Source organism: Amphiprion ocellaris, chromosome 19 (genome assembly GCF_022539595.1).
Source record: "Amphiprion ocellaris isolate individual 3 ecotype Okinawa chromosome 19, ASM2253959v1, whole genome shotgun sequence".
In the NCBI taxonomy this organism is placed as follows: domain Eukaryota; kingdom Metazoa; phylum Chordata; class Actinopteri; family Pomacentridae; genus Amphiprion; species Amphiprion ocellaris.
In genome coordinates, this window is record NC_072784.1 from 20,244,078 (window position 1) to 20,300,603 (window position 56,526).

Consider the following 56,526-nt stretch of genomic DNA (forward strand, 5'->3'; position numbering starts at 1 on the left):
AAAGAATAAAAGGTGAGAAAATAGCAAAACTAAACATTTAAGAAGAATCAAACTAAAGACAAAACATTTGAAAAGACACCAGCTAAACTTTAGAAGATCAAATTAAACAGAAGAAACAATAAAATGATCAAAAGAGCAAAAACATAAAAGTCTTAAAGTGTTTTCTAGTCTGAAATGAAAACATCAAGTTGTTTCTTCAAACATTTCCTCTTTCTATGTCCTTGGTTTGATTGTGGACAGATTTACTAAGAACTCATTTCAGAAAACTGCTTTCCAGATAAAGTCTACTAGTAGTTGAAGGCATTGATCAAACTAATGTTACCTTCTGATCTCCACAAACTTCACTGTTCAGTGAAGAGAATCAAAGTTTGTTCAGGATTTCTAAAAAACCCACAGGTGAAGGTCTGAGAAGAACTCAGATGGATGGTCTAAATGTGAAATCAAGACTCATGGTCACAAGTTTTAAGGCTTCTGTTAACCACAAAGTTCAAACTAACAGAGAAGTACTGAGAAACCTTTAAAATTTCAGTCCTCAGACTGTCTAAACGTTCAAACTAACAGAGAAGTACTGAGAAACTTTTACGATTTCAGTCCTCAGACTGTCTGAAGGTTCAAACTAACAGAGAACTACTCAAGAACTTTGAAGATTTCAGTCCTTGGACTGTCTGAAGGTTCAAACTAACAGAGAACTACTCAGGAACTTACAAGATATCAGTCCTCAGACTGTCTGAAAGTTAAATCTAACAGAGAACTACTGTGGGACTTAGAAAATTTCAGCCCTCAGACTGTGTGAAAGCTCAGGTCCTGAGGACTCGGGAGGTGTGGAGGCTTTGGAAAGTCTTGGAACTGAGGGTTCCACCCTCCAGCACAAAGGCTGAAGTCCAACCTCCTGAGAAAAACGGTCGAGTCGAAACTCGAGTTAAAAAAAAACTCGAAAACGACAAAAAATAGATGATAAATGCGCAAAAAAAAGAAGATTTAGTATCTGAGCGAGTAGCTCAGGAGGATAAGAAGAGGACTACAAAGCGGAAGGTCGCAGGTTCGAGACCTGCCACTGGCACTTTTCTTTGTTCGTCTTTGTCAGGATTTTGATAAAGTTTAAGAAGGGTCTGGTCTTGAACCAGCAACCTGCAGCTCCACAGGCAAATCCTTAACTCACTGAGCTACAGATCAGATAAAAAGAAATAATTTCGTCGTCCCTTTGGCATCGTAGTTTCTGAAGTGACCACATGGGCAGAGCCAAGGCGGAGTCTGGGTGGAGTCAGGGCGGAGAGTAGGCGGGGAGGTGGGTGGCGGCCTCCCCCCTCTACTCCCCCACCTCGCCCCACCACCCACCACACCTTCCCCCGCCCGACGAGTTCTTCGAGTCCCGACGAGTTCTTCGAGTCTCCATGGGTTTTCTCGAGTTTCTGGAGTTTCCACGAGGTCAGAGGCAGAACAAGTTGTCATGAAGAGGTGTTGAAGTTGGCCAGGATGGACTGACTTTTTATAGTGACTAGAAGGATGACGACTAGAAGAGCAGGTCTTTAACCACCATCCATAAAATCCATGGAGTCGCTCCAGAGAAATGAAAGGAGGTCAACTTTTATCAACCTCCATCCACATGTTCAAATTGATATTTTTACTTGGAGATTTTTAGCACCATAAACCTTTAGTATCACACTTTATTATCATTTATTAGGACTTTAATGGAATCCACCAGCAGATTTAGTTTTTGTTGACAAACTTTATTCTTGTCGTCGTGGGACTGCAGTATTTAAAACTGTTCCGTCTATTTGATCTCGTTTATTAGTTTTAGTGGAGAAAGTTATTTTAATTGTCCATTAGTCTCTTAAAAACCAAATAATAAATTGGATTAGTCAAGAGGTTTAAATTTCTTACTTTGTCATATTTTAAATATGACAAAAAAATATAAAAATAAAGTGTCTTGAGACAATTTGACCTGTAATTGGCGTTATATAAATAAAATTGAAATAAAATTGTATGTATCTTGTAGTGTTGGAGTAATTCAGCCATATATGTTGGAAAACACATTTTCTTTGTCCATTAATCTGTTGATTGTTTTCTCCAGTAATTCATTTCTTGTTTTGGCTTATAAAATGTCAAACCCAAATATATTCAGTTTGCTGTCATAAAAACCAAAAAGATTTAGATTCATGATGCAGGAATCAGGCAGTTTTTCACTTTTTATCTTAGTTTAGTCAGAAAGATAGTTGATAATGTGTGAATTGTTGCAGCTTGTGAGCCGTAGAAGGTTTTAATCTTTGGGGCCGAGTGTCAAAAAACATTTAGAAACAAACATCAACAAAACACTGAACAAAGATTTGAACATCATTAAAGGGAAATCCAATTTTTGCATGACAATGTCTAATTAAAGGACATTTATTTCCAACGTAAATGTGTGATATTCATCCTCTGGAGCTTTCTCTTCACATCGTCTTCCACCTGGACTGGTTTGGTCGGGAGCATGTGCAACAAACATTTGAAAAAGTGCACTTTAACATCAATGAATGACACTGAAGTTTAATCTCTACATAAATGAGACTGAGTCTGGATGTGCTGCTCCTAAGTTTAGGGAAAGTTCAAACAAAAGAGGACAGTTCAGATAAGACTTGAGAATGAGCTTATTTTGAACAAACATCTCAGACTTTCTGAGCTTCAGCACCTCTAGCAAAATATTTTAACAACAAGCAACTCAAGAGATCCAGAAGTTGGAGAGAGTTAGCTTTAGCTGAGCCAAAGAACATGTGGGACGCTAACCTAGCAAACATTTCAGACTTTTCTCTGTGAATTCTGAGAAATAATTTCCTATTTAATGACAGAGCTACACATCTGAACTCAGTCTCATTAAAACACACTCTAATTCAGTGTCATCCATCCATATTAAAGTGCAGTTACCCAAAATGTTTGCTGCATGAGCTCCAACAAAACCTGTCCAGGTAGAAGGCCACTTTGACAAACAGGAAGTGGACGATTCCAAGCAGATTTATAGAAGGGGGAACCGGACTGTACTAAGTGTGGTCGAGTATAGAGGGGTGTTCTGTGGGTTTTTAAGGCTGATAATGATTATTAGTGAGACACTTGGAGTCGATATTCATTTGCAGTAAATGAAAGTATTTAAAATCTTGGAGTTAAACTTAGAAGAACACAAACTTTAACAGAAAACTTTGTTGATACGTTTTTGTTTTGTTTACAGATGTTAAGTTAAAGGAGTTTTATTCGTGACGTATAACCAATCAAATCACTCCAGAAGACCCGACCACAGGTAAAGGTTCAGAGTCAAAGTAGCGCCATTTTTAAATTTATTTATTACCGTAAATCAGTAAAAAATAAAATACTGATAATCAGTAAATCAGTCAGCACAATTACTACAATTCTACAATGTATGTCTCTTTCCTTTGACTTGTTATTTGTACAATATACGATGTATATTGTATATTGTACCGCTGCACTCCTCCTCTGTTGTTTTCTGGATTGTACTCAGCTGCATGCCTTCGTCCACCCGGCCTCCGTTGACTCGTCCCGCCTGCCGTCTCTGGAGCTGAAGCTGGATTGGAACAGACCAAAGTACAGTCCAATCACGATGCCGGCTGCCTCTGAAAAGGCTCCTTCATCTGGCAGGTGGCAGCACTTCTTCTGAGGGGAAGCTGAGCTGGCCTGGCAGAACTTTGGAGATGTGTTCCAGTGGTTGGTGGATGTCTGGGGAGATAGAGAGGGACCTTTGACTTGTACAGAAAGGAAAACAGGGAACCCATTGGTAGTTTTAGTTTAGGGTGCTACTGCGGTGTGTTTTTGGGCTTAAAGAGGTGAACAGGAGGAGGTTTTTTTTTCGTATTGATTATCTTTTACTTTGTTCCTGGTTGGAATGCCCATCAATGTCAACATGAAGTTCACTTTTAGTTCTGTTTATTTATTTTTATTTTACTAACACCCATTTGCTTTTAACCCCCTCACATGTTGTGTTGTTGTAAACTTCCTCTTTCATATAAATACTCGTCTAGCCCTCTGGAAACCAGCATTTGGACTGTTTTGGTGTTGCTCCTTACCTACTTCAGACAGCTGGGACAAAACAACGTTTTGTGGACCAAAGGCTATACTATGATGTTTTTAGAGCGACATGCTATCCTATGATGTTTTTAGAGCAACATGCTATACTATGACGTTTATAGAGCAACATGCTATACTATGACATTTTAAGAGCGACATGCTATACTATGATGTTCTTTGGACGACATGCTGTACTATGACGTTTTTTGGACCACATGCTATACTATGATGTTCTTTGGACGACAAGATATACAGTGACGTTTTTAGAGCAACATGCGATACGATGACGTTTTAAGAGCGACATGCTATACTATGATGTTCTTTGGACGACATGCTATACTATGACGTTTTTTGGACCAAAGGCTATACTATGACGTTTTTAAGAGCGACATGCTATACTATGACGTTTTTTGGACCAAAGGCTATACAATGACATTTTTAGAGTGACATGCTATACTATGACGTTTTTAGATCGACATGCTACACTATGACATTTTAGACCAAAGGCTACACTATGACGTTTTTAGACCAAAGGCTCTACAATGACATTTTTTGAGCGACATGCAATACAATGACGTTTTTTGAGCGACATGCTATACTATGACGTTTTTAGACCAAAGGCTACACTATGACATTTTTAGACCAAAGGCTACACTATGACGTTTTTAGACCAAAGGCTCTACAATGACATTTTTTGAGCGACATGCAATACAATGACGTTTTTTGAGCGACATGCTATACTATGACGTTTTTAGACCAAAGGCTACACTATGACGTTTTTAGACCAAAGGCTACACTATGACGTTTTTAGACCAAAGGCTATACAATGACATTTTTAGAGCGACATGCTATACAATGACATTTTTTGAGCAACATGCTATACAATGACGTTTTTTGAGCAACATGCTATACTATGTTTTTAGACCAAAGGCTATACTATGACGCTTTTTGAGCGACATGCTATACTATGACGTTTTTAGAGCGACATGCTATACTATGACGTTTTCAGAGCGACATGCTATACTATGAGGTTTGTTGGGCGACACTCTATACTATAGGCTTTTTAAATTGATATATTACTATGACCTTTTGTTTGTTTTAGTTTTTCTTGATTTTTAGCAACATATAAGAATTTGAACAGTTTTAAAAATTACTATACTTTTACTTGTGCAATGAAATATTATTCTATGGCATTTTTTGAACCACATATCATACATGACAATTTTAGGCAACATCCTATCATTTTGCACTCAGTTGGGTTTTTTTGCCGACATGCTATACTATGAACTACAGGCCATACTATGTTATTCTTGAAAAGTATACTATACTTTGACATTTTCTGAACTATATCCTATACTATGGTGTTATACACAGAGTGCTTTGGTTACATGTTGATTTATAATCTAGATTTTTTTTCTGTTTTGTTTTTTGACAGGACCACAGACCTGACCGTGAACACCGTTGACACCCACCCGAGGGAGACGCTGCCTAAGATCTCAAGGCTGCTTGGTCGTGGTCTTTCTGGTCCTGCTCCAGAACGCCTTCATCAACTACGTCTTCTTTTGAAGAGGCCCTCAGATGCTGCAATCTCTGACCTTAAGGAGGAACTGCTGCTTTCACTCTGTAACGAGACGGCGGTTATTTTAAAGACCCAGCTCCTGTTGGCTTTGAAAGAAAGTTTAATACCCATCAAAACAGAACTACAGACAGTTAAATCTGAGCTGTCGGTCAGTATTTCAAACATCAAGTCCGACCCGGCTGCCCTAAAGCACGCTGTAGGTGAAACGGAAACTTCACTCTCCACATCACTGACGACATCGTCACAGTCCAAAGCAGAGCACCTGTCTGCTGAACTTTTAAAAGTGGACTATAAATGTGAAGAATGTGAGCAGCAGCAGACTGTGAGCAGCGGAACAGATGTGATCAGAAAGAAGTCATTTTCTTTTTTCTTTTCTTTCTGGTTGACTTGATGCTGTCAGATGCAGATGTTGGAGCTGATTCTGATCTTTCAGGATAAAAAGCTGCTTTTCCTTCACAGACTTTTCAGGAAATTATTCTCTCAGGTTTTCTCTGCTATTTATATTTTTATTATCTGTGATTATTTCATTATTGTAAAAATAAAGTTTGAGGCATAAAGACCCATTTAGGTATTTTAATCCTGAAATCTTTCATGTAGCAGAACTAAACTTCCATTTTCCTTCTTGTACTTCTGATACTAGAACTAAACGTATCTTCAACACGGATCAGCTGCTTTTAATGAATCAGCAGCAACATCACAACAAAAAATGAGATGATTTTCAACAAATTAATGAAACTGATGTCGCTTCAAACTATCAGAGTCTGTTTTAGTGTCAAATTAAAGCTGATTACTGACAACTAGAACATTAACATTACTGTTTTAATCACACTTAAGTTTCCTGAACGTTACATTAATGTCAACCAGCCACAGTTTTATGAACTTAATGAACCACATTACAGGAACACAACACACTTCAGCTGTTTACATGAAACTCAACACGTTAGCTTGATGCTACGTTAGCTTTAATCAGGCTAGGACTGAGCAGCTAGCTCGGTTAGCATTGCTAACATTAAAGCTAATATTTACTATGCTAACTTTCTTCTCTGGTCAACACACACTGAAACAAACTCCACCAACATCTGGAGTGCATGGCACACATTATATCTGACACTACAGCTGCATATCAAGTGCATTAAAAGCGCCACCCATACGAAAATAAACATTTTCTTACCGAACTATCAGAGTCCTTTCAGTGTCAGCTGGTAGAATCAGCCGAAGGCAGAAAACTGGTTAAAACAAGCCAACGGGCAGGAAAACTGTCTGTGGAAAATGTTGTGCTGCTCCACCGATAAACAAACCAACAGTTATTATATCAGAATTAATCCAAACGAGGAGAGCAGAGTCTCTGCTGCCTCCTCCATAGAACCTGTCAATCATTCCAGACCGGACTGTCAATCAAGTAGTCCCGCCTCCTGACTTCGCAAAACTTTAACGCTCTATAAAAAAAAATCAGTATTGATTTATTTTAAGATCGGCCACCTGATCTCTCATTTTGACCATGAAAACTAACGAAAAAAAAAAAAAAAAAAAAAAAAAAAAAAAAAAAAAAAATATATATATATATATATATATATATATATATATATATATATATATATATATATATATATATATATACAGTCTATGCACCGTACTCTGTTTGGCTCCACACTTGCTGATGACCACTTCCGGTCTCAGAAAATGAAAAAACGGACCTTTTTTCGTTTCTCTTACTGATTTTACTTTCTTGTTATTCTAAATATAAAAGGAAAATCAAAGCATTTTTAAAAAAAAAAAATCGTATATCCCTTTTTGATCATGAAAAGGAAAAACGCCTTGTATTTCAATTTTAATTTTTGTATTTTAAAACAAAAATCAAATAACCACTCGTTTTTTGTTTTTCAATACCCGTTTCAGAACGGAAAATCCAATTACCAGATCTGTACACGGACCGTGGTGGATGTCTGGTGTGTGTGTGTGGGCTGTGTGTCTGAACGTTTTTGTTAAAAAAAAAAAAAAAAAAAAAAAAAAAAGTGGGTATGAAACGAGTGAGAGCTCGTATCTGTGCAGGCTACAGCCGAAAACTACAGTTGTAGTTGTCGGCTGAAAAACTACAATTCCCGGTAACAACGTCATTTCCTGTTGATGGGGACGACAGCCTCTCGGGTATGGACACATAAGAATCATGTGACAGGTCATGGCCACAACGTGATCACGCTTATTTCAACTTAAGAAGTCCTCCAAATACCGGTGGTCTGGTTTATAAAGAGTTTTGTTGTGTGCGCTTTATTGTGTATTTTTACAAACCCATCACTGCAACGAAAAAGCACCCTGAGACCTGGTGAATGTGTGAAATGTTAGTGTAACTCCCTAGATTTTATATGCAAAAAGAATTATCGATCTATCTTATCTGGCTTAAAATCTACAGCCAATCAAAAATCAATATGCAAAACGTAGCGCCGGCGCTACGCTGGGTTCTAAAGGGTTAAAAGTTTCCTTGAAAAAGTGAACTCTGAGACACGCTGTTATTGTATCATATGTCATTTCTATTGTAATGAAAAGACAAGAACAATATGATTATATTTGCAAACTAGAGATTCCAGGCTTTTATATGACGTATAATATGTTGTGATTGCCATGAGTGAAATGGCTACAATAGCTATGTCAATTTTCAGTAAAAAAGAACCGAAAAATTAGTGGAAAAAAATCGCATTTCTGGGTAAAGTAAAAATAGCATAAAAAATTATAGAGGGAATGAATTATTTTACTGTCACCACTCAAAGTCTCATTTAGGACATCATAAAGGTTAAAAAAAATAAGTGGCATTTTGTTGTGGGGGGTGCATGGTCGGCCATCTGGGCTCCCGGACTAACAGGACATCCCCAGAGGTCCTGTGTCCATAGCAGCATAAAGGAGATCAACACAATATTAGGCAGGGGGTCACAATGTTATGCCTTATCGGTGTATATCTTGTCATTGGTTGCCAGTAACAGTCAGTTTTAAGCGGACAGACTGTCTCTTCCTCTCAGACTGACAGAATTCCACATCAGAAAAGGTAATTTTATCTCAGGACGACTGTGTAAGTATTAGTCTGTCACATCTGATGATCTCACAAGCAGAGATTCCGATTGGTTTGCTGCTCAGATGACATAGTTCAGGGCTTGAAATAAAGGAGATTTCACATTTATCACTGTAAGGCCAAAAGGAGGCAGTGGAGTGAAACAGTAATCCTGACATCAATTCAGTTTTGGTTTGATCTGTAGAAAAACCATTAAGGGCTAAGCCTCAAGTCAGACGACAGTGGTGTGAAGTCTGTTTGACTGCAGAGAAATAACCCAGGATCAGATCAAAAACAGGTAGGATTAGTTGAATTTTATTACAGTAAAAGCTACTACAAAAGCTAATTACATAAAGCATATTATTTTAATGAACTAAAAACAAAAATCAGACAAATAGTTTCCTTTAAATGAGGCTTTATCATAGAGAGCCTTGTTTCTTAGAATACGTGAGGAAATTTATTTATAGTGATCTTAAAGAGCCCTTAAAATTCTACTATGTTGTGTTGACAGTCAAACAAGGCTGTGTAAACAGCTTTATTTCAGGCCAGTCAAAGCAAGTGCTCCCTCATTTAATTAGCCTGCGCTAAATCTCTTTAAGGCATGAAATCATCCCAGCAGCAATCCACACAAATCTCCCTCCTATCTTAGTGCAGTCAAATTAGCCCACATGCCCTTGATCTCTGAAAACATGTGCATCACCACATCCTGTCACACCGTGTCTCGCTCATCCCCACCAGGCTAAACGTGCATGTGTCCTCATACATGTGCTTGCTAGAAGTGATTTCTAAAATCTCATCACTATGAACAATCTCAACAACTGTTTTTTTCTCATGTTAAAGATGTACAGTAATGATGTAATTTGTCCTGACATCAATTCTCATTATTAAAAAAAAGATTACTAAGTGAATATGTGAAAATGCCAAATGTGTTCTTAGTTAATGCTTGCTGTGTCAACCCTGACACGAGGTGAAATAAAATCTGTGTCTAATCTGAGTATGCACAATCAAATTCTGCAACTACAGAGCTGTCAGTCTCTGAATAAGGTTGATTAATCCAAATCCAAAGTGTAACTCATATAGGAAATGCACCAAGAACAAAACGCCTGTCTTTTGAAATCAGGGGATTTAGAGATTTTGGAGACACGTGCACAGACAGCTACCCTACTTGAAGAAAACCACTTTGCGGTATTAGATCAGACAGAAAGAAGAGGAGGAGGAGAGAACCGGAGAGGCAGAAAGGTCAGCGTCTTGCCTGCTGAAGTGAGCTCGACTGCAATCAGAGCTGCGGGACAAACGGAGAACAGGGGAAGTTTTGTTAGCAGGCTTTGACTTCATCATTGAGGTCATCTGAGTAAAAAAAAAAAAAAAAAATCTGCAAAAGGCTGAAAAGGGAGGACAGAGACTAACAAAAGGAGCCCAGACAAATAAAAAGAATATCTTGTCCTTCCAGTACTGAGGTATCATGACACAGCAGGTCTGCGGCTCACCGTTCCTCAAACCCTTCTTTCTGAAGACGCCAGTCAGAGTGGTCAGCCCTCTGCAGCAGAGAAGACACACACTCCCCGCCAGCGAGTTCAGGAACCTCACACCACAAGATGCCATCAGTGTGTTCGAAATTGAAAGAGAAGGTAAGTCTAGTTTCTCCTAAATATTTCTTCAAAATGACACAAAATCTAACTTCTAAACATTATGTATCATGTCTTTAAACAAAATGTATTTTCAATTCTATCACCAGTAAACATATAGATGTGTCAAGTCTGAAATACTCAAATGCTGCTTTAGGATTTTTAGCTACATCTGAGATTAAACTCGACAGAACACATTTGTTTCATCCTTTCATCATCACCACCTCCATGAAACTGACCTACTGTCTCAAATGTGTCTTTTCATCCCCCCAGCATTTGTCTCTGTGTCTGGAGAGTGTCCACTTACCCTGAATGAAGTGCTTAGTTTCCTGGATAAGTGTCCTGAGCTGTCACTGGGTTGGTTTGAAGAGGGACAGCTGGTAGCTTTCATCATCGGCTCTGGCTGGGACAAGGAGAGGCTTTCACAGGTATTAAAACTAATCAACAATCTGTAATGACTACAACATGACAAAACTGTCCAAATGCAAATTGGACACTTTTCCGTGGCTCATTGTGTTTTGATCTTCTATTTAATCTTCCCCCTCAGGAGGCCATGACTCGGCACATCCCAAACACCCCCGCCGTGCACATCCATGTGCTGTCAGTGCACCGCCACTGTCGCCAGCAGGGCAAGGGCTCCATCCTCTTGTGGCGTTACTTGCAGTATCTGCGCTGCATGTCGGGCATCCGCCGAGCTCTGCTGATCTGCGAGGACTTCCTGGTGCCCTTCTACCTCAAGGCCGGTTTCAAGGAGAAAGGGCCGTCCGCCATCTCCGTGTCCAACATGCACTTCCAAGAGATGGAGTACACGCTCAGAGGGCAGGCGTACGCACGACGGAACAGCGGCTGCTAGTCCCCTCGACCTCCCACCCCACACTCCTACCACTCGCTCACCTCTAACATGGACTCAGGACAGAAAAGATTAACAAAACACATCAGACAGATGGACAGATAAAAGGGCCGGTGCGCACTGTCGGCCTGGGTTCAGCATCCTGAAGTCCCCTTTGACCCACTGAACGAGGTCCATGTGAGGACAGAGGGGACAAAAAGTGGATTCACTTCTTCAAGTAACAAAATGATGTTTTCCACAATTAACATCATGTCTTATCAGAGATCATATTTCTTCATAAATTAGCTTTGTGAGCTTCAAGTTGTTTTTTTTTCATTTATTTATGCAGCAGTTTATACTAAAAAAAGAGGCTATTATTAGGAAATATCCTACTAACACACTCAAATCTAGAATTGTGATTCAAATACAAGTCTATTTTTGTAAACCATGCAAATCAAAAGTGTGCTGAATTCACTGTTTGAAAAGCTACACATTTGGATTGTCAAATATTTGTTGCATAAATTTTCTCTGTTTCCATGTTGCCTAATTTGAATAAACTCCGAAACAATCTTCAGCAACAATTTTCTGGCAATTAAGAGAAAGCAGCTGGTATTTTTGATTTTGTAGATTTTTTACTGTTGTTTTCAGTTACATGTGAGTAGACAGGTAGCTAAAACACTACCGTGTTCAGAACAATAATCACTTCTTGAGAAGCAATAAACAAATAAAAGAAAACATTCGAGTGCTCAGCATAATGTAACAAAAATATGGCAGTAGTTGGTACATTTATCAACAAGGCACAAAAGGTATCAATATTTGATTTGTTGTCCCTGCTTCTGTATGAGGTTGCCTGAATAATAATAATAATTATAATAATAATTATAATAATAAAACCTATGTCTGGAGTGTGAATGTAAAAAGAAATCCTTCTCTCTGTACCAGCTTCTCCAATTCCTGCCTCATGTGTAAAAGGCAGCTGAGCGCTTTGATGAGGTTCACAAGTGCTGTAGCTTTGTTTCACTGGACAGTGAGGGATTGACAATGACTGCCAGGAGGCGATTAAAGGAAGTCCTTGGGATGAGTGGTATAGGTATTCATACTGACAGAGTAAAAGAACACAAGCATATTGTCATAGTTCACAGAGAAAAGGGGGTGATGGTCCCCCAGCCAGTCCACATCTTTTGACCTGATGCCTTCCTGCTGCACTTCAGTGGAGGTGAGCGTTGAGGTCGTACTTCTCGCAGAATTTGTCTGTGAAGGGGATGCAAGTGAGCAACTCGCACCATTCACACTTGATTGGGTAGACATAGAAGAGCACCACGAGGCCTGAAAAGAGCCCGACAAACACCAGCAGGAAGACGATAATCTGACAGCGTTTGCGGTACAGGTCCATGCGGCCAAAGCTGACGTAGGGAAGGAAGGCGAAGGACAGGAAGAAGCCCGAGATGAAGCCGCAAATGTGGGCAAAGTTGTCGATCCAGGGCAACAGCCCAAAGGCAAAGAGGAAGAGCACCACACACAGCAGCTTGGTGAAGGCCCGCCAGGGCTGGGCAAGGATCTGCCAGCTCTGAAACAGCTCCACAAACAGGCAGGCCAGGATCCCAAACTGACAGCCTGCTGGACCCACCTGAGAAAACACAACGGAATGTTCAGAAATATTTACAATCAGATCTCCTAACAGATAATAGGAGGGTACTATGCAAAAACAATGGGTGTAACTCCCATTTTGGGGCATAACTGTAAACTATCAAGTCTTATATCACTGTCCATAAAACTCAAATGTCTGTCGTTGTTTCTTTGTAAGATGAAGAAAGCTTTCAGCTAGTGTGCCGTTGCTCCAGAACGAAACGCCCATCCATAAAGCACAGGTGGCGCCGTCTGACCTCTAGAAATTAGAGCGTACCAGTTCAGGTGAGAGACAGTTCAAAGCCACATTTGGCTGCTTCTGCTACCTGTGAGCACATTATCCCGGAGCAACAGTGTGCCAGCTCAAAGATTTACTCTATAAGGCTTCATAGCTTCACTTTTGCCCTCAAATGGGACTTACATCGCTTATTTCCCAGGTGCAGCATGAGCTTTTTGAAACACCCTTGTATGACTCATAACAACATGCCATATTTCGCAACATGTGAAGATCACCTCTGCTCTGTATGGCAGGAAGATGGCTGACGCTAAGTTGCCAGTGATGCCACTAAGGATGTAAATAATCGAGATGCGCAGCCAGCCCGCCAGCTTCTCCAGGTCCCTTAGGATGGTCATCTGGAAAGCCACCGACACCAGGCAGTGAAGGATCCTAGAGAGGATGGACACAGACAAAGGGTTCACGTGTGTGAAAAGTGGCACATGTTGAGAAGATAATCCCCTCTGTGCAGAAGAGTGAAAGCCCTTAACAGCTGAGCCTCAATGACTTTGCACGGCAACGAAATAAGGCTCTATCGCGCCGAAGCTTAATGAGTTTGGGTAGCGAGTGCACTTTGTTTAATTATCCAGGAGAGAGATAACAGACAACATGAAGATGAAGCACTGCTCTTCTTAACCGTGAGGTTAGCCCTTTGTGCTGACTGACTGACAGGTTTAAACTGCACTGAAGTAGAGCCGTTAGTTTAATATATACAGTAGATAACTTGGAGTGATGGATAAGATCATGTATTTAACATATCTGGGACATTTGGAAAACAGCTGGAGCACTACTAGTTAAGTGAAAAGCAGGAAAAGCAAACACTGCTGGTTAAGATAATGGGACTTCCTCTCTTTTATTTATATTATTAGTTGCAAAATTGTATAATTAAAATGCATATACCTGTCTTTGTTTACACCGTCATATACACTTGTGCATTTTTTCTACCTACACTGCCAATAACATCCTCTGTAAAACCACTGCTTGTCCATCTTCCCTTTGTATCCTTTGTCTTCTACCTTATCTCCCTGTTTGTCTTTTATATATTTGCCGAGCACGTCTTCATGGCCTTTATCTTTAGATGCACTTGTTTTGTTGTGATGTGAGTATATGCTGACAACCAGAGTCAATTTCCTTGTATGTGCCAAACATATTCGGCCAGCAAACCTGACTCTGATTCTGATCTTTTCATCATTTTTTTTCCCTCGCCGCTCGGTCCAAACATAGCCCTTTTAAACACGGTTAGGCGGAGAATTTCAGCAAACAAACTGTAAAGCAGGCTTTCAGCTTGTTTTAATCTTTGTTTTGACCGATTCACAGTCTGCGATCTTGTCTGCTAAATTGTGCCTCCGCTCCGCAAGACTGGCTTCTATTTGTGCTTTGTCTTTGGAGTTTTTCCTTTTTCCTCCGTTACATGGTAAAAAATGACTACACAAAAACAAAACCTGTCCAAATGTAACTTTGTAACTGTGCAATCAAATACATTCCCTCTCATTTTTTGGGTTTGTTTGCCAGGCAAATCTCAGAATAAGCAGAAGTGCTTTCCATGACCCTGCCAGCGACTGACTCACCCAGCATGGAGGAAAAGTGAGAGCCAGAGCCTGTAAAACTGATCTGGGATCTCAGGGTTGAGGAAAGGCAATAGTCCACATACATCATCCATGCAGTGCACCTGAGGAAGGACAGAACACAGCGTATTTGGTCAGATGCTTTACTCATACTAAAATTCAGGAAACCACAAACATGTAAATCAGGAAAAGGAAAAATAAAGCAATCAAAGATCACAATTATTCAACTCCTACACACCTCCTACCTAAAAATCTTGGAGGAGCTGAATCATTTCATCTGTTTTGGTATTCACAAAGGAAACAAAATAGCACCTCACATTCAAAATAACTCATATTTTCCATCTGTACAGATCAGCACATTTAAATATGCATTGTTTTTTCATTCTCTCTTCCCCCTTTGTAATAAGCTTGCTTACTTGAGAGCAAAGAGTAGCCTCCTCATGAAAGTAGCCCTTCATGAAGTCACAATATTCCCGGGATGTGATTTCACACCTCGAAGGAAACAAACAGCCGTTAGTAAGTGAATAAAACTGGTCATCTGTTCTCTGAGAGAGACTTCGTTAGTATAAACGTTCATAAGCTCTCCTCACCTCCCTTTGGTTCCGATGCAGCAGGGTCGGCCTGTGATGGTACAGTCTATATGAGGCAGGTTGGTGTGGTTCCCTGTGTTGTACCTGGTACAAATCTAAAAACCAGAGCAGAGGAACAACAATCAACTCATTAAGTCCTTATATTATTCCTATTCCTATATCATATTCATCAGAAGAAAGTGTGACATCTCTTCTGGCTTCTTTTAATTCCGAGCAGTAGGTGATTTCTGAGAAACATTTTGAGTTAAATCAAGTGTTAATCCTGGTGGATTTGTGCTGCCTTATAATCTATGAAAACAAAATAGTCTAGTATTGATTCCGGAGAGAAAATAACCTTTACAATTCTGCTACAACACAAAAAGATAACAAAGAAGAAGCACATCACTGAAAAAGAAGGAAACTATTCTTTCTTCTTAAATGATCTTTTGACATAAACAGATTGAGATAGAAGGCTAAAATATGTTATCAAATGGCTCATTCTTTTAACAAATCTGCTATTTTTTAATACTGGAACAAAGATCAGCATCAAATCACGTGGGAGTGATATAATTTTGCGAAAAACCTCAACAATTTCTACCTCTTTATGTCTAAAACATTGTGCAGGTCTTTATTGTACTCACTGGCCACTTGGTGATGTCATCCGGCCATTCATGCGGTGACACTGAGGCGGGCTCCAGACATATCCTGTAGGCAGAGAAAGTGAAACAATCCAAACAAATAGTGTGTTATAAGTTCCATTGGAGAATTAGTACAGTAAGATTTAAATAGGCGAACTAGACATGTGTCTTACCTGGGATCCTGATGGCACACTGAGCCATACTGTCTGTCTTTACCGTTTAACTGTGGAGTGCTGGAATGCCTCGGCCACTTCACCCACACAGCTAGAGTACTCTAGGCACAAAGAGAAGGGATCAGAGTGGCCTACGGCTTCCTCTTTGCAGCTGGATTATAAAGGTCAAGGAGCACAAAGCAAAGAAATGGGTTTGTTTACACACCGAGCATGCCTCCTCTGAGGTTTGGACACAGCCGGAGCGATCGTTTCGAACGCAGCAGGCTGAGTTGCGTTCGATAGCCCTCTTTTCCCTGATAAGATCATGCACCTGCTTGTCTTGCCGCATGCATGGAGAATATTTGGCCCCCAAGTGGATCAGGGCTTCCTAAAAATGGATAGATAACGGGGCAAGAGAAAAAGAAAATTGAGCGTTTACTTATGAAACATTTACACACAACTCTTGCTTGCATTCTTTAGTTTTTTTTTTTCATCTGTGATACAACTAGAAAGTCAAAGAATAGTGCTTACCGAACTGGGCCCGATCCAAAAGTTCTCCTGCTGTACAAACTTGACATTTTCATACACCCCTTTGTTTCTTAAAACCTGAACCAGATAACAAAGCAGAAAGAGTGCAATCAATATTAAAAGGTATAAGATGACAATACTGTCACAGTGCTAATGAAGACCCTCATCACATGTGAACCAAGACTTACAGAATCAACTGTCTCATGCTGGGAAAAGCCCACCGGTGCAATACCATAGATGCATACAGCCAAGATAGTGATGAGCAAATGGACAAAGGTGATCCAGTATGTAAAAAAAGGCCTAGAAGAGACAGAGAATGTGCATTTAAAAAAAAAAAGCAAAAAGAACAGCAGCCATCCATCAGTGTCACCCACTGAGGAAAGCAGTGAGAAAATGTTCATTAGAGCGATCTGTAGAGACGTGCTGTACCTGTGATCATCCATATCTTCTATCTGCCTTTTGACGTAGCTGTCAATGCGCTTGCGGTAGGTGCGGTTCGTGAGCTTCCCAACCATGCCCAACCCGTAAGGCCTCTTCTCCCGAGCGAAAAGCTTCTTGACGGGTACGACGATGCGCTGGCCACGCCGCTGCCCATTTACGCTGACCACCTCCTGTCGCAAGGGCACCTTTGGTGGTCCTGGAGTTCCTTCTTTGACTTTACGCCATCCTCGTTCCAGAGGTCTGCAAGAGGTAAAAGAAATCTAGGTTCTTCATCAGGTAATACATTATCTGTGATTTTTAGAACAGATTTTCATTATGTATTGACCTTTAGGACATTTATGGGGCATTAGCTGGCTGTACCACCAACCAGATCAATACTATTCATAAACAGTCGTTGATAAAGCTGAGAAAACCACACTTTTTTTTATGTATTTCTAGGATAATTTCTCCATACAAACATTTTTTTTGCACAAAATGCCAACCATATATGCTAACTTGACAACATCCCTACTGTTTTCCAGTGACAAGGAGAAGTGCTGATGGTTATTTTAAAAGAAATGCGTGTACCAGCACAGCCTCAGTGACTAACACTGTGGCCACAGCAACTCACAGCATGAGGTGACTCCTCTCCAGCTCCGTCTTATCTAGGGCACTGCCTGTCAGCTCCATCTCATCCTTCTTGCTGCTGGGCTCTGCCTCTTTGATGGCTGCCTCAGACGGTGATTCAAACACCTCGTCCGCATATGTGGACAGCTCCTCTTGCATCAGAATATCCTAGAAAGAATGCAGCGGAAAGATAAGATAATCCTATATTGATCCCATGGAAGAGGAAAATAGTGAGTATACACGCAACACTTAACAATCTGATGGGGATTTTGATTCGAATTTTATTCAATTATACATGAACATGTTTCTTAGTAACACAGCATAGCAACATTTGTGTTTGTCCTGCCTTACTCTGGCAAAGAAGGATGTGTCCAGTTCATCAGGAAAGTCTACCACGTCCTCCTCCATGAAGCTGGCAGGCGTGAAGCTTCGTCTTTGGGCCCGTCTTAGAGTGCTTTCCCGTAATGAGCGGCCCTGAGAAATGCATACAAACATGTTCATATGCATTTACAACGATAATTTTTCCATTACAGTATAAAGAAGGCACTGCATGAGTCTGATCTATAGCTGCTGGTTCCACCAATCTATCCTCCCTTTATACCCTTTTTTGTTGCCTGTTTGTGCCTGCTGTCCTGTTGACTCTCCCTTTTAACTTCACCCCAACCGGTCAAGGCAGATGTCAACCTTCCCTCAGCCTGGTTATGCTGGAGGATTATTCCTGTTAAAAGGCAGTTGCTCCTTTCCACTGTTATCAATTTGCTTCCCCATCGGGAGTCGTTAGATTCGTTGGATTTTCTATGTATAATTTTTCAAGGTATTAACCTTAATTAACAATCTAAACTTGTCAGGTAATTTGTTATAATATATAAAAAATATTGTAGGGTCCTAACCTTAATAACTAATTAGTAAGGTTAATTTGTATTTCTGTAGGGCATTAACCCTAATATTTAATTTAGTAAGATAATTTTGTATTTTAAATAATACTGCAGGGTCTTAACCTTAATATTTAAACTTGTTGGAAAAATTTGCAGCACGAATCTTCTTTCTCTGCTGCCTCAATGGCTGTTGTACAAAATGTGCTTCAAACATAATGACTTGACCTGATTATTGACAATGGACTAGAGTTCTGGAAGTCCAGTAAAATACAGAAAGGAACATGTACACAAGTGTTGTTTTTTTATTATTTTGGTGTAGTGGTTTTCCTGCTTATTTAATATCCATATGTCAGTTTTCCAAACAATGCAGAAATCTCAATTTCATCTGTTCACGGGATCTTTTTCCTCTCACTCACTTTGACCAACGCTGCTGCGGCCCTGAAGCTCATCTTTGCCACAGATTCCCTCTTTCGTCGGCGAGGCAGTCGGTTGAGACCTGAGCGGGAGCTGGTGAAGGAGCAAATGGAGGCAGCTCCGGGGGTGATAGGGGTCTGAGGCACGCTGTAGCCGTCCACCTCTTCCACCATGCGGAAGGCCCGTCCTCGAGCCAACGGGTCCACAATCTGGAGAGCAACAGGATCAAAGAGTGAGAATCATCAAGACACAGCCATGATGTAAATAAGATCTATTAAAACAACATATGCCAAGCTGATATTTGAAAGAAAATCACATGCAAAGTGATACAAAATCACGAAAAAGCTTCTAATACTTTTTGTTTTTCAGCTTTAAGTACAAGATTGACGACATTTGCATAACATATGATCTCAAAAAATGGACTCAACTAACTCATATATCCCTTTACCTTCTGCATGCCATGCTGTGAGGAGGGTACGTAGAGAGGAGGTGGGGTCTCAGTGCTGGTTAAGGAGATATTGTCCTGACTGGGCAGATCCATCTCTCGGATCACCTGCGGTTTCAGCTTCCCGTAACGTAGGCTGCAGTGGCGCAGACTTTTCCTCTGCCATTTCTGGGTGGCATCGCCGTCCTTGCTGACCCCAAACCAGTCCGCTGTTCCCCTAACACCACAAACACTGGGTTTTCAGCTTCACTTCTCACAGAGACATTAAATCCATCTAACCTGCCAGAGAGACGTAGAGCTACTCATTGATGACCCTCGTAACAGCTCTGTATATGGAGGAGTGTGTCGGCAAACATTTGAAGCACTGATAAGACAACACTTTGCAGGATGTAAAAAGGTGGCCTAGATAGTGCTAGTAATGGGCACAGTAGAGGGAACAAGCCGAGGCATGTTTATGTCCAGACACACCAGGAAATACACACACACACACACACAGTAGTGTATAATCACAGTACACTCACTCACTCTCAAAGTCTAGATTTTCAAAGACAGAGCTTAAGAGATTAGTGCAGTTCTGATGCTGCAAATAAAATCCAACTTGCAGATTTCCTTAATCTCAACTTCAAATCTAATTAAGACAGGCAATAGAATTTTTTGGAAAGTTTTATTTGTGTCCCACTCCAATCTGAACATTAGCACATTCCACCAAACTTCCATGATTACACATGCAATCACACTGTTGAAGCCCAAACCTAATAAGTACCAGAGCAAACAATGTTACAGCCCCCCGAAGCCAGGAAGTGGAAACATTCTTCAAAGGAAAGTTCAGGAAAACTAGCTGTTTCTTCACTAATTACCAGCTGCAGAGTGAATGTTCAGTGAAGTTCGCCGCTATATATTTATCACTAGCTCAGCTCACTTTTTCTTTCACTGAACAAATTTTACCCTTCATCCGACCCTCAGCTTTGAAAATGTGTCAGTTAGACGATGGAATATCTGATATTTCAGCATGACTTTCTTTGCATTAATGCCCGCAGTTTTCTTGTTTTCTGCATATGTGGCTTAACATCGTCAGCCTTATCTAATCATCCCACAAAACAGCCCATCAGATCTGGCATGCCAGCCTTAAAATGCTGGCTCGCTAACAAGCAGTGACAAAAAACAACACCATGTTGTGATTGATTCCTTTTGATAGATGTGTAGAGAAATGTGGGGACCCCTCCCACTGCCAGGCTGGATTGTTACTGAGTGAAGTGACTTATATATCAGTTAAGTGACAGCTTTTGGTTTGTTTTTTTTTTTTGTGTGTGTGTGTGTGTGAGACTCATTTAAAAGAAATCTCTGTGGTAATGACATGACTAAGATGCAACACCAGTGACAGCGAGAGAAACAGTTCTTGTGAATCTTGTGAGGTGGACCTCATGTGTAGCGCTCATTCAATCAGCTGGATGAACGCTAATCAAAAGCTGCACTGACGCTATCAAAAAATTGATATAAGATTTAACGTTTGGAAACTAAGCATAACACAAGTACACACGGCCTACTCATTTACTTGCTTATAATATATAATCACATATGCGATCTTCACCCTGACCCTAACTCTCTCATGAGACAGTCCCTGCCATACCTGAGCAGAGTTCTGGAGAGCGAGTGGTGTTTCCTGGTGCTGCGCCGTGCAGCCCGCTGCCCCTTAATGGGCACCGTGTTAATCCGTTCAAAGTGAACCCTCCTGCTGCTGCGACCAGGCAGAGCGAGGCCAGAAGGTGGCAGGATATGGGACAGAAGGAAGGAGGAGAAAAGAGAAAAGACAAGAAGAAAGGGCAGTGAAAAGAAGGAAAAGAGTGCAACTAGACAGTGCTGTAGCCATCATGCAGACAGAGCAAAGCAGACTGTTTTCAGACCGTTTTCATTTAGATTTACGGAATTAGGAAAGGCATTACCAGGCAGATGACATGAAGATGTTACTAGGTCTTGAAATTTTGGGGAAAAAAAGGTGAGGAAAGAGAAACACTGTAGTTATCAGGGAAAGATTTTTCTACATGCTTTGGGATACAGGCTGCCATCATCTTTAATTTAACTCATGAATCTCATATAAGCATGTGATTCTTATATAACATTATGTGACATGCTATAATCTGCACATACTGTAGCCTACCAGATGAACACTATTTGCATGCTAGTCTGAAAAAGAGATTAGAAGTTCTTAATATTACTATCTTAAAGGTTCCTGTTGAAATAGGACTTACAATTCACATATATGACGTCAGTACGTGAATGTAATGTTTTGCTGACTGCCTTTACCTCTTTATGGTCTGAGTGATGGACGACTGACGTTGTAAGACAGGCCGCCTGGTGTCAAAGAGGTCACGGGGAGGAGACTGGAGGTGAGATGTCTCCACCGGCATGCTGATGCTGCGCAGGAACCCCTGCCTCTTCACCGGCTGCAAAGGAAAGGACGCATTAGCGCACAAGTCACAAATGACAAAAGGTGACAAACACTGACATTCGGTGAGAAAGAGCACCTGAACAAAAGTGGGAGGCTCGTCGAGCGACATCTGAGTCGTGGGAATGTCCAGCCGGAGCCACGGAGGTTTCTTCCTCTGCAGGCTGCTGGTGCTCTCCCGCCGTGGTTCAGCCATGTTCTCTGTCCCACCCCAGGCCTGCCAGCTGCACACACACAGAAGGAGCAGATTGCATTATTGCATATAACGAGCCTCAGTCAATCAAAAGCGATCTTAAGAGAAAACATAAAATGCCAAGCTGAATTTATGAGTATTGTTTTCCGCAGTAAACATGATAACCCACAATGATTCTGTGCTACAAAGTATTTCACAAGAGAATGGCAAGACCCCTTATTTAATTCAAACAGGGGCGTTCACATATTTATGTTCCTTAGACAGTAAAGGGGAAACCGCTGAAAATAGTCTACGGCTGTTTACCCCTTCCTCAAAACAGATTGCAGTCGCTTTAAAAAAAAAAAGCAATTAATATTTCTGCTGGAGAGTGAGGAAGTTTGCAGTCTTAAACATAATCCCTTAAAATCAAACTTAATCCCTCTTTGTGGCTAAAAGTAGCTGTGCTTCCAGTAGACATCTATCAGAGACTAATGACTGTGTATGTGTTCCCATGACGAGGCCTGCGGACCACAGGAGGTGCACAGTAAACCTCAGCATCAGACAGTCTGCCTGTAGCTGCAGCCTTGTTATCACCAGCCCTCTGTTTTATTGTCCCACCAACTAACCTCACTTTTCTGGGTGTTTTTCCTGTCATTTTCTTAATTCCCATGGAAAAACTGAACTCTTTTACCCCTTAACAGCACACAAATTAAACTTGCACGTGTATTTACCATTAATTAAAACCACTCTGCAGCTAAGAGAAATGTACAAAACAACGACTGCTTTTTCTGCGAAGTGCAAACGTGTAAACTTGCAAAAGAGGGTGTCTCCTTGGCTACGGAGCTGTTACACAATCGAATGAATTTGAAAAATCCCCTTTCCTGTCCGCGTGTTAGTTCTATTTCAATGTTTCATCGAGCTAGAACGCTTCCCAAGATCATCGGGAGTTTTGTGCTTTCCGAAGTCACACTGGGCCGCATCCTGGCTTCTCTTGTTACGGCTCAAGCTACTTCAAAAAAAGATCCACGGCTTCTAGTGACCACATCTGCTTCACATTGCCATTTCAGTGTACCACAGGCTTCTGTTTTAGCCTCAGTGATGATGGGAAGTGTTGTCAGTGGATCTCTGCAGAGGAGGAAGGAAAACCTCACACTGAGGGCAGCAGGGGTCACCGTGAGTGTGTTAACATTTAAACAGGGTCTAAGTCTCCCTGACAGATATTTCTCAATCCACAAGTTCACAGAAGGACACCGGTAGAGTTACTATATATAATACTGACATCTACGCCACAGTAAAGTTGTTGTGACTGCTACAAGAAGCAAAAACACCAGATGGAGCATTTATAATACAAAAGGGTGCACTCCGAGTCGCTATAGCGGGGCTTTGTTCTTCATCCACTGTCTGTCTGGAGGATTTTGGCATCGTGTATCTATTATTGCATTTATCCTGAATGTTGTTTGACCTCCAGTGACATTGACTGGACTGTGATACCAGATTAGCAAAGAGGACTGGACTAAAGCCGGCTGGTGCAGAGTCAGAAACTGCCAAGGGTAAGAAACGAAAAGAGATCTGCTGATGAGTGTGAGCAGGCGGCAGGCAAAATGTCATTTTTAAGTTTATTTATCCATTCTTCTCCGCATTAGCTCATATATCTGGCACCAATACGACTTCATTTATTTTGTATTCCTAAAAAAAATACTGTCATCTTGCATGTAAATCCACTAAAAACCAAAACAGACTTCATCTCTGTCGTGGACCTGCTGCTAATAATAGGGAAATGCAAATGTGACACCAGTATCTCAGCTTGTGCAGGACTCACTGTTGCAACAAAGGCCTCTATCTTGCTTCGGGGTAGAATCCCCAACATTTAATTACTTTTACTATTAGTCCAAACAGCGGGACGTCTGATATAGAGCAGAGCAGTGAAGGGGAGGGAGTATCTGCTTTAGGGTTGCAGACTGAAACAGGCTGGGTCTGAACTGAAAGCAGCCAGCAAGTGATGCTAATTTTCTTTCATGCTTAACGTTGTTAGATTGGTTGGGCTTTGGCTCCTCCTGTTTTAACTCAGTTTGCCCTGAATGTTGCAATGACAGTGCTCTGGAGAACGAAGGACGGTTGGGTGGAAACAAACTAAACTCATTGTTCGTGCACTGAGCTTCTCCTCCTGCTCGAGGCTTTTTTCCTGCTTACTGTCTCCCACTCATCTCGTCCTTATTTGCATGTGCTCTGTGTGTCAGTGATTGGGATTTGCAGGCAGTTACAGCTTCGTATCTGCTGTCTACTTGCTAGGCAAATTAAACTCACATATATAGGCTAAAAAACTTTTTAAACTATGTAAATGAAGCAAGACAGTAGCTGATAAATAGACACAAGAGCTGTATCTCACAGCATCAAGAACTGTATTCTAATTATGACACATACACACATACAAAGACTGTAAAAGTAGTTCTGCAGAAGATGCCAGCAAATTGTGATGCTGCAGTATTAATGCAGCCATGCAGCTATTGTTATGGTTTCCATTAGTCTGCTGATCAGTGGGTTGTAAGACCATTTGGTCACCAGCCAAGGTAAACCTCCAACGTTGGACAGACAGCCAAGCCAAGTGCCTTGGAAGTCCGTCTACCCTCTTTCTCTCTCGTCTCCCTCCAAAGTCAACATGGCAGCTGAACTGGCATGGTCCTGTGACTCGTGTCTGAAGAGAAGTTTAGCATGAACAGTTGGCATAGTCATTGCTCAGATGCAAGCGCCATTTTGACAGCCACAGACGCATTTCTCACTGGGAAAATTGCAAATCATTACACGGAGAAGTTCGGAGTCAAGGCTGGCCGCTGTCTTAGAAAGATGCAACGTTATAGGCAGGAAGTCCTTCGAAGCAAATATCCTTGGATAAATTGAACTCTGCTTGGCAATTATCCAGAGAAAAGGATTAGCTCTTCCTTGACGCTGCATGTTATCGGTTCATGGTTCATGTTTGACAGTAAAAGACAATCAGTCCCAAAGCAATGGCTTGGTGAGACAACACTTTACTATTCAAACTATTTAATCTGTCAACTGCATACTGAATGCACCATAACGTCTTATCTTAGGCTCAAGGTGATTGCGCTTTTCTCTGGCTGAGATGGTGCATGGCAACAATTTGAAACGTGAAATGTTTACATTCCCGGTGCTGATTTGAGGCCCACATTCTTTGAGAGCATCGCGATTTAATCTGGTTCCTCAAAAAGGATTTGTTTTGACTTCAAGATTTATATCTAACGAGGGGAAAACACCCACATCCATAACTGCCACCACTGGATCCATGTAAGAAATTAACACTTCCTGCACAATCACGAGACCCGTGACGACCCGGCGTGGATTGTTTTTCACTCTGGGATTGACGCCGCACCTCCAGGACGTATTAGGCAGTGGAAGACAGACAGGCGAACAAAACACAGAGGACAGGCTGACATCTCTCCAGGTGCAGGGACGTCCAACAGGCCATAATGACTGGGGCTGACAAGCATAACCAGCACTCTCTTTTCCTGTCTGGGGAGCTGTAATCTATTGCATTACGTTGTGCATACAAACTCAAGCCCAATGAAGATTTCCATGCCACCGCTGAATATAACCACTTGGTAAATGGTCTCCAGTCATGCAGAGAAAGACACTGGATTGCGACAACAGAGGCCTGGCTGTCGCAGGTGAGGCTTAAAGTCAAACAGAAGACAAGCTTAATGGACGGAGCTCTCAGTGCCACCTTGAAAACACTCGAGTGGAAAGAGGCTGCTTTCATTTTTGTGCCTGTTCATTGTGTACAGTTTGTTCCAATTGCTCTTATACTTCAATTATGTACAGTAGCTTGCAAGAGAGCATTGCCCTCCTGTTTCACATTCACCATAAATAAAACAGTAATCTGGCCTCGTTCACATTGGATCCATCATCTTGTCTGCAGATGTCTTGTTAAAAATGCTCAGTCCCAAGTCACTCCTGGACATAAAGAGAAAATGGCCACATACGCATTACGTACATATATTATCAAGCTCTGTATCACATTAGGTGTTTTAGAAAAACAATTAAGAATAAAACATTTCTAAGACAGTTAGTCTTAAATATTCACACATTCTTGAAATCTTCTCTATCGAGGGCCATCTACAATCTCAGTGCATGCCATGCCCACATTCCACAAGATCTCTGGCTGAAAATAAGCCAAGTGAAAATGGCAGAGCCGGAAACCGCATGAAGTCTAACCACGATGGACAGGAGCTGGCCGGTTTCCGGGTACTGTGTGTACTCTACTGCTATGCGTTACTCTGCAGGAGGCAGACTAGCTGCAGCCACGCTGAGAGAGCTTCGCCTCTGAGGCTGACAGAGCCGGAGGTGGCCGAGGAGGATCCTGCTTGCTGGCAGCAGGGAGAGAGGCATAGTGGACAGTAGAAAGGAAGAAAGACTGCCTATCATGCACAGACAGGATGGATGACCTTGTTAATCTAGGTAGTAAGAAGATGCCTCATTCTTCAGAGCTGCAGCGCTTCCTGGCCTCAGGCTTTCAGTCCTCCTTTCATCCTCATTCTCTTCCTGTATGTTGCTGTCAGTTTTTTTTCCCATCCACTAAAGGCCATTTTTCAAATTGCTACTGTTGCGATACCTCCACATTTTTTGTGTATGATCAAGCTTTTCTCTACTGAGTGATGTTTTTACCCGTCAGTGTAATCCATGCATGCTCCATACTGATTAACAGATTACACAGACACTGAAAACTTGAGGGCACAAACAGGTTATGTTAGGTTTTCCCCATACTCTAACACTTAGTCATCCGCTATAAATGCGCCTACTATCCATTGTTCTATATGCCTCTCTCCATGCTGGAGGCAAGGCTTGACACTGGAAACAATGGAGGGAAACTGTGCTGTTCAGACAGTAACCCTCCCCAACTTCTTAGTGTAACTAGAAACACTAATCCTAAAGGCTAGATATAATATAAAAAGACAAAAAAGCAAATCAGACATTTTTTCAAATAAAATTGTACCTAAAACAGTCACATTTAATGTCTCCACTATGAAATCAGCCTCAATGTACAGTAAGAAGTAGTTCCCCTTAAAGAGATTTCATAATGACGTGCAGAAACTCGTGACAATAAAGTCATTCTAGTGAATGGGTGGAGGCTTTCTGGTAATTCACAACGAAAGACAACCTAAATGTAAATCATTTGCATTTAAGAACACTGCATACATGTGTCTTGTGTACTTCCTACATGCATCTGAGGCCCATCTGCACATTAATTGCAGAATGTGGCTTTTGATCTTTATATAGCACATTGTGCCTCCAACTGTGATGAATTAAGAAGTTGACCAAACTACAAAGCTACAGATATTTCATTTGGGTGAGGAGAACAGAAACAGAGAACAGAAACAGGCGCTAAAAATAAACGTGTTATACTGCAGAGCGGACATTAATGCCAGGTGACTTCACCGGTTGTGGAAGTTGATTTAGATACAAAGTTACAAGCAGGATATAACCAAGGGAGTAATTAGAGCATTTCTCTAATGTGTCATTTCTTTTCTGGCTGCTCCAGCGACTATGAAAGCGGTGTGACTCTACACTTCCACACAAAAATAAAATCGGGCTGCGGTCCACAGCCCAGGCTTAAAGACTCTCTTTTTTTCCTTTCTTTCTTCCTTCCCGTTTTACAAGAAAACCCTCTGCAAAACACAGCCACAGTCCAGAAAGTGACGTGCAGCTGAGCAACAGTAAAAGCTGCAGTCATCTGAATTGACCCTAGTGACATGTGACAGGCTGTCACACCAAACCAGCCCTTATGACATTAAAAAATACACACAGAGACAGCAGAAATATCCGTCGCAGCTGACCCTGAGATCAAGTGTCATAGCTAGTGGAGGGGCAGACAGCGCTGCTGTGAACTGGCAAGGTAGATGTGGGCATGGATGACAGGACTGGCAGAGCGAGGTGGAGCAGCTCATGCCTTTTCACACATTTCTTCACACATTTTTAACTCAGGCTTGCAGCACTTGGTTGGTTTGACTTCTTTCTTTTTAAAAAAAAAAAAACAAATATGCAGGTTTAACCGTATAGTGGTTGCAGCATGGAAATTTGTATCAAGTCCGATGCCAGGCAGCGTCACTCTCATAACAGCGTTTACTAAATGATACGATCCAGAGCCAGAGATATGAATAGCTTATAGAAGTATAAATGGCTTCCTAAAAGCAGCCTGTGTGCATGCTGTGTATTTATAGAACTCAATTACAAAACATACGTCTGGATGGAATGGTTGACAAACATAAAAAACATGCTGCTCCGGTACTGTGAGCGTTGGGCTGTTTTCTGTGCACATCAGACTAGTCTTATAGAACTGGACATTTATCTCTGCAGGAGAAATGACAAGAGTCATATCTGTATTTGCCATCATACAGTCTGCACACCTTCTTCCCTTCGCCTACAAAGCCTAATATATATCGCCACCAAATATAGAGGCTAGAAAATTGTGCTGTGCTATTTTATCAGCAAGAGACGCAGCCTTTCACCATGCAGCAATATCCTGCACAGGAAATCAATATGAAAGAGAGGTGAGACACTACACAGAAACCAAGATATATAATTACTTTATAATTACAGCGTAATAAACAAACAGAATACTATGCAACTTAATATTAACTTTACTTAAGTTTTCTTCCTTTTTTGCAACAAAGAGGAAAGATTGCGACATGTTTGGCAAATTCTGCAATTGAATTATTCACTCATTCTGCACAGGTAAATTATTTACAACATACTGGAGCTACTGTGCATACAGGTAGCTGCCAAGGCCACTTAGATAGTGCGACTCTTTTCTCAGTATTGTTAACAAGCCTGTTTCGGCTCACAACAGCTGATAGCGATTGCCTGTCCTCACTATGGTGGAAAAATAAGCCTCACTTCACAAATCTGTACAGTGTCTCAGCCCCAGAGCTGTGTTGGTGTGTCTAATCTTCAGGAAGCAGCTGACAGAAGAAACTCCCTCAATATGGGTTATATATACTCCACAGGCCGAGACACCTAGATATGGTTTTGCACAATAACAAGAGAGTTGAGTGCGGCCACTTCAGTTAGATCAAGCACCACCCTGTTGAATCGGTTTGGGACCAAGCAGTTGATAAGCAGTTAGTTTTAGGGTTAGACTCCAGCTGCCTGATCTAAAACCTCAAGTATTTGTTTGTCGTAGAAGCTTATCATGAAGTCACTGAATCTCCAGCTGTCGCCTACAAGGAAGCCAGAATCCAGAAGCTCCTGAGACTTTCTGCACAACTCCACACAAAATGCATGTTGAAAGCAGTTAATGAAATTCAGCAACGCTGCAATATTTCAGAGGACCTAACCTAAGCAGAGGTAGATGTTTAAAATTAATCAGCGTTCAATATATTCAATTACACGGTACTTTATTCCACTCACGGGTTTGAAAGGGATGTTAAACAATTAGATAAAGTGAAACATATTCAATTCTGTCAGCACATTATAAATAATAAATTGAATATAATTATATTAAAATGTTTTTTTCCAATCCATGGAAATAGTTCTGTGTGCATAACAGATCAAAGCCGCCAGACTTTCAAACAAACATCTAATGACACAATGATTTGATCCAACATCCTAATTTTATGTTTAAAAGTCACTTTAGACAACAAAGTGCAGTAAGTTGCTTTTCTTGCCAATGCCAGCCTTCCCAAATGTGTCCTGAGACTCCATACAAGCGACGTATTGTCTCCAGGAGGTTTGACATTCTCTTCTTAAGTGAGTAAGAGGAGAATCTCAGAAACAGCGTGCCCTAACAACATGTGATCCCCATCTAAATAGTTTCCAGCATGATATCAGCCTGAATCAAGCCTACAAAAGGCTTCATTGTATGGGCTGATGTGGACCAGGCTGAACAAGGATCATTGTGCAGCCTGATCGTAGTCAAAAAAAAGCAAGAGCAGGCTGAAGTTTTCATTCCTCCATCAATGGAAATGGTGCACTAAGCAAATTCCCAGCTGAGATCATTACTCAGGGTGGGGCGCAAGATGAGCTAACTCTATTACGGTTAAGCAGAGACATCATATAATGTAGGTGTGTATGGCATGGAAGGCTACATCCACAGTAAGCTTATCAAGTCATTAAAACAGTACAAAACAAAACAAAAAAATTCAAAAAAAAAGGACCCACAGGCTGAGTCATGCTACTATCAACAGTTTTGGTTTATGTTCATCATCAACTCAATCAACGGGGTTAAAAATACTTCACAAAGGGACAGCCATCAGCTCTGTCATCTCACATCCTCTGTGGGAGACCACCAGGACGGTGAGGTCAGGTTACTTGCTAGTTTTAGTGGGGAGCGCTGGAAGGAAGGAAATGCAGAGCAGAGGAGGGGGCGACGTGTAAATGAAGGCAGGAAACACGCCGCAGACCCGGTGCATTCTCTGCGTCCGGTCCACACGACCACGGAAACAACACGCATTCGCTCACATGCAGAGGAACACATCCACACGGCGCATGTAAACATACACATCCCATCTCTGGCCTGTGATAAAGCATACGTCACTGTATGCCAAAAATAATAGGCCCCGTTTGAGCAAGGCTTGCCGCCCACTGCAGCCCCGCAGAGGGAGGCCAGAGAGTGAATTCTCAGCGTAGTATGAGATCGAAACTGACACGTCTATTGAAGAGAGCAGATCAAGTGTGTCCTGTAGCAGTGGGTCAATGGGAATTAGGCATATTAACATGGATTCAGGCAAAGAGGAGAGAATAGACGCTGTCTAATCTTTAATAACACAAAGGCAAATTGGTGTTAAGTGGAGTTTCCAAAGAATTTTTGGGATAAAATTGAATTCCTCTACAACTGCAACTTTAAAAATTTGCATCTTGAACAATAAAAATGTTATGGCTTGACACAAAAAGCCTAATTTAAAGGGCTTTTTAAAAAATACAAGCTACTTTTGGTCAAAATCAAATGCACATTACTCCTGATTACAATGATATTAATTGATATAAACTCTTTAATTCGTAGGGATTTGAGCATAGGAGAAAAAACTATTAACACTAAACAAGGATGCAGCTTGCTTTTCTCAAAATCAGCCAAAGTGGACTAAGGAAGTTAGAAAACTCCTCTCCAGTTCTTTCTTTTTCGTTTTTTCTCTGAAGCGTTTGACCTGCCATGTCCAAAGCCGCTGCTAAATTTTCTCTAAAACCACTCATATCAAGGATGTGAGCAAACGAAAACATTCTTAGACATATCGTATATGCCTTGATATGAAAAACAAAACTGTAGAGGAGATGTTACACTCACTAGTCATGGATACAGGATATTAATCATTCAATCTAATATTAGAATATTTAAATGTCTGATAAATGTATTCTCTCCAGTATAAATCACCCTCTGCTCAGAGGAATTTCATTCAACGCTTTGATAATTATTTCATAGATTGACTGAAACGTTCATATCAAGGTCTAATTAAGATTTCTACACTTTCAATCTTTGAAACATTTCATTACTTACTGAAATTACTAAAAAAAACAAAAAAAAACTCATGTTGATGCAGCCTTTACAACGCAATTTCAGAAAAAAGTGTCCTTGAAAGATTCATGCCACTTATTGATTTGCTTCATTGATTACTGCCGCTGTAGACTGAGAATATATGCACATATGTGTGCAGGGGAGTGTGAGCATCTTCAGATGTATGTGCAGGTGAGCACAGCCCGACTTATTGTGGGGAAAATGAAACCCGCAGCCTGCTTCTGCAGCAAAACACATTCAGTGTCACATATCGTTGTCACAGAGCCTCTGTTTGGGATAATAGTGCAAACGTCATTCTCTACAGGTAGGAGGATTGGGTTTTTTTTTTTAGAGTCAACAGCTGCAGAGACATATTTAATCTTCAGGTTTCCCTCTGGATTGGAAGGGAGGAGAAACTATATTGACTCCACACACAGCAAGAAAACAACTAGGTCATTTTAATCATTCTCCCATGTTTGAATCTTTCATCTTTAACATGGGAAAATATGCAATCAAAGACAAGCAGAGGAGGCAGAGAGCAATTAATAGAATGAGTCTGACAATCTGGTTGGGAATGAAAGGCAAAATGATATGACCAAGCAGTGATAAGAGCTTATTCACAGCTACAGTATGTGCTCTGGTTCCCAGTGCTGCATGTGGTCACACATTCCAAATGCAACATGCTTAAACTATTGTGTGAATAAAGAACAGAATTAACTGTACAAACGGCGTGCTTCTGATGCAGCTGCATCAGTCACTGTGGTGGGATGCAAATGTGGGTCACAAGACATTTTGGCAGTGAACAGCAGAGATTAGAAAGCAATGATTCAGAAAAATGTGAGGTGAAATTTGGGTCTCTGTGTCAAAAAAAGTGACAATCATTTGGTGATGGCATTTCTATGACTGTTACTCAAGGACAGCTTTTGAATAAAGAAGCATTTCAGATAGTACAGAATGTTCCCAGATGTGTTACTGCTGAATAACACTGAATCCACAGCATCTCCATTATACACAGGGATTCACAGCAACAGAATATAGAGATTTTTACGTGACAACTGCAGACTTTAGGAAGTAATGACTGAATTTCACTTCTCTCGATGCAAATCCGATTCCTTCTGTGCATTTTCTGCCAAAATGCCATCAGCGTGAAGAGAACACACATGACAACAGACTGTGTAGACAACTGGATTCATATCATTATTATTTTCAGAGCACACAAAAGTCTGAAGTAAGAGTCTGCCACGGAACAGATAATCTCTGCCCAGTGATCAAAGTAAATAAAAACCTCATCTCCAAGATTTTCAATTCAGCCATCCAAAGCCACATTCTACTCCAGAGATGCGGATTCCAAGCACTAATTATCTACACTGATATAGGTTGCTTTAAAGAGGAGTGGATGGGGGGGGGGGGGGGGGACACGACACCCAGAGGTGAAGCTACAATCTCTGAGCTGGGACCATGTTAAACATGAGGATGAAGGGAGAGGAAGGAGGAAGAATGAAGCCATGCAGCTGGGCCAGCAGATCTGTGGAAAAGTCCCGACAAAAGCACAGGAAAACTGGGAAGGCTGGGGCAGGTCCTCTGGGATGGTCACAGGCCCAGTGAGGGGAAGGCCTCCTCGCTCTTGATGTAACTGAAGAAAACACACAGACTCTTTGTCTATGGAAATAAAGTCAGTTTCCCTCCCCCCCCCCAGGTCACAGAGCACACATGTAGGAACGCCTCCATTCCCTGTTTGCGGTTTGACAGCCTTGATAAATAAATGCCATGCAGTAGCGTCAAATCATTCTGATATTGGTGCGGAGACCGGACGTCAGATTCAAACGAGATGAGAGTTGTCAAACTAAAGAAATAAGTTGTTGCTGGAAATGCAAACTGGGACAGGCTCCAGGAATAAATTACTTTGGATTTACATTACTGCTAATGTTTGTTTTTGCCTCTCTCTGAGCGAATATGTTTCACCACATATTAGGCTTCCAGCATAATGCCTTCACTATAACTGGGCGTGATCGACTGGGCACAATAATGAGAGGCTTTACATCATTTTCCCTGGCACCCACATTTACAAGCTCTGCTGGCAAATGGAAGGAAAAGCAGCCGCCGGTGTGAAGAGAAGCAGAGGAAGTAGAAAATGCAAGTTGAGAGTTACACGATCAGGTAGTTGCCTGGATTGGCACCACATCACTGAATATTACAAGCATTCAAACCATTTAACTACAATCTATTTGTAACAAAACATCTACAATTCAATATTTAAAAAGACGCACAACTGGCACATTTTGATGACTCCTCGGTGCTGGCATTTCAACACATAAACGGTTCCCTCAGTGCAAAGAAAAGCACATTCACACTGACTAAGATCCACCTCTTCCGAAAAAAAAAGCCAGTAAAAGACAAGTTACAGGAGTCCAAAACACACCCTCATTTCTGGGAAAGCTGCTGGGAGTGAGTTTGGAGCATGGTATGCGATTGTTGGTGGGACTGTTGAAGCTGTCCAGATATAACTGTGTGTGCTTCCATTCAGGGAGTAGTCAACTTGAGTTTAGCAATCTGGTACACAATGTGGATTCACAGCCTCTGGGTATGACGACTGACTGTGCCAAAGATAGAGGGACGAGAGTGGAGCAGGGTGGTGGGGGGGAGGTAGGCTACCCTATTTAAAACGGTACTCTCATCGCCGCCGTAACAGTGCTGGGATACTATATCAGTCAGGGTGTTCCTTGAGCTGGCCCGACAATGGGCTGAGGAAAAGTAAACAGACACTATACAGCCACATGGAGCAGTAACAACTAAAAAAAGCATCAAATGCTCTGGATGAACTAAAATCTACATTCTGGTTTGTCTGGCTTGGTGCTCTTTTAGTCATTGCAAATGCTGGTCTCCAATAATTAGCTTAAGTGGCACTATAGTGACAATAATTAATGTGCAAAGACAGGAAACTGCACTGGTTTTTCTCAAGTTGACTATCAAAAGTTGCACGGCTATAATTCGAACCTGAGCTTTGCAACTTCCAAAAGGGGTTTCACCCAGGTAAAGAACTGCAATTGCTACATACCTGGCAAATATTTCTGTCTGGAGACATCAGGTAACAACATTTATTGGGTTATTTGCTGACACACCCTCTGAGAGCTCTTCACGCTCAGAGCGGAAGATCAAGGGTCAAAGGAGCCATCGCTACTTGTCGAGAAGCCTTCTGGGAAAAAACGCACGGCGTTCCCACAGACCTGTAAATGAGCTTTGCCCTGAGGTTAACCAGCCTCAGACACCATGTCAGTGGGAACACAAGCAATGAGACCCAAAAAACACCCTGCAACTGCCAATCCCAAATTACATGTTTTCATCTCTGCTGCAGCCTAATGCTGGCTTCAACCAAATAGCTGTGAAAACAATTCACAGCATCTTTAGGGTTTTTCTTCTCCAAACCTGTGCATCAAAAGGCTTCTAGTAAATTCTTCACGTATGGCTGTCTGGCTCATGACAGATGAGGTGCTGACTGAGAGAGGGGCAGGCTGGCACGCTGGCAGATGGAGGCCTTGGAGGCTTAGAGGTAAACCTGAAATAGCCCTGCTGCTGCATTACAGCATTACATCACAGCTGAATTCATCGTCATGGCTGCCGCTGCATCATGCAGCCGCCAAGGTGTCATGGGACAATTGGATGCAGCGGCAGTGAGTCACACAATCAAGTCTGTCAACAGGGGAAGCACTCATTTGATACCCCACATACTGTATATTCAGGCAAACAAGCAGCAATAAGATGCACAAGCGCCACACTTTCTGTATACTCAGAATTCATGCATCACAACCAATAAACGTTGTGCTATTTTGTTTATTCCTCTGACAACAATCCAGGATGTATCTGCTTACATTCCATGCTGCATATGCACAGCACCAGAGTGCCCGTGTATCAGCTTTTTCCATAAATACCACCATTATTTGACATGCAAGAAAAATCACAGTTCTTACTTGACAACTTAGTCAAAACCCGTAACCACATCAAAGTGTAGAAGGTACGAGCCGAGCGAGCGCCGGTGAAGACGAGATCAAACACTGCCTGTGGGCTCTCTCCCCATCAAACACACCTGACATGCTTTTAAGCTAATGTCTGTTTGAGCTGGGTTGTAGGAACAGTTGTAACCAATATATTTGGCAGGAATGCATGTGTATTGTTTTGTAAAGCAGCAGAACGAGTTGGTTAACATGTTTGACCCCTCCAGGTGCTGCTGCCATGCCCCACATTCACCGATCAGGCCGGGAGACAAGTCTTTACTGTGGCAGTTTTCCCACAAAGCAGGTGCAGGATTAGGTGACAGCAACATGGGTGTGAGAGAAATGTGTAATTCAGCTCCTGGAATTCATTCATCTTTTGCAAACACTTTCAAACTCACAGGGTGAAGGCCTATCGTTATAATTGTTTGAATTTTGGCACAAAATGTAATGATAATGATCTGTAATGATAGCCTGGGAGTACACATGGAGCAGCTGTCATGTGTTTTAAACAAGTGTTTGATATATTCTCATTACTAAAAATCATGGGACAGTTGGAATAAGCAGCTACACTAGACAATTGTATTAGAAAATCAGCATCTTATCTTTTATGGTTTATGTGAAGCATTTTATCCTAAAATCAACACAGTGTGCAACACTCCATTAACAAATCACATCCATTATGCATAATAATGGTAATTAGAGATAGCGAAAGATGTATTGATACATCAGAGTAGTCACAGTGTTCTTGAATAACATGGTTCTACCTGGTCAGGATTAACTGTAACCGACAAGGCGGCCTGGAAAACAAGATTCTCAAGTGAACAAGTTTCGTGATCCAGATGTGTTTGTTGGTGAAACAGCCTGAGGTTAGTTAGAGAAGCATGTGTTCTGCACACACTAGATGTCTTCAGCCAAGTGACGCTCGAGGAGAGAGTTCCGTCCAGACAGACTGAGGAAAACGAACAGCAATCACATAGTGTACACCCAGTTTCGGGAACAGGCAGATTTCAGATTTTCTTTCAGGAGCTGCTTTGTAGAAGACTGCAACATCTCATCAGCAGAGCAGTAAATCTACAAAGAGAGCCCAGTGTGAGCTAAGTAACTGCATCCTGCCTGTAGATAAATCATCTTGAAGTGATTACAGGCCACACATGAAAACCATCACGGTGGTGCTATTGCCTTGTGCCGCATGCTTTGGGAATGGATGGAATGAAGATATCTGGTGGGAAAAAATGGCACAGAATGGAGCTTGATAACGCGGCCACTGAGCGTGAAACCCTGCCCATGAAGCAGTCGTACAGGACTGTGCACTTGGCCAGACTGACCGACAGACAGACAGACAGACAGACAGACAGATACCGCGCCGTGAGTCATGCAGGCATGACTACAGTGTGGCCCCCTCTGAAAAACTCACATACCAGCCAGTCACCAAAGGCCGGCCGGGATGGAGCTGCTCCCATCTCCCTCCAAGTATCACACAAACATCCAGACACATATTGGGAATATTCTCTCTGGGGTCCAGTTGGAGCTGATACAGAGGACCTGCATGACTGCCACCATCACACATTAGGGGCTTACTTTATCGGTGAGATTACATCACCCCCAGCTATGATCTCCCCCCCGCTCCATGTGATAAGGTTTCAGGAACACTGGGCACACAAACCAGGCCATGTGCTCCTATGTCCCGTCTGCCAAAATAACTCAGCAGTTTCTAATACAGTACGTCTACAGTTTCACTTCAGTCTGCCCAGGTATTGTAGGACAGTGGTGTGTGTAACCTTTCCGATGTCAACAAGATTACAGTCTGTGAATGTGCGTGCTGCTGTCCTGGAGTTCCGATGAGTCAAACCTATGCCCTTTTCAATGTGTGTGATTTTGTGGAATTTGTGCCCTTTTTGTGACTTTCTGCCAATGAGTCACAAAAGCCACAATTCAAAATGAAACAAGCCAACACTCCCAGGTTCAAAGAGAACACTGACGTGATGTGACAGGAACAAGGCCGCCTGCTTCACGCCCCTCATGAATTCTGCATGTAACCATCTGAGCAAAAAGAAATGTGTGACGGCCATAAGTTGATTCACCAAAAGTCAGCCTTTAAAGATGCTGATGGTGGCAAGAAGAGGAGGAGGAAGAAAAGGAGTGGGAGGGAGAATGACAAGGAGGAGTGAGGTCATAGTGTGACTTTACGTGTGATGTGTTGCATGAATAATCAACAGTACAGTCATTTAGGCTCATTTCTTACAAATAAGGATGAGAGTGGAGCTTTATTTGCTCCAATCAGCCTGCAGGTATGTTAAATAATTCTGCCCTGATCTTCAAATTAAAAGTTCAACTTGAGTAAGAAAAAAAAAGTAATTTAGCCTCTCATCCTTTTTAGACATGAAGCTCATTTCACACCCCATTAATTCCATTCCAACATCACTTGAATGTCGTGGGAATTTCACACTTTTAAACAGGTGACTGGGGCCTAAAGGCGCAGTTTTACTACGTGGGTACTTTAAATAGCCCACTTTCACTATGAAAAAGTCCACAACACAAATGGCCCGGCAGCCCTGGAACCCCTAATGATGTTTATGTTTATATCACCCAGGACCCAGAGGATTCTCGGGTCGAGTAAACTGAGCAGTAATTCAATCGACTAGAATAAGCTGGTTTCCTCCTCGATCACGACGCGTAAAAGCGCTTCCTCCGCCTGCTGCCTTCCGTATGGACGACCACAGGAGACAGTCACGATATAATGACACAACTTACCCTTCTAACAACCAGCTCAGTTGATCTCCAGCACCAGATAGGAGGGAAAAAAATCCAGATTTTTTTTCTCCACAGGCAGCAGAGAAGTGATTTGTCACATCATCCTTAAACAGCAGCGCAGCAACAAACGCGCGTCTTTTTTTCCCTCTTCTCCAACGCCGCAGATGTTTTTTAAGCCAATCCCGGTGCCGTAGTATTCAATCCGGTCACTCCTGATCACAACAGCTGTTCAGGCAGTCCGACGGGATGTAGCCGAAATGTGGCCGCCGTCCGGGTTCTCTGCTTCCCACCTACGGACAGAGCATTCCCGCACTGCTCCATGGATCGAGCCGGGGTAAGTTTTCTTCTGCCGGTTGTAGCCTAATTCAGCTTGGCCCGAGAGTCAGCCCCGCCCTGGACTGAAGACGGTCTGTGGAGAAGGCGAGCCCGTCAAGATCTCCAACCAATCGGTGCGTACACGGGGAGGCGCTGCTTCTCCCGGTAACCGGCGGTGACTAAGCGATATCCGGAGCCGGTGAGGGATCCATGGACCCAAACCCCTCTCCATCTGCTGTGATCCACTCCAACACTGAACCAAAGCACTCCCTCAGTGACCCCTTTCATGACATGATTCATTTCTGTACTCTATTTCTCAATACTACTAAGAATAATTGACCTGATTTCATATTAACCACAGAAAATTCACATAAACATGTAATCATGTAATACAAAACAGCAGTAGGCTAGTGTAAGATTCAACAGCTGTGAAAATAACAGCAGATATCTGTAAATTAATGACATTTTAGTGGATTTAAATGCAGTAAACTGTAATTTTAATAGTGTAATAAAGGTGACCTACAATATAGATAACAAAATATAAAGTCAGGATGTCCTTGACATTAGATATGAACTGTAATTTTACAAAACTGTAAAATTACAGTTAAGAAATCTTGTTTACACATGTAAAAGAACAAATTAGAATTTGTAAAAATATAGATTTTGATGTGGATATTATGAACCAAAGCACTCTCTCAGTGGCCCCTTTAATGACATGATTCATTCCTGTACTCTATTTCTCAATATTTCTAAGAATAATTGACCTGATTTCATATTAACCACAGAAAAAATACAAATAAACATAATCATATAATAAAATCGTATAGAATTGTAAGATTCAACAGCTGTGAAAATAACAGCAAATATCTGTAAACTGATGATATTTTAGTGAATTTAAATACAATAAACAGTGCAATTTTAACAGTGTAATAAAAGTGACTTGCAATATAGATTTTTAAAAAAAATACAGCCACTATGTACTTTAGATTAGATATGAATTGTAATTTTGCAAACATGGAAAATCTGTAAAATTACTGTTAAGAAACTTTGAATACACATATTTGTCTTTAAAATATCTGTAAAATAATTTTTTACTTTGCTTGCTCAACAAAACAGGCAAAACCTGTAAAATAACAGCAAATTGTTTCAAAAAATTAGAATTAAAAACTGTCAACAAATGTTCATGTACAATGATGATGAAAAATACAAAAACACATTTACACATTTATGAAAATGTAACAAGTAAAACCTCAGAATCTTTGAGTCTTGAATCAAAGTCACATGATGGAAAGTGGAAATATTCACTGGTGACCTTTTGAAGTGAGTATAGAGAAAAGAGAGAGGCATCTGACACAAAGGTAATTCCACTGAAGCTCATCTCAGATCTTAATTCAGAAAAATGACAAACAACATTGTATATCTGTTGCATGTAAAGTGCTGCAACCACTGCTAAAAATAAAACGATATTGTGGCTGTACCTGCAAGAGAAAAGGAATCTGTCTAGTAGATGCACCAGAACTTTTAAATTTGACTACCCTCTTCTTCTGTCACATAAAAAATATAAATATTTAGATTTTCTAGTCACCTATAGCCACCAGTTTAAACTCTGGAAAATCCTATTTGAGCAGCTGAGAGTCTAAAGCTGAATAACTGTTGATCATTATATTGTGCAAAACACATTCTGACAAACCTTCACAAATATTACACAAAGCATCACATTTGTTTCTGCTTTTTGGTCCATTTTTGGACAAACCTTGCAATGTTACCACATGATCAGTCACAGCACCACATGCCCAAGAACTCTGTGCTCCCTATAAATCTTCAAGAAATTATACAATCCTGTTTCATTACTGAGCCAGTGAAGGGAATTACTGTTTATTAATTATTATCTAAATCCCATAAACTGTCTTCAGCTCAGTGAGCATCCACATGCCGCATATTACAGCAGTGTCACATGAGCCTGGGATTTGGGTCTGCTGATGTTAATATGGCTGACTGAGGAGTAAATTAAACCTGAGCAGCACTGTCTGAGCACACATTGCATCACTGTTCTGTCTTGTTAACTGAAAAGCAACGGTACAGAATGGGCTTAGAAACGGATATAATCATAATGCATAACTTAAGGTGGACTTTGGAAAGAACAGGAACACTGGAACTGTGCAAATAGTTAAATAAAAAAATGACGTCTCATGCTCCCTGAACCACTCATTCACATTGTGAGCCTCACGAATCCTGGCATCGCTATCTTGGAACATGTCCCTGCCATCAGGGAAGAAAAAATCCATTGATGGAAAGACCTGGTCATTCAGTATATTCAGGTAGTCAGCTGACCTCATTCTTTGGGCACATAAGGCTGCTGGACCTGACCAACCCCAGATCATAACCCTAACCCACACAGACTTGTAGGGCACTATGATGAGCGCATCACTTCAGCCGCCTCTCACTTTGGAACAGGGTAAATCTGGACTCATTAGACCACATGATCGACCACACTTGTTCCTCGAAGACGATGGTTCACCACTATCCTTACAGGTTGTAATAATGCGTTGGACGGTTCTGATCCTTCATCTGATTTTAATAGTTTCAGACATCTCCTTAGGTTTCTTTGTTTGATGCAGGCCAATAATTTGACCCTTCTGAGACAGATTAACATCTTTTCTACGACTACAGGATATGTCTTCCAACATGGTTGTTTAAGAAATGAGAGGCTACTCACTGCATCAGCTAAGGTTAAATAAGTTGTTGCAGCTGAAACATATTCATCACTGAGGTAATTATCCAATGGAATGCTCTTAACTATTTGCTTACTTAAATCCAGGTGGTGATTTTTTATTTTTTTTTGTAAAGGCAGTGTATCTTATTCATCCTGTCACAGTTTGCATTTCTCACTACATTCAATCTGTAAGTTGTGGTGTGCACATCCTCTAAAAAAACAATACCAAAGCCAATTTGCTGAATCAAAATCACTTTCCTTTGCACCATAAAAGTGGAGATTTAATTTGAGTGAGCGTGCCTCCTCTCCAGTAATGGGTAATACATCCTGCTGTTCCATCTAATGAAAAGACCATTACAGTGCATTCCACCCCGCTTTCACTGAAAGCTCAGATCCACCTGGGAATATTCTCCAGGAGAGAGATGGATGTTAGAAGCAGAAAGTTTCTGAGGTGCTGACAAGGGGCACCAAGCACGGAGGTTTCCTCAGATGAGGTTTCGGGGCACAAGTGTCTCAGGTTCCTGGAAAAGTCTCCTTCATAGCTGCTTTGATCTGGTTCTTTATTGGGACACTGAACGTGGCTGCCAGCACCTTTCTCTTATTAAAATACTGGAGGGCGTAATATAGCTCCGTTTTGTGCTGACAAGGCACATGATTTGTTTATATTATGAGAACTAGAGATCATCAGAGTGGCTGACTACTTTCACATTTAGTCTTTACTGGAAAAAGATGAACACAATTTCTTTGAGAGAAGAATAAGTAGCAATACTACAAGAAGAAAAAAGAAAACATGAAATGGTTTCATTTTTATTTCCCAGGAGCCCATCTTTCCTCAGCAACTTTAAATTTCCTGTACACTTGTTTTTCACAGTTTCTGTAAAAATTCACAGAAGTGATGCTATTTCTCAAGAAATCAACACATTTTCGAGGACAGGAAATATAAAAGTGTGGTTTTGAGATTTTGTAACTCCTATTCCACAGCTCTCCTCCCACAAGAAGCTGCAAGAGTCATGATATTTTTTGACCATTCACTGCATCAAGACTGGATTTAATCAGCTCAAAAGCGATGGTAAACTGAAAATATGCAGCAGACAGGTCTCTCAGCTGCTCACATATGTTGTTCACTGTATAAAAAGCGAAAGCCTCCCCTCAGCTCTGCTTTCCTCTCCGTCCTGCACCCGTGGGTCTCGTCCTTGCCAGCATGACTGATAGCCACACTTCAAATCAAGCTCATTCAGAGACGCGGCCCTAAATTAGGCAAAAGATAGTATTCCCACCACAGGAATGGCTTTATCAGACTTCATCAGCTCTGGCCTGTGTAAGGATGGTTCAGTGGCCTACCGGGATTTCCTGATTGATATACCATGAAGTCACAGTAATTAATGGTGAAGTTCCCTGTGGGACTGAGGAGGGTTGAAGCTGGGTCAAAGGCAGCAATTAGGAAATATCGCAGGACCTGCAGGAGCACTCAGGGCCCCCTGAAGGCCCATCAATCAGACGCAGATAAAAGGGTTGAGTGCAAGGATAATGTTTAACCAAAAGAACACTGTCAGGCGGTCTGTAAACGGCTTCCTCTTTCTTCGAGCACAAGGGAGACTATCATTTCTGGGTTAGGGCCAGAGAGAGTTGTGCGCTTGTACATGGGTGACATGGTTTACCACATCTTCAAACGAGGCGAAATGCTGTTTAAAACCATGTAACTTTGTAAAGGATGCTTTTTCTGGGCCCATTGATTTGCTCCAAGCAAAAACTTTTTCTTTAGAAATACTTGCAAACATCGTAAAAGAATGTTTTGTTTTGTTCTTTTTGGTTGATATAAATATAGCAAACAGTAAAATTTTATGGCAACAAGCTCTAAAAGAAAAAAAATAGTATTTGTAAAAATATAGATTTTTGATGTGGACATTATGAACCAAAACACTTTCTATGGGGCCCCTTCAATTACATGATTCCTTCCTGTACTCTATTTCTCAATATTTCAAAGAATAATGACCTGAATTCATATTACCCACAGAAAAATCTAAATAAACATATTCATATTATAATAAAACAGTAGCGTAAGATTTTACAGCTGTGAAAACAACAACAAATATCTGTAAAATAATTAAACTTTTAGTGGGTTTATATACAGTAAACAGTGCAATTTTATGGTCACCCACAATATAGATTTTTGATATGGATGGTTTTGGCCATTTTTTTTACAGTCAATATATCATTTTGTTAGATGTCATTTGTAAATTTGCAAAACATGGACTAATTACATCAAGGAGTCGAGGAGTGTAAGAGCCAGTTCCTTCATTCTGATGCGGGAATTGGTATCTTATCTAATATCCTTTTATTTTGCTAGATGAAGCTGCCGCCAGCTTGCAGCGCCATGTCTTTCCTGTTAAGCATTTGATTTAAATGGAAAAGTGATACAAAATAGTGCAAAGAAAAGAAACCCACAAGTGAGGAGTATCATCCTTCTGTATAGTTTCAGGAGACTTGGCTCGTGCAGTGATCCACTACGTTAAAGAAATGTTTTTAACTGTTAATAGCTCTGCCAGAGAACACGTTAGAGTTATGTGACAATTGGCGTTGGTTTGTCTATTTGTCTGTTAGCAACGTTACTAGGGAAGGTCAGAAATGATACAAGGATTAGATTTTGGCAGTGATGCAGTTATAATCTGGATCCACGGATTTGTTAAGGACTTCCATATCATTGCGAGATAGCGGCACGGCGTCACTGTAACTATGACAACAAGCGAACGCTACATCAGCTGCCTGCTGATGATCCTGTGATTGTGATCCTACTACAAATCGACTGCTGTGGACCACAAATTTTTTAAAGACTTCATCCTTTGGAAATCATACAACGACTGAGCAGCCATGGCGGAGTACTGTGCTCACGAATGTAAATAAACAGTTGAGTTAAGAAATGATGCATCATTTTTAATCCTGCTCCTTAGCATTGATTGCATCTCAAAAGAAATACAACATAATGATTTTGTTTGCTCACACAGTCAAGATCTGGTAGCTGAAGTCACCACATGCAGGTTTTCATTCACATTTTACTGCTACAAAATACTGAAGGAGGCTGTTCAAAAAACATCAAAGACAGAAAAGCTTTTGCTGTGTCGGTATGTCGTGCACATTTACACTCCCTTGTTGTTGAGATAAATCCAGTAGACAACCCACCTCCCCACCCTGCCTGACTCAACAGTTGTTCCCTTTGAGAGCTACAGATGTGAGCCGAGACAAGGAAACTGTAATCAGAATAGGCCAGTAAAGGTCAAGGGGGGATCTTTGGTCCCGGATCAATCAATAAAACCAAACTGCTGGAAGTTCTTGTCTTTTTATCATCTAGCCGCTCAGCCCTCAAATTGTAACTGACTCTTGTATTTACACTTTGACGCTTCTATGGAGAATGAATGGGAATATTTAGTGCCCCACAAAGGTTTAAAACTGGATTCTGCAGAGAGGTTTTTCTTATGTCCCTACTGAAATCTCCAACCCTCAAACCTGAAAAACGTGCCAAATTGTCTATAATGCAGAACAAATCCATATGCTGTGCATGTTCTAGATAAAATTTTAAAATCCTCACATGCTTACAGTAGTCCCAAAGCCATGTTTATATAACTATAGTTATGTTTAAAAAAAACTGCAGACATGAGGACCCAGATGTGGAAAAAGACAAACCTCTTTTCTCCATGCCTCTGCTGTGCAGGTATGTGAACTGGATCTCAAATGAAGCGCTCCTCCTGTTTCCATCTCCCAGTGAGAGCCGAGCCACCTGTGCAGCACACACCACACCTCTGCAGCAAACAAGAAAAGAGCCACATGAATCATTAATTATCATCAATTAATAATTAATCCCATCATGCACGGAGGATGCAAATGGCAACCACTCATAGTCTGCCACTCAAGAAAGAAGCCTCCCCAGTTACAGTTCTGAATGAAAACATGAATGCACTTTAATGTGCTATTGGAAGGAGTTCCAGGAAAGCAAAACTCCTGCTAATATGCAATATTTTTATTCACATCAAAGAAGAAGAATGTATTATCTGCTTTAACATTTTTAAAATCATCTTTGTAAAAATGTCTCTTGTAAAATGATTTGACTATTATAGAACAATCTGTAATGGAGAGCAGACTTCTACCATTAAAATCTCTTGCCACATAAATAATAGCTTATGCCCCTTTAATGGTGGTGTCATGTAAGAATTACAAATTTAAACCCAGACTAAGACAAGAGGTCATCTTAGTATCTCAACAGCTGTGACACTAATAGTTTGTTGTGTTTATTTACACCAGAGAGCATCATGGAAGTCCCTTTTCTAAATCATGACTCTCATATAAAAGAGATCCAACGTTAAGTCTCCCACAGTGACAACAGTAGTACAGCACCCCATGCTGAAAGTGCACTGCTTGTTTGTATTCAGTATGCTGCACTTCCTATTCTTGCCACACTGATGTGGGAAAGTCTTATTTTGAGATATTTTTGGAAAGGAGGTGGAAAAATAGAAAATCGACAGCCAACCTGAAAGCTGAATTCCACATATGGGTGCAAATGACCAGAGCAGTGAGTCTCCAGTTCGATTCCTGGATGACTGGACCATTTGCTGCATATCATTCTCCTACTTCCTCTCCCACATTCATGCCTCTAAAGATGCCCTCGAAAATAGTCTACAAGAAAGAAAATCAAGAAAATATCAACACATAAAGGTTTAAGTCTATAAATAATGTCTTGGCATTGTATTTAACGATTCAGTTTACTCAGGGAAAGCATTTATTTTAATCAAATTGATGTCTGCAGTGAAGGTCTCTGCATCAGATTTAACGTAAAATGCTGCAATAATAGTGAAATTACTTTAGTTAGTTGGTTCATTTTATTCATGTGTTTGGTGTAATATTTAGTACAGAGCAAGTTATAAACCAAAGATAGCAGTGAAACTACACACGGTATATAAATATAAATTTATGAAGTGTCAAAACAAAATGACACATAATTCTTACATAAACTTTATCAAAACTAATCATAACCTTAATAAAAAAAATATAAGGAGTTACTTCCTTGCTTGCTGCAGCAGATCAATCCCTATTCTTTTATGATTCTCTGACTCATGGTGTAGTAAGATATTTTTAGTGAGGCAGCATTCTGCTAGTCCATCTGCACACACAGATGAGTCTCTGGTGTTCCAGCTCAGCGCCACTACCGCTGAGGGGGCCGCAGGAGTTGAAAGTGGTCCAGAAGGCAACGCTAAACTATGGCTGCTAAGATTATCAATGGCAGCAACAATGAAAGCCGCTCGGCCCAGACCGCACAGTCGCTGCTGACAGGCAGTGGAAACACAGTCATAACAAACAATGGCCTTCATTGGTCCACCAGCCATGACAAAGTCAACAAGCCAATGCCAGGAGACTTCTACTGAACATGCTCAGCAGATTTCTGTCTGGAACTTATCCTGGCTCAAAGAGTCGGTCGAGGTCTTTATGTTCACGTTAACTGCATCGATTCTGTCATGTTGTTCCATCAGAAATACAACCGTTCTGAACCCACAGTTGCTTGATGTTATGTAATATTTATGAATGAAACAATTCTACTTTTTAAGAAAAATATGAGCCTATACAGAGCTGACATAGGGCAAAGGCAGCCCTGGACAGGTCGCCAGTCTACATATACAGATAAACAATCACACTCACACCTACAGACAATTTAGGATCGCCAATTAACCTGAGCATGTTTTTGGACTGTGTGAGGAAGCCAGAGTACCTGGAGAAAAGCCACGCATGCACAGGGAGAACATGCAAACTCCATGCAAAGATGCCAGGAAGGCCGGGACGTGAACTTGGGATCTTCTAGCCACAAGTTGAAAGTGCTAACCACCAATCCGCTGTGCAGGCCTTGATCCAGGAAATCTCTATGGAAATGGTTCAAAAATTTATTTCTGCCATTTCAACAACACAAATAGCAGAGATAAGAGATGGCATGCAATAGGTGCAATGACATCTATTTTTTAAGGCACTTTTTGTATGTTAACTTACCTTCAATCCAGTGGCATGTGTTCCTCACCCATCTCTGCAGTGCCACAGAGAAGATCTGACCATCCAAGGGAGAGACATGTCTTTATTCTTCATCTGTTTGCATCTTTTCTTATTTCAGCTTTTGAGTACTAATAGTGCAAATGAAACTACAGAAATGAAAGCTTGTTATCTTTCTCCACAGTAATTTAATACTTTATGGATAAATGTCAGTAGAGAAGTCTTGAATATCAATACTCATTCATATAACATTGTATACACTGCAAACTCAAATATCTTGTATTTTTCTTCTACAGCTTTTCTGGTAGTGAAACAAGGGGTGCGCCTATGAGATAAAGTAACTGCAGGGGAAGTAAACACGATGCAGGAGCAAAGCACCAAGCAAGCTGCAGAATGCTTAAGAAGACTCCCTTGACAACTAAAGACACGGACGTATCAGAGCTCATTCTGTAGCTGCAGAAAGCTCAGGAAGATCGGCAGCAGAACACTGCCAAAGTTAAGTACAACAGACAGGAGAATATCAGAACTGAGTCGAGGCGCAGAATACAAAGAAAGGCATTGTGGTGCGGAGTTAAGCCACTGCAGGAACAGGCAATATTAATAAAACTTTCCTGCAGACTCAGTCTGCACAGGCTACAGAGGCTAAGAAAGTTCATCTCCTGCTAGAAAAGCTTCATATGTTTCAAAAACCAGTTGCCAAAGAGAAGATGAGCTTTTCGGTGTACAAATGGTGCAATACAGACAAGGATCAAGGCAGATGTACAGAACCACAGTAAAGATTAAGTCTTGCAGAGTTGTAACCGCAGGATCTCCAGAGCAAAACTGCAATGTTTTTTACTCATTAATAATCTGATGGTGGTTATGGCATAACATGTAGATAAACAAAAGCAAAAAATGAAGTGTGGAAATCTTTGTAACAGTCTATATTTTTTACCCTTTTTCAACAATTTAAAAAAAAAACTATTTCAAGCCTATGTGAAATCCATCTATTTAAAGCAGTAAAACAAGTGTCATCCTGTAGTAGATTTAATTTATTCACATCATCATCAGATAAAATCAGCACTGCGTCTCCATGACAGCAATACAGCAAATCTGTACTCCACTCATGAAATCATAGTCTGTGGCACGGCCATGTCACACACTGTTAGTCTTCCAGAGAGTCACATGGACCCACCATGGTGCTTGGGGCCAAACTGGCGCCCTGCATTTCCTGGGCACAGGCAGTGGAGAGCTCTATTTATAACCTTTTATTATCCAAATGACACTGAAAAGATAAGACAGCAGCAGGAGAAGGCCACAGGTTGCAGCAACGGTTTATCTACCAGCAAATGGGGCTGTTATGAGAGGGAAGCTCTGGAGTGCAAAAATATGTTGGGGGGGGGGGGGGGGTAAGAGACAGACAATTCGCTTCACTGACAGCCTTAATTATTAAGAAATTGCAACATCAACAAGTAGTGATTTCATGTGAACGCATAAAAGGTGCGCGGTCCCTTTAAGAGACAGTAAACAAACCTCTACTTCCGCGATGCTAGCAGGCTAACCCAGCGGCTGATACACTTACATGAAGTACCCAACACACCTTTTTAAATATATAAAAAATTTCCCGGGTTTATAAACACTCAGTAACAGTGTCGTAGAGGCGTTTTTAATTCATGGTCTGACCCAGTTTGCGATTAGATTATGGCAGGTAGAAAAAGAAAGAAGCTAGTATTAGCAGCAGCACCTGAACACGACAAACAGACGGGACTTGAAGCTGCTAAACTGAAGGAGCCAATTCAGAGTAAAAATACTGCGGAACGAAGCCATTACTTCATGAAGAATACCCTGCAGCACAGGCTGGGAAAGGACTTCTTCAACCAGCCATGCATTAGTTTGGCTAAAGCATTCCTCGGCAAGGTAATGCTGTTAACTCATTTATGTGTTTTAGTTAGGATGATCCCTGAAAGCCAGAATTAGCTGTGAGAAGTGTGCTTGGAGTAATGTGTGCTAGGGCAGCTAAAGATTTTGAAAAGTTTAGGAAGAAGGATTCATAGATACTACTAGCTAAATTACATGTTTTGTCTGTCACTGGGACAGCCTTGTCTGAAAGTTATGCCACTTCTCATTTTTCCTGCAGGAATCTTATTAAATAACATGTCTGTCCAGGCTCTTCTATTCTTTAATGTAACATTACCATGTCATCCACAACCTTTGGTGCAACCTACATGCAAAACTATGCAATATCAGGTAGAGTGTGATCGATACAGGATGTTTGGGCCTCAATATTGATATATTTGCTAATATTTTTTACATATATGTTAGAGCAATTTTGAGAACGTAAAATGATGGGATCATTGTTTAACTTTCCAGCATTGTATATCACAAACTACTTCACAACTTACTGCAAAGACGCCACTTGAATTCCCCTCGGGATTAATAAAGTATCTATCTATCTATCTATCTATCTATCTATCTATCTATCTATCTATCTGTCTATCTATCATCTACTCAGCTGTGATATGTGCTCTGCTACATGTGTTGCACAGTCCTGAGAATATGGTAAAGAAAGGAGTCTGAGAGTGCTCTGCTGGAGAAACTGTATGAGGACACAACTTCTAAAACATCCCAATCATATTTATCTGCTTTATGTTTTGTTTTTAAAAAAATAAATAAATAAAAGTTTTCATATCAGCACATATTAAATAAAATATATCTCAATACTGATACATCTGCAACAGGTCAGTAACATCAGCCAGCTGAATTATCAGTCAAGTTCCCAGAGAAAACAACATCTTCAAATGTCTGGTTTTGCAGAACTGCCTAAAAGCAAGACATTCAATTGACTGTTAAAGATTTAATAAAATATTTGTTTTTACCAAGGATTAAGAAAGTAATTTTTACTTTATCAAAATATTTTGTAGCAGTTGCTCCTTTATTAACTTAAAAATCAATGTATGGACTGACTAATCTCAACAGAAACAGATGTTTGATTGTACCTGCAGGTTCTGGTCCGCAGGTGTGAGGATGGTACTGAGCTGCGAGGGAGAATAGTGGAAACTGAATCGTATCTCGGAGGGGAGGACATGGCCTCACACTCAGCAGGAGGCAAACGCACAGAGAGAAACACAGCCATGTTCATGAAGCCGGGCACGATCTATGTGTATCCAATCTATGGCATCTACCTCTGCATGAATGTGTCCAGTGAAGGTAAAGGTTCACCCACCAAAATACCTGCTTCACGTTGTGCACAATATGTCATATTTATTATGATGCTTGCAAATGCACACATGAAAGATGTTAGAAATCAATTTTAGTTTAATTTTTCCTCCTCTAAGTGTTGGCCATTAGAACAGTGGTAAACTTATACGGCAGTTTGTGTTTTCTATCATCAGTGCGTAAAGGGCAAAAGGAAGGAGACTGAGTGGAGCCTTGCTGACTGATGCATATTGTGTGCTGTGTTGCTCAGGGGAGGGTGCTGCCGTGCTGCTGCGTTCACTTGAGCCCCTGCAGGGTCAGCCCGTCATGAGGCAGCTGAGGGCAGCCAGACGCAAAGAGGGAGCCCGTCCACTGAAGGACAAAGAGCTCTGCAACGGGCCTTCGAAGCTGTGCCAGGCTCTAAATATACCGCGCTGTTTTGACCGTCGAGACTTAGCCTCAGACCCGGAGGTGTGGCTGGAGGGGGATCCGGACACAAGTCCAGCAAAACCCCAGGATATCGTATCTGCACCGCGTATTGGAATCGAATCCCACGGGGAATGGGCCAAGAAACCATGGCGGTTTTATATTCGCGGGCACCCCTGTGTTAGTGTGAATAAAGAGGCAGAGAGTGAGTCTCTGTCTGGAAAAGCAATGAACGATTTAGGTCCCTCAGATGTGCAGCCTGACACAGGACAGCACAATGTCAAAAGGACGTAACAGGAATATTCCTGAAACTACTCTGCCATCTGTTCTCTTTGTGGATACACTACATCTCATGCATATGAAATGAATACTTTTTGAAATTATTCCATTCTATTTTTAGAATTTTGTAGTTCTCTTACTAAAATAGTGGAATAAAGTGCATGATCTGCTGTAATTCTAACCGTTTCTCATCCATTTTGTTCGCTACTACTTATTTTGATCAATTGCATTTATGGGTTTGATTATAGGTTGTACTGGAAAGTAATAGATTGTAACCATACTGAAGAACCAGAACAAGACTCAGCTCATCAGTGCCTGTCAAAAAAAAAAAAAAAAATGTTGCGAATTGTATTTTTACGCTCTGGTGAGCCTTGTACGTTTCATTTCATCTGCATTTTTTAATAAACATCCACACTTGGGAAGTTCTCCTCTCAGTGATTTAACAGATGTTTGGAACGCTCCGTTTCCCTCACAGCAAAAACAGCCTGTCTGATGTTTAGGCTCTTCCTTTTCTTGCTGTCTTTCTCTCCCCACCTCTGGGATTCTTCAAAAGAGGTAGCTGGAGGTCTGGAATGATCATTACTCACTGTGCCCCTATGAGGCCAGCACAGATGATCTAACACATCTGGGACAGGGAAGATGAAGCCAACCCCCCCACCTTACCAATCCTTTCAATATTCAGTGAACCCTATAGGCATATCTGGCATGTACAAAATAATTTAATATTGTAAACAAACATTTGGCTCATAAGGGAAAAACACCTTTGTAAATCTGCACACATTAATGCAAACATGTCAATGTTTTAAAACAGCACTTAGAGCACTTAGCTGTGAGCACAGCAGGCTATTACCTGCTCTCAAACTGACATATTTTCCAGTTGCTGAGTGCTGATGCGTCTCTGTGCCACTACTCCATGGGTGACTGAAAGATTGAAATAATGGGATCCTCATGGTTGGTCACCACAAGGACACTGCGGAACTTGTCAAACAGCGTCTTGAGCTGCGAGCGTCTCATGTTCTCGTTGTACATAATCTCTTCCAGGTGGTGATGTCCCCGGAAATAGTGCAGCAGCCTGGAAGCAGTCAACGTAACAGGCAAAAAAAAAAAAAACAGGTTGAGGTCTAGAGTTTCACTTAGTCATTAGCAGTGCAAATCAGCCATGAGACAGAATTTTGCAGCTCTGATTGCTTGATTGTTTAGATGCTCTCTCTACTTTCAATATGTACACAACTAACAGCTGACAATTTATCTTGACTCTTCAGGCAACATTTCCAATTAAATTTCCCAATATTTTGCGAATGCAATTGAAACAGCTTTATTTAGCCAACCATTGCACATCTTCCAATTCCCAGAGAGACAAGGCATTAATCGTGATTTATAGCATCATGAGTCACTGGATGCTCAATAAAACTCAGTCCATCTGTTAAGAGGCCTTCACAGACTGAGTGACACCAGCGATTGTGTCAATTTATTACATGTCACATTGTGAAAGATTGGTCCAGTAAATTCTTGGTTGCAATCTGTGTCAGAATGTACAATATCAATATGTTGGGTTAAGATTGAGCAGTGAATGCACGGTTCTTCGCAGTATTTCTTGGAAAATAGAAATGTGAGGACAGAGGCATGTCATCAGCTCACATCATTTATCTGCACCACTGTCATGCCTAACCTGCAGCATAACAATGAAAAATATGATTGTGTGAAACCAGACAAGAATGGTGGGCTTGAAAGCATTTACTGCACTAAATCTAAAGCACAGAAAATGCTCTGTTCAAGGCAAACTCAATTACCTGGCAAACATCCGCAGATCTTCTGGATTTTGTGCAGCAGGGATGTTAAGAATAACCTGCCTCTCATGCTCTGACAAGCTGGCAAGCAGCGTCTCTGTCATCCTCTTGTTGAGTGGGGAGTCTCCACCAGGAAGCAGCTCTGCACTGGAGTTGTCCATGCTGGGACTGGTGAGGGTCATATCATCACTGCTGGCTAAACACAAGGAGCAGACAGACAGACAGTCGTGGATTATGTATTACCTGTTATACCTGTGAGTCAGAAGAAAGAGCTCAGGGAGGACATACTCGGTGAACCGAAGCTAAGAGCGCTCGGGGTGCTGAGACTGCGGCCTCCAACTCGGGCAGCCAGTGGAGGGTCTTCATCCCTCAGCCCAGGCTCATCCTCACTGGGCGGTACCAACAGGCAAACATAAGTGTGTAGCTGGATCAACAGGCGGCGCTGGAGCATCCACACCACCATCTGGATCAGCTGAGCCTGGTTAGGGGCAGAACAGGGCGGCAAACTGCATCACAGCGGCGCATAGGATAAATATTGAACAAGTGAAACTCATCATGCTCACGTAGCCAGATCAAACATGCTTCAAATCAGCAGTGGGTACCACACAAACTTAAAATAGAGCCGCAAGGAAAGAGCCATTGCTCTGATCTTGTTCTCATAAAAAATGGAGGATGCAGACGCTGGAGTTGATGTCCCTTTGCCATTTATAATTCATCCTCAAAAGCTCTGCCAAAACAAGATGGGTCGGAGGACAACAACAGATGGTCCTGCTCTTACAATAGAGTGTCTTCATTTGTAGTAATATCTTCATGAATACTAAGGATTTACCACAAAGCTGTAACTGAATTTCCGTTTACATTAAAATTTGTACAAAACTGTTTTTATTTCTAAGGTCAATCTAAATACATTACTTCAAGCAAGATATATTCTTTATTAACCCTGTTTTTTCAAGTTCATTTTCTTTGCTTTTATTTTTTAGTCTTAATATATATTTTAGTGTTTTTTCTTCCTCTTTCTGAAAACAAAAAAGACAACATAGAAAACAGATTATGTCACCAACATGGGTAAAAACCAGGATGACAAATTTAAAGCCAGCGGTACTGTCTCACTTTTTCACAGCTTAGGTTATCGTTATTACTTATGCTAATGAGGTAATAATCCTACCTCCTGTGCAGGTGCTTCCAGCGGGTTTCTGAACTCGGCCAGGGAGACGGGCAGCGAGAACTTGGCCAACATGGAGGGCAGATCATGACCAGGAAACTGCTGGGCAAACTGATCAGCCAATGGAGAGTATCTATTTAGGGAGAAATGGCAAACATTATTTGAGAACACAGGGCATTTTTCTGCAACATTATTTTTTATTCATTTTACACATACACTGTGTTGTAACTATCGTCAATGACCCAATTTTCACGTAGTACACTGTGAGATGATTTGACTAGCAGACCCTTTAGCAATTACAGTTTAATATTCATAAGGATGAGCTTTTTAAATCTCTATATGAGGCGACGGCATGGATGAGTGCTCAGCAGAACTGTGTTTCATTAGCTCTCCAGGAACTGGTGCAGCCAACCGGCTCGCATCACATCACAGATACTCACAGACAGATGTTGGCATGAGGAGACAGCATGTAGACGTTATTCTCACACAGTGGGTAGATGACGATGGCCTTGCCCCAATAAACCAAGTGAGAAGCAATGTGAAAGATCTGGGAGAGAGGAAACATTTTTCAGGTAATCTCTATGATGTGAAATAATGGGAACTATATGAGTTGTTTTGCTATTGTAAATTAGCTATAGTGGGAAAATGTAAGAACTTCCTTCCACCATACATGGGAACTTTCTTATATTTGCACTGCATACAATGCCCACTAGATGGCAGTAAGATATCAATCAAGAAACCTTTCTGTCTGAACCATGGGATATTTATCAATAGGGTTTTAAAATGCAATACAATCACCACATTGTTTGTGATTGCTACATAAACTTAATCATTGTGCTTTTTATAAATATGAAAAATGCTTTTCTTTTTTGGTTAAATGCCTTAGAAAGATCAGGGAACAACGTGAAGTCAAAAAATGACATTTTGCAGTTTAACAGTACAAAGCTGATGTAGGCAGCGTGAAGGTGGTGTGACTGTTCTGCACCTGAAGTAGGGCCAGGTCTGCGTCCTGGGCAAGCTGCTGCAGGTTTTTCACTGCTGAGCAGGTTTTGATCAGACGAACCATCGCAGGTGAGCAGTCCAGGGGAAGCTGGTTGAGCAATTCCTTCTCGTTTTCCAGCAGCAGCAGGGCATGGTAGGGTCTACAGGAACAAACAATAACAGGTCATCAGAAAGTGCTTTTAAGTAAGCAGAATTGTCTCCTAAATAGAAATCAGAAGGAATCTGCTGTATTCCCAGTCTTTACTCATATACATATGTTAATTGACCCCTTTGATTAATTAAATATAAACAATTTCTGCATGCGTGTTAGCATGTCACGGCTAAAACACACTTACACTGTCGTAATATTTGCATATTTCGATCAGCTTCAAAAGACAGGAGACATACAGTCATGGAAAAAATTATTAGACCACCCTTGTTTTCTTCAATTTCTTTTTCATTTTAATGCCTGGTACAACTAAAGGTACATTTGTTTGGACAAATATAATGATAACAAATATAGCTCATAAGAGTTTAATTTAAGAGCTGATATCTAACCATTTTCCATGTTTTTTTTTATAATAACCAAAACCACTTAAGTTCTTACATCAGTAGCTATGGCACTGTACTGCCAAAAACAGTGCTTTTAGGATTCCATGTTTTCTTTTTTGTCTGTTTGAGTCCCATGATCCACACAGGAGTTAGTACTTGATTGCATAACCATTGTTTCTGATGACTGCAGCCATGCATCTTGTCATGCTCTCTACCAGCTTCTGACATTGTTCTGCTGTCACAGCAGTCCATTCCTGTTGCACAAATTCAAACATATTTGCTTTGTTTTTGGGCTTGTGATTCCCCATTTTGCGTTTGATGATTTTCCACAGGTTTTCAATTGGATTTAGATCTAATGATTGAGCAGACCAAGGCATGGTTCCAATGTTCGGGTTCTCTATCCAGGCTTTAACTGACCTTGCCTTGTGGCAAGGGCCATTGTCTTGTTGGAAAATCCAGTCATTGGAGGCAAAAAAGAGTTTTCCAGCTGATGAAAAAAGACCTTTTTCAAGAGTAGGCCCAAACATGACCTGGTTCATTCGCCCTTCACACAATTACATTTGCTCTGTTCCACCCTGACTGAAACAACCCCAGATGGTCACTGATCCACCCCTATGTTTTACTATAGGGGCAGACAGTCTGGTTTGTAGGTTTCTCCAGGCTTCCTCCTAACCAGCAAGTTGGCTGGAGTGGGCATCAACTGAAAATTGGATTCATCACTGAAGAGAACCTTAGCCCAATCATCAACAGTCCAATCCTTGTGATCTCCAGCAAAGAGCAACCAGGCTTTCCTCTGCCTTTCATTTATGAAGGGCTTCATCCGTGCCCTGTGTGACTTCAGACCAGCTTCAAAAAGTCGGTTTCCAACTGTCCTTGCCAAACAAGTCACATTTCTCGACAGTGCCCACTAATTTTTAAAGTCCCTGGAGGTCTGACGATGATTCTTGAAGCAGGAACAGATGAGTGCACAGTCATTTCGTGGGGTAGAAAGACATTTCCTGCCGTGACCAGCTAG

At 41.2% G+C, this 56,526-nt stretch overlaps 4 protein-coding genes across 8 annotated transcripts in view; 2 read left to right on the top strand and 2 right to left on the bottom strand.

The window, feature by feature from the left end:
* Positions 1-9,894: 9,894 nt before the first annotated feature.
* On the top strand, positions 9,895-12,023 carry aanat2 (arylalkylamine N-acetyltransferase 2). The gene is made up of 3 exons (XM_023279626.3): positions 9,895-10,291; positions 10,562-10,716; positions 10,836-12,023. The coding sequence occupies exons 1-3, from the start codon at positions 10,126-10,128 to the stop codon at positions 11,139-11,141; spliced, it is 627 nt and encodes a 208-aa protein (XP_023135394.1). The 5' UTR covers positions 9,895-10,125; the 3' UTR covers positions 11,142-12,023.
* Positions 11,730-38,504, bottom strand: rhbdf1a (rhomboid 5 homolog 1a (Drosophila)). 4 transcript variants are annotated; one of them, XM_023279605.3, is made up of 19 exons: positions 38,102-38,504; positions 21,773-21,917; positions 21,552-21,691; positions 20,878-20,982; positions 19,254-19,467; positions 18,808-19,014; positions 17,868-17,990; positions 17,521-17,684; positions 16,899-17,150; positions 16,658-16,769; positions 16,473-16,547; positions 16,168-16,329; positions 15,963-16,063; positions 15,793-15,856; positions 15,173-15,267; positions 14,999-15,074; positions 14,586-14,686; positions 13,257-13,410; positions 11,730-12,744 (listed from the first exon to the last, which is right to left on the bottom strand). In XM_023279605.3, exons 2-19 carry the CDS (start codon positions 21,887-21,889, stop codon positions 12,325-12,327), a joined length of 2,682 nt encoding a protein of 893 aa, XP_023135373.1. In that variant the 5' UTR covers positions 21,890-21,917; positions 38,102-38,504; the 3' UTR covers positions 11,730-12,324. The 4 variants fall into 4 exon arrangements, with proteins under 4 accessions (XP_023135373.1, XP_023135372.1, XP_023135375.1 ...); XM_023279604.3 differs by having other exon boundaries at positions 20,878-20,985; positions 38,102-38,503; XM_023279607.3 differs by lacking the exon at positions 20,878-20,982 and having other exon boundaries at positions 38,102-38,503.
* Positions 38,505-48,647: 10,143 nt separating this feature from the next.
* Positions 48,648-51,204, top strand: mpg (N-methylpurine DNA glycosylase). Its single transcript, XM_023279629.3, has 3 exons — positions 48,648-49,046; positions 50,132-50,336; positions 50,596-51,204. Exons 1-3 carry the CDS (start codon positions 48,831-48,833, stop codon positions 51,042-51,044), a joined length of 870 nt encoding a protein of 289 aa, XP_023135397.2. The 5' UTR covers positions 48,648-48,830; the 3' UTR covers positions 51,045-51,204.
* Positions 51,205-51,730: 526 nt separating this feature from the next.
* nprl3 (NPR3-like, GATOR1 complex subunit) overlaps positions 51,731-56,526 on the bottom strand; it is a 13,150-nt gene continuing 8,354 nt past the window's right edge. For both annotated transcript variants that reach the window (XM_023279616.3, XM_023279614.3), the window contains 6 exons: positions 54,964-55,120; positions 54,419-54,525; positions 53,982-54,111; positions 53,105-53,294; positions 52,820-53,012; positions 51,731-52,101 (listed from right to left, as the gene is read on the bottom strand). In XM_023279616.3, the coding sequence (XP_023135384.1) occupies positions 51,936-52,101; positions 52,820-53,012; positions 53,105-53,294; positions 53,982-54,111; positions 54,419-54,525; positions 54,964-55,120 (943 nt within the window). In that variant the 3' untranslated portion in view covers positions 51,731-51,935. The remainder of the gene's footprint in view (positions 52,102-52,819; positions 53,013-53,104; positions 53,295-53,981; positions 54,112-54,418; positions 54,526-54,963; positions 55,121-56,526) is intronic.

What these genes read in the sequence shown, in the direction of transcription:
- mpg (XM_023279629.3), top strand. Translation starts at nt 48,831, where the DNA reads ATGGCAGGTAGAAAAAGAAAGAAGCTAGTATTAGCAGCAGCACCTGAA. An exon ending in CTAAAGCATTCCTCGGCAAG is followed by an intron (nt 49,047 to 50,131) that starts GTAATGCTGTTA and finishes TTGTACCTGCAG; the next exon opens with GTTCTGGTCCGCAGGTGTGA. An exon ending in CATGAATGTGTCCAGTGAAG is followed by an intron (nt 50,337 to 50,595) that starts GTAAAGGTTCAC and finishes TGTGTTGCTCAG; the next exon opens with GGGAGGGTGCTGCCGTGCTG.
- aanat2 (XM_023279626.3), top strand. Translation starts at nt 10,126, where the DNA reads ATGACACAGCAGGTCTGCGGCTCACCGTTCCTCAAACCCTTCTTTCTG. An exon ending in GTTCGAAATTGAAAGAGAAG is followed by an intron (nt 10,292 to 10,561) that starts GTAAGTCTAGTT and finishes TCATCCCCCCAG; the next exon opens with CATTTGTCTCTGTGTCTGGA. An exon ending in ACAAGGAGAGGCTTTCACAG is followed by an intron (nt 10,717 to 10,835) that starts GTATTAAAACTA and finishes CTTCCCCCTCAG; the next exon opens with GAGGCCATGACTCGGCACAT.
- rhbdf1a (XM_023279604.3), bottom strand. Translation starts at nt 21,889, where the DNA reads ATGGCTGAACCACGGCGGGAGAGCACCAGCAGCCTGCAGAGGAAGAAA. An exon ending in ATCACTCAGACCATAAAGAG is followed by an intron (nt 20,986 to 21,551) that starts GTAAAGGCAGTC and finishes GCCTGGTCGCAG; the next exon opens with CAGCAGGAGGGTTCACTTTG. An exon ending in CCTCAGAGGAGGCATGCTCG is followed by an intron (nt 16,064 to 16,167) that starts GTGTGTAAACAA and finishes CTTTGTGCCTAG; the next exon opens with AGTACTCTAGCTGTGTGGGT.